This window comes from Chrysochloris asiatica, unplaced genomic scaffold (genome assembly GCF_000296735.1).
Source record: "Chrysochloris asiatica unplaced genomic scaffold, ChrAsi1.0 scaffold00061, whole genome shotgun sequence".
In the NCBI taxonomy this organism is placed as follows: domain Eukaryota; kingdom Metazoa; phylum Chordata; class Mammalia; order Afrosoricida; family Chrysochloridae; genus Chrysochloris; species Chrysochloris asiatica.
In genome coordinates, this window is record NW_006408579.1 from 13262304 (window position 1) to 13328692 (window position 66389).

Below are 66389 nucleotides of genomic sequence, written 5' to 3' on the forward strand. Positions count from 1 at the left end.
AAGTCTGGCTATCCTGGCTTCTAAGAAGCATTCTGGCTGTACTTCTTCCAAGATAGACTTGTGTGTTCTTCTGGAAGCTCATGGTACTTAAACTATTTTTTTTTCCAATTTCCTTATTCATTGTCCCAACTTTCAGGTACATATTGAAAATATCATGGTTTGGGTCAGGCACACACCTTGATCCTCAAACGTATCAGATCTGCCTAATGCAATCTGTTGTTTGATTTCTTGGATGCTGCTTCCATGAGTGTTGATTGTGTATCCAAGCACGATGAGGTCTTTGCAACAAGCAGTTAGGTTGAATTATATGAAATTGCCATTTTTTTAGATGAAAAAAAATTCAAATAGCATAATTTTCCCTAGACTTCAGTCTAATAATAAATATGATACATGATGGATGCTTTGATCAAATTGTGATAGTAAGTCCTAACTTAGTGGATGGGGCAAAGAAAGTTTCCTTGAAAGTATTGTCTGAAACATGAGCAGAAGTAGTTGGCCAAGAGGGGAAGAAAGCAGATGAGGAAAAAGAGATATCTTGTTTGGGGAAACAAATATGGATGGTATAGAAAATAGAAGGTTGTACCTTATCTTTCGTGATTCTACCCATGAGCCTTCTAGGACCTGAATGGCTGACAGCTAACTTCCTGTGCTACTGTTTCAAGGAAGATATGCACATTGAGTGGTTCATTAGCCCATGTCGACACGTTTCTAATGATGGGACTTCAGTGGAGGAACTTAAGGTTTCCAATGGCTGTTTAAATGGACCATAATGCAGTACTCCTAAGATATGTATCTGGGTGAGATTTTTCGCTTTCCAAATGATGCTTAAAGCAGCGAGGTGTTGTTTTCTTTCAACAGGGTAATGCCTTCCAGGGTCCTCGGAAAGCAGATATTGTGGCGAAAGAGAAGGTCACTGAGCTGATCCAAGCCCAGGCAGAAAGGATCTTGGCATTGAAGGAAGAGATTACTCTGTTGCGTAAGAAAGGTGGCCTTGTTCTCCCACCCATTCATCCTTCACAACAGTGAAATGAAGGCTACTGACTTTTAAGTTTGCTTTTTTTCTCAAATCCATTCAGTAATTTTCTTACATATGTAATTCATCAGAAGTTCTGTCACCTTTTCCCCTGTAGCTATCCTATTGTTTTTAAATGAACCGATCTAAATGTCTAAGCTTCATTCATGTAAGTTTTAAATAATTTTCTCCCAACTTAGTTATCATAGAATTGACAGCACCCAACATCTCCTTATTATTGAGCCATCTTAGTTCTGTTTGGAATCTACTAGATGAAATACGAAGTCTCAAAAACTAGGTCTCAAAATCTTGATAACATCTGTAATATATCTTGCTTTGGGAAAATTTATCTATTGGTTATCTAAAATTTTCGCTTTTGGCAAGACATTTTGTCATTCAGTGATAGCTTGAAAATGAGAAAATTTCCCTTCCGTCCTTAGAAAATAAACTTTGATGTTTTAAAATTTGTAAACATTTAAAATACTCTCTGAGAAGACCCAATAGGAGAAAAAAGGGAAATCAGTCCTGCTGTGGTGGTGTAGGATAAGCACTGAATTGCTAACCACAAGGTTGGCAGTTCAAACCCACTAACAGCTCCTTGGAAAGCCTATACAGGGTCGCTATGAGTTAGAACTGACTAGACGGCACTTAACAGTAACATTTTCCTACAAGGTTGGCAGTTCAAACCCACCAGCCACTCTGGGAAGCCCTATGGCTTTCTATGCATAGGGTTGCTATGAGTAGGAACTGACTGAAGGGCACTTAACAATAGCAATTTTTGCCAACAGTATCTTAAAATAAGAAATGCAAAGCCGACCTTTGACAACATTGTTGACTTTGTAAAGCAATCATCTGAAAACTCAGGATTCAGGAAATGCAGCCAAACAGCAGAGCAGTTTGTTTTAGTTTGCTTAGGATTGGCAGAGAGCAGGAAAATAACCAGTTTCCTGAATCACCCATAGTTTTAGCAAACTCCACTGGTGAATAATTTGCCAGTTTTAACATAGATAGGCCAGGAAGTAATGAAATGGTTGTGTACCACTCAGAGATCATTTGTAGCAATCACTTTTGATTATGTATAATACTTTAAACTGTAAATTAGGTTAAGGGTATTCTTTTGGTTTAAGGGTAAGTGCCTGTTGAAATCCATGGCTGGAACCATTTATGAATGATCTCATTGATGCTTAAACTCCTATTAGTAAAACAGGTTTCTTGTATTGTGTGCCATCTGGTTAATTCCATCTTTTTTTTTTATGATATGAACTTTTCCACTGTCCACAGATACAGTCAATTTGATTCCTATGTACTTTCTGTGGTGAGGTCCATTTGTATAGTCACCTTATGTTGTTTTAAAAAAAGATATTTGCAATGAATAAGACATTGGTTTTTACAAAATTCTATAATTTTGATCTCCACTGGTTAATTCCATCTTTTAGTGACCTTTTATGACAGGTTAGAACTTCCCCACAGTTTCTGAAGCTGGAGTCCTGGTGTAGTACTATAGCATAAAGCACTGGACCACAGGGTCTGTTTGCAAGGTTGGCAGTTCACATGGTGGTACAGTGGTTAAAGCCTTAGGCCACTAACCAAAAGGTTGGTGGTTTAAACCTATCAGCCAGTCTATGAAAGAAAGATGTAGCAGTCTGCTTCCATAGAATGTTGTTAAGTGCCATCGAGTCGGTTCTAACTCTTAGTGACCCTGTATAGAATTTTCAAGGAGAGGTGGATGTTTGAACCGCTGACTTTGTGGTTCAAACTGACCTTCAGTCCAGCGCTTATCCTACAGCACCACACCAGGACTCCATAAAGATTATAGCCCGGGAAACCCAATGAGGCTGTTCTTCTCTATCTTATAGAGTCGCTATGAGAAGTGTATTTGATGGCAGTGGGTGGTATTTGCGAGAGCAAATTGCCAGGTCTTTTCTGCTGCCCAAAGCTGAGTAAGTTAGAACCACTGGTCTTTTGTTTAGCAGTCAAATGCTTACCCATTGTAATAAAAGGTAACACTTTAGAATTAGAGCTCTAGGGGTCCATGTTAATGAATCGGTTCCACTGAGGCTGTCTCAAAATATAAATTGTCCACTAAGAAGGAAAGATGCTGAAGACAATATTACAATAAACTACAAAGCAACTCGGCAATCTCAAGTCTTCCTAACCTGCAGCTTGAGGTTAGCCTGCTGATTTCTGTCCCCCCACTGCCAAAAAAAAAAAAAAAAAATTAGGCGCAGGACCTGCTTTCTTTATGTTAAAATGTTCTTGGAGATGACCATTTACCCATTGTCTAAGATTCTTTCATATTTCTACTTAAGAGGTCAGAGTAGTTTAATGTTAGTGCCTGTCACCCTAAATCTCTGATGTAGTATCTTCTCTCCTGTGGAACATACTTAACCACTTTCTCTGCTGTCTACCCTAAACCATGTGTGACTGTCAAGCATTTTAAAAAATGTGCTAATCACAGCTCTGAATGGATTACATTGCTATTTCTTGCTGCATAAAACATCATCCCACAACTTAGCTTAGAACAACAAGCACTTATCTCAAACAATTTCTGAGGGGCAGGAATTTGTGAGAAGTTTAGCTTGGCATTCCTGACCCAGGGTCTCTTGTGAGCTTGCAGTCAAGCTGAGAGTTAGGCCTGCAGTTATCTGAAAACTGACTGGAGCTGGAAGGAACGGCTTCCAGATTTACATGGCTGTTTGGCAGGAGGCTTCTGTTCCTCCCCAGGTAGGCTTCTCCATCGGGCTGCTCCTGAGATGGTGAGTGAGGGATCCAAGAAAGAGGGAGAGAGCAAGAGAGAACAACTGAGGCAGAAGCAGTTTTTGTTTTTATTACTTAATCTCACAAGTGACTCACCATCACTTCTGCCATACTCTACATCAACCAGTTGCCATAGCCATAGAGTAGAACCGTCCTCTACAGGGTTTTCAGTGACTGAATTTTCAGAAGTACAGGTAGTCCCTGCCTTATGAATGAAGTCTGTTCTTGAGTGTTCTTTAAGAATTTGTAGGTAAGAATCAGATCATTAGACAAAGCAGTAGAAAGCTGAACGACTTTGGGCAAGAAGCTTGCTTGTAGAGTGGGGTGTCGCCATGCACTAAAATGTGGGAGCTAGGTTTGCTCACCCATAGAGCTAGAGCTGAGTGCATTCAGACTGAGGCTTATGGTGGGATGGTGCATCCTGTGGGCATTTATCAGCTGCTGACTGGAACAACTGTGCCCTGGGTATTTCTGAGCCTAAATTGTAACATGTTGACTTTCCTATAAGCCCCATAAATCTGGGGGAGAGGGGGAAAGAATTTGTAGGTAAGAGCGTGTGTATATAGTCCTTATTTAATCTTTATTGTAAGAAAAGTCTCGATGTTTTTCACTGATGTAATGTAAAAGCTGCACATGCACAAGTGATTGTGATGAAGAATTTGTAAGTATAGGTTCATTCAGTGGTTTCAAAGTGAAGAAAATTTTACATAAAGTTAAAAAGCAATTAAGAGTTGTTGGACCTTCATAACCCAGGGGAATGCCTGTAGATCACATTGTTCTGAGGTACCCTGGAGTGGACTTGAAAGACCACCGAGCATGTTAGCCATTTGCACCACTGCGAGATTGCACGGTACAGCATGCAGAGTGAATACCAGGAGGTTGGGTTCATTGGTGGTCATCATGGCTGAGGGAGACTCTACCACAATTAAAAACTGCTGGGATGAAGGAATTGGTCTCTTAAGATCTTGAGATACTATCACTTTGGTGGTGCTGGTGGCTATGTGCCATGGAGTCGGTTCTGACTCATAGAGACCCTATACAGGCTTTCCGAGGCTGTACATCTTTACGGGAACAGAAAGCCTCATCTTTCTCCCGTGGAACAACTGGTAGTTTCGAACTGCTGATCTTGAGATTGGCAACCCAATTCATAACCACTACGCCACCAGAGCTCCTTATTATCCCTTTAGTAGTGGTGAAATCCAAGGGAAGTTGCATAATCTCCTGGGCCTTACTTTATTATCTGACAAGGAATTTGGAAAATGTCTAAGACTCTTTCCCATCCTGAAATTGTTGTTAAGTGCCATTGAGTCGATTGCGACCCATAGTGACCCTGTATAGGGTTTCCAAGGAGCAACTGGGGAGCTTGAACCGCCGACCTTGCAGTCTGGCACATTAACCCACAGCGCCACATCAGGATTCTATGTGAGTTTAAATGCAGCAAGAATGTATTTAGAGCCTTTGGAAGAGTCCTATCAAGAATTCCATGTGTATTTCAACCCCTGGCAAAACTAATCAGGATTGTTGCTTTTCCCCAAATTGCACTAGATGAGAAGTATGATGTCTTCCCCCAGGGATTGGTCCCTACTGACAAGTCCAAAGCACGTGAAATGAAGTCTTGCCAGCCTCTCTTCTAAGCATTTTAGCTGTACTTCTTCCAACACAGATTTGTTTGTTCTTATGGCAGTCCATGGCACCTTCAATATTCTTTGCCAACACCATAATTTAAAGGTATCAATTCTTCTTTGGTCTTACTTATGCATTGTCCAGGTTTTGCATACACATGTGGTGACTGAAAATACTATGGCTAATTAAGTCTACATTGTTCAAGGGCTGCTTTTGTCATGGCTGGAATTCGGCAACGTAGTTAACATTTTGTCGTTAAGTGCCTTCAAGTTGGTTCTAACTCAGAGACCCTGTATAGTATTTCTGAGGAGCAGCTAGCGAGCTTGAACTGCTGACCTTGCGGTTCAAACCAACCTTGCAGTCCAGAGCATTAACCCGCAGTGCCACACCAGGACTTCATTTAGTTATTTTTCTTTTTAATTGGACAAGACATAGTTTTAGTTTCATTTCTACTTGATTTGAATCTCTAATTAAATGTGGGCATCTGAGACTTTGGTTAGTTAAGCTTCTAAACAACCAGAGAGTAGCTCACAGCAGGAGGTGGATGGGAAACTATCCTGTTTCTTTCAGAATGACTTTCTGCCTCCTAGTAATGAGAGAAGGCAATCTCCCCTCTGAAGGGGAGCCAAGAATCAGTCTAAAATGAGTCTAAATTTGTGGCTCTAACTATTAATAGAACTTGACTATTTTGAGACTAGGCCCATAGTATCATGCACTTTCAGCAATGGAAGAGATAAACTGTAGCCAGTCCAGCTCTTGTCACAACTTCCTGAGGAAAGGGCTGCTCATGGCTGCAGTGAGCCCACCCTGAGCGTGATCTGAGGCACCAGTGCCCCTCACCAGCTTTCACTCACCAGGTGTTGTTCTTTCACTTGGTATTTATGTAGCTTTTGCTGACTGAATCAAAATATTTTGTTGTTAAGTGCTGTTGAGAGTTGGTTCCGATCCATAACGACCCTGTATAGGGTTTCCAAAGAGCAGCTGGTGAGTTTGAATCACTGACCTTAAGGTTCAAACCAAGTTTGCAGTCCAGCACATTAGCCCACAATGCCACACCAGGACTCCAATCAAAATATTACAAAGGCATTATTTCTAATGGCAAATCCTAGTGTGGCCAACTGAAACAGTCCGTTCACCTGAATCCAGAGAAATAGAAAATGCAATGAAATTGGAAAGCTGAACTTTTTCACTATTTGGGCTAAAATTTTAAAAGCCTGGTACTTTCCTATTTTTTACCCTTTCCTCTCTCTAACTGGCTGAGGTAAATATACACATTTCATTTAACATGCCTCAGAAGTGCTTTTTCTTTCCTCAGGCTCCTTTCTTTTCTTCTCTTGAGAGCTAACATAATTCAGTATGCTTATGGTTCTACTGTTATGCAGGGCAGATGTTTTACTTATCACTTCAGTAAAGTCAAGAGCCAAAAACAAAGGGAGACAGGAAAGCCAATGGTCTAGAAAGGGAGTCACAGCTCAGATGGGAGGGCCTGAATTAGGCACATGAGGACTGAAGGCATTTGCCGGCATTCCTGAGGGGGCTGTCTAGACCCTCAGTGTCTGAGGTTGCTACCTATTTCTCCTTTCCTTTGGCTTCCGGGTGCCTTATGTACCTTAATTTTTCACTTTAAAAAAGTTTCCTGAAAATCATGGTGAGTTTCGGTTGCGTTCTGGCTGAGGTTTAGCTGTCTGATAGAGAAAAGCTACAGATATCTGGAGAAGAACCAGGTGTATTTCTTCTGGCCATCAGAGGAGGGTGCACTTGTCCAAGCCTGACACCCTGACCTCCCATGGGATCTTGTTTATCAATTCTTCAGAGTGAGAACACCAAGCCAGAGTTAAGTATCTCAAGTGGCATTTCATTTCTGTATCTCAAGTGGCATTTCATTTCTGTTGTTGTTAAGTGCTAGTGACTTGGTTCCGACTCATAACGACCATGTTTCCAAGAAGTGTCTGGTGGGTTTGAACTGTGCTACACCAGGACTCCATTTCATTTATAACTTTGCTGAAATCCATAAAATGCTCGGTGTCTTCTCGTCTTTCATTGTAAGCAAGCTTCGTTCTCCATCCAGTCTCACATAGATTTTTAAATTGTGATTTAAAGAATCTATGGTTGATTCTTTCCTTGGACAATAGTAAGTGTGAATTATAAATTGCTAGTGAGCCAATCCCTCAGGCAAAAATAGTGTGTATCTTTGCAATGAAAGGAGGTGAGGAGGTGAATTTTATTAGGCACCATATGTTCACAGGTAAGATAGTATTCAACTAAATGGCATTTTGCAGAAAACATTTGCTGTCCAACATACACACCTATGTAAAGAGAGTTTCATTTCTTTAATCTGACTAAAGCTTTATCTCAAGTCAGTTCAGAAAAGAACTCTGAATCTTACTGTACAAAGTCTCCTCTTGGAATAAGCAGTTATGAATGCATTTTGCATAAATTAAAATATAAGACAAGAAACTAGAAACCTCTGCAGACTCTTTGGGACCGCATCTCTTGATGGATCTGAAAGTGACACAAGCAGGTATTTTCTTCAAATACTCAAACGCCAAATTACAATGTCTAAAGAAAAATGCTGACTCATTCAGGACAACATTGAAGGTTACAGGGAAGACTAAACATTTATTTAGAAGTTACAGTGTTTGTTTTTACAGATATATGCTGCCGCAGATTACTGATTCTGGAAGGTTTGTTAATGCTTTATAGGACTATACACATCTCAGTCTATCCTCATGAGCTACTTACGAAAACGTTTCCTGTGATACCAAATCCAGCCAGCGTCTGTGCTTCCCAACTGTGAGTCAGTGCACCTTGCTTTTTCCTTTATGGTTAACATGGATGGTATGTCTAGAAGTCTTTCTTACAGGTCCCCTACACCTTGTAGGCAGCTGTAGAGATTCTAAGTGAAGACTTGTTTTCCTGGGTCTGTGTTCTGGACAGCCTGCCCAGTTGACATGTTAATATGGAGGCTTCTTCGTTTTCCCACTGATAGCTCAATGGGTAGGATTCCCCATGTCTCTTCAGAATTATAAAGACACATATACATTTATTTACAAGTGCATAAATATATAAATATGGCTATTATAGAAAAATAAATACCAATTTTCTCTGTCTCTTAAAAAAACAATATATATAGTCTCTCTGGGAAATTGGCTTCTGTCTAAATTGCAGGAGGTGGCGTCTCAAAGGACACATGCACTGGTGGGCCAGGGGAGAGGTGCATCCCAAGTTCCTGTCCTACGTAGGCCCCTGTGGGGTGCTGAGGACACCAGTCTCTACCTCCTTGACAGGAGCCAGGACTGTCCACCTCTTCAACCGGTATGAGGCCCAAGCAGCATCGGGGAGCTGTGGGGAGAGAAGGCAGGAAAAATGAAAGTCCAGACCACGGAGGAACCAACACCCACCCAGGGCTCCTGTGAAATGAACCTCTGTGAGGGAAGCTGGTTCCACTGGCCCTAATGGAGAGGCTGATACGAGAATGGTCCTGCTCCCTCTGAGGGTAGGGCTGTCTGTTACGGTCCCACCTAAGCAGTGCAGTGGTGGGGTCGTGGAGATTTGCACGGTCTAGCCTGCACCACGGGGGCAAGTGACACCTGCTGAGCCGGTGGAAGAAAGCCCTGCCCTGGCCATATTTAGACTGCTTGTCCACCTGTTGGTGTGGCTTCTGGTTATTAAGATTACCCCACTCATAATATATTCTCTCCAGCTCAAGGTGGTCCAATTGTACTAATGCTGGTCTGGCTCCTGGAGACCTCTGCCTTTTAGAATGTAATCTCCCCTGAGCAGGCTCCAGGATGTACATCTGTGCTGGCATCTATACCATGACAGCTAAATTGCATGATCATGGGAACTAGTCTGCCTGACTGCCAAGACACCTGGTCCAAAAGGGGCGGACAATAGGATGGGGTGGCATGCAGGGCCTCGAGTCCCTCAGAGAAAAAGTTGTGTGGAAGCACAGAAAGTGATTATGATGGATGCAACCTGATTCCTTGATTAAGAGACAAGACCCAACAAAGCTCTGTATTCTGGAGTGATTAGAGAATGCCTCTGTGTGATGAGAGGTGGGAGGGATTTGTTAATGGCCTTGAAATGCAGAGACCAAAAGGGCTGCTTCTCTCTCTGAAATGGTTAAGCTGTTCTTGGCTTTGGGGTGCCCACCTGGTCCACCCTGCCAATGTTCGTGGCCTTCATTCCCCCACCCCTCACCACCTTTAATGCCTGCTCTCTCCCTGGGCCAGTATGCTTTCCTCACAGCCTGCCCAGCCTATGGGTCCCCACCACTGACCTGAGTGAAATGGAGGGTCCCACGCTGCCTCCATCCCAGGACTCTTGGCAGTACTCCCCGTTCTGGACTGTCCCGTGGTGGCGACAGGCGGTTCCTGAAGGTGGCAGCAGTCCTGGTGGGGCTGGAGGAGCTGGTGAGTTGAGTCATCAGGCAGAGTGTATAGGAATGCGCCCTCGTCCTGGCCAGCCTTGGGAGCTCTGCATTGATTGAGACCAGAAAGAAAGGTGAGGTGGGACAGAGTGGGCTGGGACTCCCACACTGCCTCTGATTGCTTTCCTGTCTGGAAGGTACCAGAGCTGAGATGGAGACTAATGTGCTTTGAACTTAAGTAGGCACAACATTTCTACTGGTAATTCTAGTCCTAAGTGTGTGGGAAGGCATGAAGTCAAGTGCCCAGGGGTCTATGGGTACAGTCATTTGTATGTCGCTGCAGCTAGTCGGCTAGGTGAGGGTAGGATTCTGAGCAGTCAACACATGGCCCAGAGTAGCTGTAAAAAACAGCAACTAGCTGTTAGGATAACAGCCCTGCAGAGCGAGGTTTTCAGATAGGAATGTTTCTCTTAGGGATCTCCATGTCAGGCTTTCCGTGACTAGAGGCTGGGTTTGAGGAGCTACTGAGAAAATGAGGCTCTGGGGCTCATGAATTAAAAGCAGGAATGGGGAAGGCTAGTTACCTGGTAATCTGGCGACTCGGGGGGTCATATCCATTGCCATGAATGGTCTGCCTCAGCAGGCTATTGGTGCCATCCTGCTAATAAAAAGGTCACTTCAAGAAGTGCAGGTAACTTCACACTGTTCAACTGGATGAGCTGGCTCCCAAGAAGCCCAGGATTCGAGCCTGGAGGGAAGGAAGGCCACTTCCTCTTGGTGTCCCATGCTGGTGCCTCCACACCCAGGAGTACCTTACCTGCCGAAGCTCCCCTGGGCAGTGTTGCTGAGGTTTCGGTCCTGGATAGCTCACTGCAGCTGCAGGGCAGCTTCGATTCACATGGACCCCATTGGCACAGGCCCGTCCATTAATGCCACTGAGGTAGGGCTGCCCGTTGTCTCGGTGGCCTGGGAGTCCTCCCAGTGGCACCATGGTGTATTGGCAGGAGGAAGATAGAAGGGCACTTCGAGGGAAACCCAGGTCTGTAGTGTGTTCTGAAAGAACAGGAGGACAGAGTATGGTTAGACCAAGGAGGCTTGGAGCAGCTTTATAAAAAGTTCTACACAAATGTTAGGGAACTTCTGACTACCCAGGCTCAAATGAGGTAGGCGAGGGGTTAACCCTGCCGAAGGGATGAAGAATATTTCCTTGGAATATTCTTCATGTCACCTACTTCTCCCTAGCATCTATCAGTGGGTAGAAAGAAGGGTGACAAGATATAAGGACAAGAGTTTGGGGAAGGAGATAGTGAGCAAACACAAGGAGCAATATATAGATGAAGCAGGTTGACCATAGATGTTGCCAGTTGAAGTGGATAAAAGATGAATCCCGGAATCAGAGGGAAGGTTCAAAGCAGCCCCAGGACCAGAAAAAGAGGAAACACTCAATTATATTAAGTATGAACGTGAGGTCACCAACTCATCTCATTAAAATAAGTCAAGAAAAGGCTTTCATTCTATAATAAGCATTCTGCAGGGGTTACCGAGAGTGGAAGGAAGAGAAATTCTTCACTGGGTACTGTAGACACATGCTAACTTGGGTGAGGGGAAGGTAGTTAAAAAGGAAAGGAAGAGGGAAGAAAAGGGAAATTGCTTTTTGGTTTTTTTTTTTTTTTCCTGTACTAAAAGAAATAATGTAAAAAAAAAATTATGTATCTCTCTGGCTCATTTATATATATAGAGGACAAACTGACTTGCACTTCCTCATGCTCTCCAGCAGCCCAGGCGTGTGAGAGAACGGTTGGTCTTGGAGTGTTCTGACTCTCTCAGGGACCTCTGGGGGCTGTGGAGCTGGAGCTCCCACAGAGTGAAGCAGAGCTGACCCTGTCCTGGAGGTATTGGCCTCCTTCGTGGACTCCCTTTTGTGCCGACAAGAGTTACTCACTTTGTTTAGACCAGGCCCTCCACAAGCAGAAGGGGATGAAGGCAACGATGATGAGGACGATTGAGCCCAGGACAACACCGACGATGAGATAGGGCAAGTCGCTGGAGCGGGCCACCATGGCCCCGGTACCCATGGGCCGCTCTATGGTCTCAGGGGGTGGCGGCTGCAGTGGGGCCAGTGTCGGTGGTGGAAGACGACCAGAAGACTTGCGAGCTACAATTAGGGATAAAATTCACTTTGGCATCTTTGACATTTCCTTCACAGCAAAAAGCAAATGGGGGTGGTGGTGGACACTGTATCCCAAGGGTGTGGGAAATGGGGAGGGTTGCAAAGTCCCTTATTAAAATGGTGTCCACATTCAGCATGAAATCTTGTCTATTGTGGAATTTGGTACTATTTAAGATGCCTGAGCCTTCTATTTCAGAATATAACCTGAGACATTTGTGATCCAAGTACAAGGTCAAACTAGGTCTTTTAGGCAGAAGTGTGGAGATTTTCTGAGACAGTAGTTGGCAAACTTTTGGGAGAAAACATTTCAAAATGCATGAAACCAGCAAAAGAATTGGGAATGGAAGAACGTGCCCAACAAATTTAGTTCTTCACAGAGAGTAGCGTAAGAGATGAGAAGTACTAGGTGACTGGGAATGAGTATCCTGTTGTGCAGTTTGTGATTATAGATAAGCATATACATAACGCAAGTCAACATTGGAAAATATGCACTTCTACTACCAAAGTGATGAGTCCTGGTGTGGCACTGTAGGATCAGCCTTGGACTGTTAACTACAAGTCGGCGGTTCAAACCCACCAGCCGCCGCTCCTCAGAAACCCCTACAACAGAGACACTGTGACTGTAAACTTGACTCACAGCAGGGAGGTGGGCTTCACTAAGACATCACAGCCCTTGGGTGGTGCAAACAGTTAATGCATTCAGCTTTTAACCAAAAGGTTAGAGGTATAAATGCACCCAGAGGTGCCTCGGAAAAACTGCCTGGTGATCTTATATAATCAGCTAGAAAAAACTCTCTGGAGCATACGTCTACTCTGACACACAGGGTTGCCATGAGCCAGAGTCTCCTTGACTGCAAGTTGTTAGAACAAATACAGTAAGTAGTGAAACGCCGATTCAATGGTCAGAGTAGAGTGTAGACTCCCCACCTAAGTTTTGCTATTACCGGAATGTATCTCTGAACTCCTGCCTCTTTCCCTTGACTTTATGAATAAGTCATTCAATCTCCTGACATCCCCAGGCCTGTCTTGCTAGTATTCTTTACATTTCTCTTTTCCTGCCCCTCACAAACTGGTGGGTCTTCCTAGTTTCTCTCCCTTCTGTACCCTCTTTGCGTAATCTCAGCTGTTCTCATGATCTCAAGAACTCCCAAATCAACGTCCCCCACCTGGGCCCCTTCCCATGACAGGAGACATGTTTCTCATTTGAATACTTGTTGTTTGAACGTCCTAAGACTCAGTTTCCATGTAACTTCACCTTGTTGCTTTCTAATAAGATCTGCTTTTGGTCTTGCCTTCCCCATTTCAATACATGGCAATAGCATCTGTGTAGTACCTCCAGGTTTACTGTAAACCTTTCACGCTGTCTTAGCAACAACACACAATGTCTCCTGGCCCTGACCATATGTCCTTAATTCCTTTTCTTTATTTTGGGTGGCTTCAGTTCTCTCCCCTCAGCTAACTCTTAATATGGCTACCAGTGAGTGACTCCTCTCAATGAACAAATCTTATGATGGCCCTCCCCTGCCTGACATCCTGACAATGTCTTTGGCCTACATCCCACGAGTGTGTGGCCTCCTGCATACATTTCCTCTCAAATTTCCCTTTCAGGCTCCCTGACACCCAACTATCAGGCGCTACCTCCAGCCTTGACCTGTCCCCTTGGCTACATCCCTATTTCCAGCCTGAAGATCTAACCCTTTATGACCAGTGTAAATGTCTTCTTGGTAATGCCTGATACAGGATTTGGGGGGCTGTATAAGTATCTTCACCTCACTTCACTGTACTTAATGAACAAGGGCAGGGAGTGTACACAGGAGGCACTTAAGTGTTTGCTGAATAATTCAGTGCAGAGCTAGAGAAATAACGTTGCTGTCTCCATGATGTTAAGTGCCGTGGAGTCATTTCCGGCTTTTATAGCAACTCTGTCTAGGGTTTCTGAGGAGCAGCTAGTGGGTTTGAACCATTTACCCTGTGTTTATAAGTCCAGTGCTAATCCTACAGTGTCACACCAGAAGTCTCCATATAGGAAATGGCAGTATTACTTTCTTATCACCATTCTTACTCCTTTGTGATCATTTGATAATGCAGATAACAGTATCTATCCACCCAAGCAAGGAGCTCTGGCAGTAGCGTAGTGGTTACAAATTGGGCTGTGAACTGCAAGGTCAGCAGTTTGAAACTACCAGCTTTTCCGCAGGAGAAAGATGAGGTTTTCTGCTCCCGTAAAGATTTACAGCCTCAGAATCCCTGTGCAGGGTCACTAGGAGTCAGAACTGACTCCATGGTACGTAACAACAAGCAATGACTATGTGAATGGAGTCCTGGTATGGTACTATGGATAAGCACTGCACTGGACTGCTAACTGCAAAGTTCACAGTTCAAACCCACCAGCCGCTTCTCGGAAACGCTATCTAGGGTCTCTATGAGACAGAACCAACTTGATGGCACTTAACAAAAACAGCAAAATGCTATATGAATATGTTCAACCTGCCCTTGTGTGGAGAGAGAGCCTGGGCTCAGAGTTAGATAAGCATGACTTGCAGTGTGCCCCACTACTAATTGACTGTTTGACCTTGACCAAACATATAACTTCCTGATGCTCAGGTTCTTCCATCTCCAATGAGGCTGCAGTTAATGTTGAATAAACCAAGCACCGTAAGTACCAAATGTTACTAAAGGAGTAAAGAACTGCTGACCTTGCGGTTTCCAACTTAAGACTGAGTTCTATTCGATGAATTCGTGTATGAGTTAACAAACACCCAGGTTTCCTTGTAGCTGTAATTGTCTTCTCAAAGCAAAGCTATCACAATGGTACCCTGTTGTTTTGCTGTTGACAATTCCAACTCCTAACAACCCTCTAGGTCAGAGTAGAACTGCGTCATAGAGTTCTCTAGGCTTTAATCATTAAGATCACCAGCTCTTTTCCCCCATGAAGTGGCAGGTTCAAATTGCCCATCTTTCAGTTAGCAATCAAACATTGAACCAATGGGTTACCAAGGCTCCTGGATGGTAATATGAGTCACAGGCAAATGAGGAGAAGGTTAAATATGACAAAGTGTACGGATACTCTGAAATTAAGGAGTTTTCCCATCATGGCACAAGGAATAACGGCTTGGCCCTAGTTTGCTGGAAACAGCGAGACAAGATGGCCGAGACCCTACCTTTGGTTTCACAGATCATCACGTTGCTGAACTCACTCTCCCCTCCTTCATTGAAGCACTGCATCTTAATATCGTAGGAGGTTTCTGGCTGCAGGTGGCTGATGGAGTGCCAGTACCTATCCCCTGAAAAGAGTGGAAATGTCACATGTGGGGGGCGTCGCCCCAACCTCACAGGGAGATTCAGACAAGGGCTCTGTACCTGGTACTGGGGACAATTTGGTGCCATTGGAGGAAATGGTCTTGATCCCCACCCAAGCGCCTGCTGTCCCATAGTCATGAGAAGGAAGCATGTCAGCTTAAGAACTTGATGGCCCCAAGTGTGTCATGTGTGAGTCAACGACACAGGGCACATATGCTTCTGCACCCAGGATGGGATTTATGCCTCTGTGGATTTCTCCAACACCCAGGTCCCCCTTCCGGCACCCCAAAGTGGTTCTTACCTTCCACCATATCCTTTTTATAGTCACTATCATTGTCACTGTCTGTGGGTCGATAGTAGATATAAAAGCCATGGATCGGAGTGTTGTTGTTGCTTGCGGGAATATACTATAGGGAATGGAGAGAAAACAAGTGGACAATGGAGCAGAGAAATCATCAGAACCAAAGGAGGACAATTTTACCCCCAGCCTAGAGTCCTGCTAACCTCAAGGTTAGCAGTTCAAACCCACCAGCTGCTACTCAGAAGCTCTGTGAGTTGGAACCTACTCCATGGCACTTAACAACTACAGAGTTTGATTAGCATTGGAAATTTCTGAGGATACACACAATATCCATGAGGTTTTTCTCAAGAGTTCTATGGAGGACATTATTTTAGCCCCAAGATTTTGGAGATGAAAAACACATTTCTCCAAAGACTCAAGTACCCTGTAAATCTTCCTGGGCTCTGTGAGCGTGAGTACTTCTGGCTGAAAAGCGCAACAGTGTTGCGATCCCCTGTGGTGGCTGAGGAAGGACAGGAAGGAGGGTGGCATATCTGAACACAGCAGGCTGCTGGAAGTCTACCAGGATTGGTGCCTTAGACTTCCAGACTACCAGACTGGAATTTAAGGCACCAAAATCAACCAAAAGACCACTAACTGCAGCACCAGGTGATAGATCCCCTCCCCACCTCCAACAACTGAGCTCACAAGGAGAATCCAGCTCCCAGGTATGCAGGCAGAGGAACACTTAGGGGAAGACGTCTTGGGAGACAGGCTGAGGCAGAGGAGTGATTCTTTCCAGCTCCAGCTGCAGGCAGCCAGCTCAGTCCTGACACAAACCCCAGGGCCATCTTCCTGTGGCAGCAGCATCCAGCCCACTTACCATCCACTTGAGCATGATGGTAGTCTCATTAACGGCATCCGTGAAGGTGATGTAGGGGCCTGCCACAGGCCTCTCATACACGCGGCCGCTGTAGCCTGACACCATATATGGCCGGGAGGGGGCGCTGGGCTCGCTCTCTCCCAGCATGTTCAGGGCTCGGACTCGGAACTTGTAGGAGGTGCCTGGTGAGCAAGACAGATGCTCACTGAGCCCAGAGGTGGGAAGCAACTTTGGATTACCCCACTGCCCATCAAGGCCCAGGACCAGAGGGTTCTTCTGGGCAACAACACATCCTCAAAGGACTCACATCCTCATCCCAAAGAAAAGGGCTCTGGACCTTCTTATGGATAGAGAAAGAAAGGGCTGTGGGTCTCAGGTAGACACAAGGAGGATGCATGTTAATCTCCCAGTGGATGGAGGGAAGGGTGTCCAAAGTTCCCGTCCTCCCTCTCCTCCGAGTGGTCAGTGGAAGAGTCGGGGGTCCTGTGGACTCACCTTTCTCTAGGCCTGTGATCTCCACGGAGAGCCGGGAGGGTGGGATGGCACTGGTATCCAGAATCCAGTCCCCCACTTTCTTCAGCTTCTTGTACTCCACACGGAAGGACTGGATCGGGAACCCACCATTCCCACGAGGAATCCAGGTCACATACACGGACGTCTCAGAGGCCATGGAGATGGTGGGCCTGTCTGGAGCTTCTGGGGCTAAGAAAGACCAGACACAACAGGGAAGGATGCAGAAGGCAGGTGCACAGAGAGATGATTGTTGTGTTCTGACGAGACTCGCCAACTCCTGACAACCCCCAGCCCTCCACGCCACTGCTGGTTGGATCACCCACTGGTGTGCCACCCCTTAAGTTCAGATTTCTTCAAGGAAATCTGAAGCCAGGAAGTGGCAGGCCAGAGGGTCAGCAGCTCTCTCCTCCACTGAATGCTCACTGGACCCACAAAGCCACTAACCCATGTCAGACTCCTCTTTCATTGGTAAAAACTCCAATCTTGGTTTTCTCATTGTGGTGAACTGGGAAGATCCCAGGAAAATGCCACAAGGGCCCCTAGACCCATGGAACCAAGACTCTACTTGACCTGCAGAACCAGGGCATTGGACGCAGTGGACCTGGCTTCCAGTTTTTTGAATGTTGCTCACAACCACCCCCAGCCCCATGCTACCTCCTGGCTTACGAGAGAGGCGGCTGTGGTCCGGCTGGCTGCTACTCTGGGGGCTGGCTCCGGGGTCATCTCTCTGGATCTGTTGTTCCTTGCTGGCCACAATCTCAGGTTTGGGACGCCGTCCTGGATGGAAATAGGTTGAGATCAACAAGGGAGGGAGAGGGCATTCGATCTCCCTCTTCACAGAGTTGTTTTTGCCAAGGCACGTGCCAGGGTGATGTCAATAAGAATAAAACTGAGCATGTGGTTCGAGTCCTAGCTTCAGCCGACTCTGCCATGGTATTGTTGCTGGTCCCTGTGTAAGAGATGGACAAAGAGTGACTCTTCCAATGAAAGGTGTGGCCTGAACCAAGAGAGGCAGGAGCTGAAAGGAAAGGTGATGTCCAAGGTGAATAGCTGGGGCAAGGTGAGCAGGGCTCCCACCTGTGTCTGCTAGGACTTGCTCAGGCTCACGGAAACACCAGACTGGGGACAACGTGTGACTCTTACCAGTTCGGAAGGTGACCATGGCTGTCTGGCCCTCGCCCGCACAGTTGTAGGCAGCCATCTCCACTTCATACAGACTCCCGGGATCAAGTCGGCTGAGAGTCAGGCGGTGCTGGCTGGCTGGGATGCCGGAGATGGTCCAGTCATCAGAGGTATTTGTAACCTGCTGGAGAAGGTGGCCTGTATGAGAACCAGCATCCCTACTTGGATCTACACATGGGCTGTGGTTTATGAAGTAAGCAAAAACAGTCCAAGAGGGCAGGGAGGGAAGGAAAGGAGTGGGCGGGTAGGGGGCAGAGCCTGACTGTCCCTCATCCTCACTGCAACAGTAGAGCCAGGCTCCCTGGCACCTATTGTATGATGCCTCAACGGAAAACTCAGCGGCTACTGTCAGAGGCCTGACTGGAATCGTTGAAAGCTTCTCTGAAGACCTTGTGCTTAGGAGACTCTCTAAATTGAAACTCTCTTACTCCTTGCTCTATTGGAATCAAACACAATTCCTTCCATTTACATCGTAATACGATGATGATGAGACAAGAGTAGCAGCGGCAGAAATACCACTTGCTCAGTGCTCACTATGCACTAGGCCCTGAACTGAGCACTTTCTATACGGTGCCTCATTTTTCCTCATAGCCCTGTTCACAAATGAGAGCTGAGTCATTTGCCCAAGATCATGCCACTAATGAGCAGAGACACCATGACTTCACTCTAAAGTGCATGGCTCATAATCATAACCTATCCTGGAAAGAAAAAGAGTCAGAGCCAGAAAGACTTGGGTTCAAATCCTGGTTGTGCAACTATGAGAAAGTTCCCTAATTGGTCAGTCAGCTAGACTTTTTGTTTCTGTTGTTGTTGGTTGCCTCTGACTCAGGGCGACCCCGTGGACAACAAACTGCATGAGAGCTGCCTGTCCCATGCCATCTTCACGTCATTGGTGTGCTCCTATCCACTGTGCTCAGTGGGTATCTCCAGTGCCTTCTAACTTAGGGGCACACCTTCCAGAACCATGTTGTTCTTGTTCAAGTGCTGTCGAGTCAGTTCCCACTCATAGCGACCCAGTTTAAGGTTTCCAAGGAGTGGCTGGTGAGTTTGAACCTTGCAGTTCAAACTGACCTTGCAGTCTAGTGCTTATCCTACAGTGGCATTTTAGGACTCTAAAGAGACAATATTTTGTTATGATCCACAGGGTTTTTTCATTGGCTAATTTTGGGAAATAGATAGCCAGGCCATTCTGCCTAGTCTGCCTCAGTCTGAAAGTTCCTCTGAACCCTATCCATCTGATCCTGGTGGTACTTGAAATACCGGTTGCGTAATTTCCAGCATCACAGCAATATGTAAGCTACCACACATAGATGAGTGATGGTTTCATTTCTAGAACAGGGCAAAGAAGGCCTCTCAAGTTATTCTGAGGATTAAATTTGGTGGCACAGGTAAAGTAACTAACATTTATGAACTGTCACAAAATAGGTTTCTAACGTATGCCTGTCCCCTCTCTTGACATCCCCACATCCTTCACCCTGTGAAGTGTCTGCCGTTTCAATCCCCACCTTTCTCTCTCTCTCTTTTTTCTTTCGCTCGTTGGCCTCAGACCTTGTTCAGGATTTAAAAACTGTGGACAAACTATAACTTTCATGAATGAGTTTTTCATAGCTTTGAGTCTCTAGTCCTTTAAATGAAAAAGGAAAACAGAGGAGTTCCATGTCTCCCCAAAAGTGATGCTGAAAGGCTGCCTGCCTCATCTCACCCCCACTTCACCTCTCAGGACAAAAGACTCAATATGCTCTCAGCTACTAGCCAAAAGGCCCACCCAGAGGCATCTCAGAAGAAAGACCTGGCGATCTGTAGAAACATCAGCCCTGGAAAATTCTATGGAGCACAGTTCCACTCTGACACACATGGGGTCACCATGAGTTGGGAGTAGAATTGACAGTGTCTGTGTTTTTGGTGTGCGTCTCAGAGAGCCTGCTGGAAAGTGAGGCTGTGGTTTGCTGAGGGAAGCAAACAGCTGCTAGGAAGAGCTTTTATCCCCAAGTCGAATATTCAAAAGGGGAACAAAACCTACCATTCAAGAAACAGGGATGGTCTGGGCTCATTAAAGTAAGGTTTCCAGGATGTGTTCCAAGGGGAGAAGCTTTACAAACTGAGACTCCCCAGAGAAGCTGGAAACCCAAACACAGTAGCCCAGGGTCTGCAGATGGACCAAGAAGTGAAGCCGGCTTCACACACTTGAAAAAGTGAAAATTAGCCAAATGATTAGTCCCAGTCCCCAGCAAGAGAATGGGGATGGAAAAACACCAAACAAACGCTGACTTCTGATTTCAAAATCCTTTCTTGTGAGATGGTGTTTAGGACATGTTAGTCCTGCATGAAAGGAACTGCTTTCAAGACATAATTTCTGCCCTGGCAACATCCATCCACCAGCCCCAAGAGCCCCAGAGGCCAGAGTCTAATTGGAGCCAGACACAGCAGGGGCTTGGTCCTCTTGCTTCCTCCACCCCCAGCCCCAGCCCTGGGCCCAGTAATGAAAATACAGAATGGAAGGGTCATTAGTCACTGTCATAGGCACTGTGAGGGTGACTCGGCTGCAGCCAGCCACTTCCGGACCCCCACGCCTGGTTTTTGCCAGCCTGTCTCTTGGTGAGGCTATTTTGTGGCCACCTATTGGCCTGAAAAATATTATTTTTGCTATCACACTGATTCTTGTCTCCTGGGGCCAAGGGTATTTGGCCTGTCTTGATTTTTGTCTACAACTCTGTGATGGAGGTATCCAGTTACATGAGAGGTAAGGGTTAGTACCAGGCCTACCCATAACCTAGGCTGAACAATGCAACTTTTCATTAACTCATTCACCAATGGGCGAGGGGTAATGAAGAACTGTAAACTGTGCCCCTCGCTCCACCTGGACAAGCAACTGAGAGACAGGATGGGATGTTCTGCTTTAGGTGTGTCTCTAGGGACTTGTCTGGACCCAAGGGAGCATGTAAAAGAAAAGAACAAAAGAAGAAGGACCAGCAGGGTCCAAGGTAGGACAAACAGCTTCCTCACAGCCAAACTTTTCATCATGCAGGGGAGGGAGAGGGGAGAAAAGTGGATCAAGGTTTCTGACACATTCATCTATTTTCTACCAAGAATATTTTTTATATGACAATAATATAAATGCATGCTGAAATCCTATATTTTATAATACAGGTTATTATTTGGAGTCCTGGTGTGGCACCGAACTCCTAACCACAAGATTGGTGCTTCAAGCTCACCAGCCACTCTTTGGAAACCCTATACAGGATTGCTATCAGTTGGAACTGACTTGACAGCATTTAACAACAACAGCATTTTTTACTAAGTGAAAATTTTAAATCCATTTAAGGACAGTGATTTCCAACTGAAAGATTGACCGTTCAAATCCACCCAGAGGCACCTCATAAGACAGGTCTGACACTCTGCTCATGAAAAAGCAGCTACTGAAGACACTCTGGAGCACACTTCTACTTGAAGGCAACTGCTTACTGGCTAATGGCTTTAGGAAGACTCAATGTTTTTTAGCACATTTTCTTATAGCATAGTGGTTATGAATTGGGCTGCGAACTGCAAGGTAATCAGTTTGAAACTACCAACTGCTCCGCGGGAGAAAGATGAGGCGTTCTGCTCCCATAAAGATTTACAGCCTCAGAAACCCTGTTCAGGGTTGCTATGGGTCGGCACATAACAACAACAACAATCCTCTGTGGAGTAACAGCCAAGCCTCCAGGGAGGGCAGCCAAGTGGCCTCCCCATCCTGGTATCCAAGAGGATGGGGATGGACCAGCACTGTTCATGCATCCGGAATCAGCCAAAGAAGCCCTCCTTGACAGCACCCAGAACATTCACCTGGACAGAGCTCCTTCTGTCAGAGAAATAGCTGAGAGCTAAACAACACAGTGTGCTTTCAGCTCAAATGCCTACTTGTCAACCCCGAACCATGATGAAGTCTGAGAACTGAGGGGGTATTTTACAACCATCAGAGAAAACACTTGTTCACAAATATCTGTCTGTGTTTTCCTGGCTTTGGAATGAGCTACCCATGCCAGAATTCCTGCAGGTATGTACCTACCAGAGTTTACTTTGGTTCAAAAGCAAAGCACAACAACAACATCAACAACAAATGACAGGAAAGAGGTGAGAATAAGCCATGGTTCACAGGGTTGTAGTTGTTAAGTGTGGTCGAGGTGGTTCCGACTCCTAGTGACCCTGTATTGGGTTTCCGAGGAGCAGCTGGTGGCTTTAAACTGCCAGCCTTGTGGTTAGGTTCACAGAGAGATGGCCCTAATTTCTCCTCTAGGACTAGGAGTTGATGTTACTAGCTCCTGGCAAAGAAATACAGAGAGCCCAGACCTGAAGGTACAAGGCTCTTGCATAGGTCTGTGTTTGGTGGTGACTCGGAATAAAGGTGTGGCAACTGACTTCAAAAATACCAAAGCCAGGAACAACTGAATGGAGCAGCTCTACTCTGCCACAAATGGGCTTGCCATGAGTTGCAACCAATTCGAGAGTACATTTTCTGTTTGGGTTATGGCCCCATATGTCCATCTCACAGCCAGGTTCCTGGGCAGCGTTAGGAATGACACTAGAGGAGGCGGGAGAGAGTTCATGATCAGTGGAGAGGCTCTGGCTCAGCATCACAGAGAGCAGGCTGTGCACGGCAGGTGGCAGCCCAGACCAGGGACCTTATTTACATACCTTTCGGTGTTTCACCACATAGTAGAGGATGGGCGCCCGGCCACCGCCCTCATGCCGAGGCCGCCACACTAGCTCATACGAGTCAGTTTTGGATGTCCGAGGTGAGCTCAGGATGATGGGGGCCTCAGCAGGAGCGACCTGGCCCTTGTCTCCCGGGCATGGTGGGGAAGCAGGTTGCACTGATGTTGAGGGCCCAGGGAGACCCGTGTGCCCCCTCAGCATCTGGTCAGGGCTGCCGGCTCTGGAAAGTGGCACGGCAGGTGTGGCCATTTCTGCCTTAGCATCTCGCCACGGTTTTAGGGTTGTGCCTGGAGGACCAAGCAGGAGAGAGAAGAGAAGGGATAGGCATATTAGTCACTGTTGTTAGTTTATCTACTGAGAGAGAAAACTAGGAAAGAAATGTGAAAGAAGGGGCAGAAGGAATCCCTCATGCTTAGGATCTGGGGTGACCATCACCTACTAGGGACATAGCCAGGCTTGGTGGGAAGCGATGCTGATGCCCTGAAGCTCTGAGGTGATGGACAAGCTTCTCTGAGACACACCTCTTTTCCTGAGTCTAGTTTGTGCCTGAGGTACAGGACCCCTACACGTCATTAATTCTTACATCCAGGTTGGATATGGGAACATGCTGTTTCTCTGTGGGGTTTTAACAACATGATACAATGTGGGCCTTTCCCTCTGCTACTGAAGAAATGTGGACAAGCAAGCTGGGATGGCAGCTGCAGCTCTCCTCTCTCAGAAATCCCCACAAACTCCACCAACACCTGTCTCTCCTCTACCCAACCTTCTACACAACAGGATGTTGGCACCTGATGGTGAGTCAGTATTTTATTAGTCATTGTATTTTTCTCCAGTTGCTTTCTTGGTAGGTCCTGCCTCCTTGATACGAAGCCTCTCGAGTGTCTACGCCTTGTCACATTTCTCTGCATCCCCCACGTTACTTTGTTGAGAACACAGTAGCTGTGCACTTACTATAGGTACCAACTGAAATGAATCAAGCTGAGAACGACAGACTTGCTTTGTTTCAGAGTAGTTGCCAAATTGGGTTCCATGGAATCCAAGGGAACCACAGATTCTGCAAACTAATTTTTTGAAAATTTAAAATATATGTGCTTGCTTCAGCAGCACATATACTAAAATTGGAATGATCCAGAGAAGATTAGCATGCCCCTGTGCAAGGACGACACAAAAATTCTTAAAAACACTCCCTACTTTTCAAAATGTTCTGTTAAATATGTATGTATATATATACACACACACAGTAATTGAATCATGAGCAAATTTTTCTAAGTTACTTCTGACTTACGCAAAAGTTAATATAAACTCGAACTACTTTTATTTCCTTTACTTATTGGGGCTGTACTCACCTGGCCTGGCGGTCCTCAGCTGGACCACAGCGTGGGCACTCCCAACCTCATTCTCGGCCATGCACTGGTAGACACCTTCGTCCTCGGGCCCCACACTGACCACGCGGAGGGCTCTGCGGGACAGGCGGAGGCGATGGCTGGGGGTGAGGGGTATGGCATTCCTTAGCCACAGCACAGAGGGTGGAGGGTTCCCGCGAACCTCACAACTGAGTTTGGCACTCTGGCCCCATGGGATGAGCAGCTGGGACAGCTCCATGGTGACCTCGGGAGGTTCTGTAGGAAACCAAAGTGGAGTGAGAAGGATGGCTCTTCCCTTCCTCAGTTGTCAGGGGAGCAACCTTCTTTCCTGGCTGCTGGTATCCATCCCTCAGGGGAAGGGGTAGAGGGAAAGAAAGATGTTAGAGTCCTGGCAGGGAAGGGAATGAAGATGTTGCCAGGACCCGGTGGTACACAACTGTGATTTTCCATGAACTTCCTGAGCCTCAGAGAGAAGGTTGGGGAGAAGGAGAAGGCCAGCAAGAGGCACTCACCAAACACCTGGACGTTGTAGAGGATGACTGCTGCCCCAGGCTCCCCAACCCCATTGTCGGCCATACAGCGGTAGGTCCCTGAGTCCTCTTCACTGGTGGTGTCAATGAGGAGGTTGCTCAGCAGGAAGCGTGTTTTGTTGTAGCCAGCTACACTGGACCCGTCCTTGGCCCAAGTGACCTGCGGGGGTGGGATCCCACTGGCCACACACTCCAGGATGAGACTCTGCCCCTTGGTGACAATGATGGTCTGGGCCTCCGGGGGATAAATGATGCGGGCAGCCTCTGCGGTGGAGCCTGGAGCGGTATAGAAGGTAGAGTCTGTGGGACCCAAACTTCATGCAAAGGGTGCCCTCCTGCCCTTTTGTGTGTGTGTGTGTGTGTGTGTGTGTGTGTGAGGTAGCCCCATCTATGTAAAGTGGACATGTCCCTCAATTCCCCTGAACCTTGGTTTCCTTATCTGAAAAAAGGAATTCTGAGTCCTGTTCTAAGTGATAAATGGGAAAATACCACAGTAGAGTATCATCACTGGAGTGCCTGACTGTTAACTGAAAGACCGGTAGTTCAAACCCACCTGTGGGCCCATAGAAGAAAAGATCTGGCAGTCTGCTTAATAAAAATTAATAACAAAACAAAACAAAATCCCAAACCCATTGGCATCCAGTTGATTTCAACTCACAGCAATCCAGTAGAACAGAATCAAACTGCTCCATACAGTTTCTAAGGCTATAAAGCTTTATGGAAGCAGAAGGCCACGTCTTTATCCTGAGGAATGGCTGGTGTGCTCAAGGTGCTGACGTTTCAGTTACCAGTAAGGCACTTAACTACTGCAGCTCTCTCCATAAAAAAAATTAAAGTCTAAGAAATTCCATGGGCAGTTCCGTTTTCTCCTACAGGGTCACGATGAGTCAGCATCAACTTGATGACCCCCACTAACAACAACAGCGTGTCATCCACACTTGAAGTAAATACATTTAACTTGGTGTGTTTGCAAAGAGGGAACGATGAAGAATGTGGGAAGACAAAGAGAAACAATTTAAATGGTGCAGGTGATTTTTCCTGCATGCCTTCTGTAAGTGCATTCTGGGGCCCAGGTTAGGATATCAGATCCACAGGTCTGAGTTCCCAAGTGCCAACAACTCTACAAATGCATGCCAGCTACTTCATCAGGTGCTCAGTGGAAGAAGCAGAGGTGTTTATCCAGCACTGGGGGAGAAACTACATAGAACTCATTGAAAGGCATGTTCATTTCTGACACATGCTGTCCTTGGGACCTACAAGGAGCATGCTGGTTGTGTGAACTTGGCTTTATGTGCCAAGCTGGACATAAAGTTTTGAGTTTTATGAGACTTGGAACCTCAACAATTTGGGATGTCTTCTTTAAGAAAAAGAATACCAAATCACAAATAAAAAACTAGACATAGAGGGCCCGAGAAAGTAGCAAACCACTGAAATTTTGCATCATTAGCTTCATGGTGAATTCACCTAACTTTCAAATGTAACACTCCACTGACTATGCCAAGAGCCGGAGTAAATGCTCAGGAATAGTGGTTTCCCTATTAATGGGGAGGTGCAGCCATCATGAGTGTTCCTGTGAGGGAGGGATTGGGCTGCTGTGGGCCCAGCCCCATCTCATTTAGGGTAGAGCAGGGAGCCTGAGGCCTTGCCTCCATGTACAAACACACCCTCATCTTAACTCTGCATATGCTGCATAGTTAGTGGAGTGTCAGACTTCGCCACACCAGTACACAAATTCTATTTTGCACAAACTTTTTGAAGCCCCTTGTATACAATGAAGGAAATCTCTAACAGCAGGCAAGGGATGACTCCCACAGTGCTGATGTAACCAGTAAGCACAGCCACCCACTACAGCCAGACCAGGAGCTGTGAGAAGTGGCACTGGGCCAGCCAGAGGAGCAAACCCTTGGACTCTGGTTCCAGATGCCCCAGTGATCTGTGCCCAGGGTCACCCCCTACCCCTGGGAAAGAGAGCTGGTGCTTTGACTGAGGCCCCCCTGCCCAACCATCAACAGGGCCCCTCCACCAGGAGTGAGGTCCTGGCCCTTACGGCGCACTCGCAGCCTGTCGCTGGAGCCAGAGGTTTTCACTTCCTGGGTCACCGGGTTGTAGGCTGCGCACTTGTACATGCCCTCATCCTCCTGGCTGGCATTCACAATCTGGAGGTTCCCCGATGGCATGATCAGGTAGTTATCTGTGGAAAGCGCATGGTGAAGGTGAGTAATACGGAGATTAATTTGGGCCCAGAATATTGCACTCAGCACCACCTTCTTAGTGTTATCCACAAAGGCAAGGGATCAGGGAACAGGAAGGGCTGCAGCCAGGAGCTGACATACACCTTAGTCTCAACAAGCCCAACCTAGAATGATTCTTCCTCATTAAGATTTTGCTGTGAATGAGGCTGATGAGCCAGGGAGAGGAACCCCAGGGAGAGGAACTAACTAACACACCAGCTAACAAACTGGGTGACTAACCCCCTGAGTTAGTAAACAGGTCTGTAGAAGAGAAGTTTATACTTTCAAGAAAGCAGGGTTCAGGTGAAAAAGATGCAGGATTTGGGGTCAGCCAGACCTGGGCTCAAGCTCTGGACCTGCCAGGTACTCATTGTATGATGCTGGGTAAGTTAATGAACCTCTCTGACCCTGCTTTCTTGTTTGTGAAATGGAATGATGCATTCTATTGTAGGGCTTGAGGGGACCCTGCTACACATTTAGGCGATGAGATGGCAATTCTTGTAAGCCACCAGGAAGGAGGGACCTGGCTTCGACCTGCTTCTCAGTCTCTGAGCCATCCTCACTACTGGATCTGTCACTGGACAGGAATATTCTAACCTCAAATCACTGCTCTCTTTACGACATCCAATGTACCCCCCTGCTCCCCTGATGCACTGCTGGTCTGTGGGACTTTGTCTTCTTTTTCTTGAGGGACACTATAGCTGGGAGGTCCTAGGTATGATCAGGCCTGTGAAACAGGAGGCAGAGTCTCAGCCTCTGGACACCAGCATTCAGCTTCCTGCCAGGCAAAGCACTTCCTGTCAGTTTGGTAGCTGACCTGAGAACCATGTCATCCTAGACAGTCCAGTGTCTGCCTGCCGCTGGGTGTCCCCACGTGTGCTCTATTTGGACAAGGGCCGCATCAAGCAGGGATAGCCCTAGACCCTTGTGGGGCACTAATGTTCCTCTCTACTCAGTTTCTTGTTATTTCTGAGGAGAAGGTTAGGGTTTTTACCTTTTTTTAAAAGTCATTTTCTTTATTTTCCAAATTTTCTATAATGAATATATATTCTTTTCAGAACTAGAAACAGTTAGTGAAAATATTTTAAAATTTATAAAACTATCTTAACAGGTATACATCTTGAGCTGTGGAGTCAAATAAATAGATTCTACTTGGCCCCAAACGCAGGTACAAGTGTGTAAAGAAGCTGACCCTTTCTGGAGGGGTAGTCTCCCCTGAACCCCAGTACCGTGTAAACCAAAGCCTGGCCCACTCTGGCCCGGCTGCTGTGTCCACTGCGGGCTGGGCAGGGAGGGCCAGGTGCTGTGTTAGCTGCGATGACTGTTATTAGGAAAATGGAGAAAATGACAAAACTAAGTTCTGCTGAAAAGACTGCTCCGCTGTGTGAGGAACAGTTTCACGGGGCATCCTGAAGCTCTGGGAATGGCTAGGTTGGCCAGGAAGTCTTCTGTATGTGGTTGTGGGAGTGAGTATGCAGGGAAGAAACTGGAACTAGGTGCTGAGCACCCTGATCAAATGGCAGCAGTTTGGTAACACCTTCCAGGGTTCTCAAAGGGTGACATAATGGGGCAGAGGGCCTCCACAGTGGAAGCCAACTCCCTTAGCCATCTATAGAGCTAAACATCAAGAAGGAAGTAGTGTGAGGAATGGCGCTATCGGCGTGTTTAGGGGGCTTTGGTGGTAGCAGCTTTGTTGGGCTTCCCTCCTGACTTGGGGCCCTGCCCTGTTCACTCACCTCGAGAGGCCTCCAGCCACTCCTGTTTGACACTGTATCGGACCTGGGCCTTCGGATGGCTCTCTGGGAGGTGGCAGGCAATGACTGCTGTGTTCCCTTCATCTACTTCAATCACATGCTGCACGTCCAGCTTGAAGTCCTGGAGGTCTGTGGAGACAAGGGGAGCTGCTGGCTGAGCCTTCATTTCATGGTGGAGAGTCAGTGCCATGGGATCTTTATGTCACATAAACAGGTCACATAAACAACTACAGAAGTTAACACACTGGAAATTGTCAAGGACGGGTGGTCTCCATAGGAGCTTACAGAATAGAATGTGCATGGTGGCATGGGCTGAGCACTGCCCGGGGCTGGAGTGAGTAGACTGGGGGAAAGAATGTCATCAGGAGGTGTCTCCGACATGGGCCTGCCCTTTTTGGTATGCTGAGACAGGATGGGGGCGAGCTGGCAGTGCTGGTCGGCCCTACTCAACCAGGCTGGGAGTGGGGTCACTACCAAAGCATCAACGTCCTGGCACAGCTGTGGAGACTTAGCTAAGACTTCTGGAGAAGGTTTGGAGGGAAGAGTGAAAGAGAATGCTGATGTCTTTTCTCCTATTCAATCAAGAACAACCCTCCCAAATCCTCCTCAGACATTCACAGCAGAAAGTACCAGGTCTGAGATTCCATCCAAGGCCACCATGGTTGTAACCAGAAGCTGACTCCTGTGAACAAGGAGTTTCGCTCAATGCCATGGACAACCTAGTGGATGGCCCAGGGATCTGTGGATGCTCTAAGGGTTTCTGAAGGCAAGGAAAGTTCTCTTGTCCAACAGGAATCACCCTGTGTGGCTTAACGGCAGTGGAAAGTGGGGGAGCTTCCTGACAACGGGCTTTGGCTTCCACATAGTCTCTGGCAATATTGTCACTGGGTTTCCCTACTCAGCTTAGTGACGGGGAGCCTGGGATCTAAACTGGAAGAGGGTGGACATCCATCTGGAACCAGAGCAGAATATTTCCCAACAACCCAACAGTCCAAACAACAAAACTCTCTTTGTATGAGCCAAATCACTGATGTTGCTGAACAGAACAGGGACCATTTGTGCCAACAAAACCGCATTCCATATTAGGTTTTCAGGATCATGGCTGAATTTAAGAGAAGAATTAAAAACTAATGTGGAGTAAGATAAGAGAGATGAAAATGTTTATGTCTTATGATTTTTCTTCATAAAGTGACTTACAAAGCCCTGAAAGCATTCTCTCTGAATGATGACCACACCAAATTCTGCTCAGCTCCTGATACCATCAGAGCGAACAGCAGTTTCATGGCAGGTTTCCACTGGAGAGCCAGAGGAGGCAACAAGGACAGGCAGGAGTTAGGTTTCACACAGAAGACGAGAGAGAATTACCAACAACCAGCTACTGTCACCACAAGAGATTTTATTTCATGGAACTTTCCAGAAGCTCTCCATCAAGTCAAGTCAGGACAGGAAAACTTTTTGTTTTTCCTGAAAGGATCCTAGTTCCTTGGCTTATAATGCTGGATTGTGTATACGTGCCTCGTCCAGGGCCTGGCCCCAGCAGGCACTGAGTAAATGTCGAATGAATTAAATGAGTGAATATCTTGGAAGCAGGACCATTTCTGTTGCCTATGAACTCAAATGCCCTGGTTTAATATGGTCTACACAGTGAGATCAAAGACAAGGGTGTAACACAACAAATGTTCTGTGAACATTTTATCTAAGTATGGCCAATGGAAACTATTGTGAAAATAGAACGTTTCTTGAGAAGTTATGCTAAGGTTCCAGGAGACGGGTGAAGTTGTTCTAATAAACGTGGAGTAAGACATACATGCTGTTCACGGAGCTGTGTGGTAAAAATGATGACAGACTCCCCAATTGAATTCACTCTTTCTACTGGTCCATTGTCACTCAGGCTGACCAAGCAAGGAGCCTGGGTCAAAGTGAGACTTCTCGCATATGCCTGCCTTTTGCTGGGTATATATCTTGGGTTTTTAAATAGTCATTTCATCATTATTTAATTTTATGTATGTGATATTGGACCTTAACTAAATTACAAATTCCTGGTGGGCAACCCAAGAATTTTGCACCCAGGTCCCAAGCCCACTGTACAGTACTGAAAATGTAGCAATTCTCTCCAAATCCTTACTGAATGAAGGCTAGGCCCAAGGTCAGCTTCAGAGGTGTGCAACCTATGTAGTTCACAGAGCCTTGCTCTTGGAACACGCCTGGTTGAATGTTCTGCTGTCACCATCTTAAAATTCTTAATTCACTTTTTAACTAGGGGCACTGTCATTTGCATTTTGCACTGGGCCCCTTGAATTATGTAGCCAATTCTGGTTGAGTCTCTCAGCTAAGACAGCTCTGAGCTTTCTCTCAGAGAGGAGGGTTTGGACCAGGAAAGAAAGTTGATGGCCTGTGCTCCATGTGTTGTGGCTAAATCTTGGTAACTCTGCTTTTTCAAAAGCTACACACTTAAAACGAAGCAAAACACCCAAGTCCCTAATATTCCTTCAGGACCATGCTTGTCATGTCAAGAGGCTCCCCAAAGCACGTGGTGAGCAACTGAATCATCAGGGGTATCAGGAAAAGTCCTCATTCACCGAGAAGTACTCTCCTGCATGCTCTAATAAACCCAAAACTGCTCCACAAAGGGCTTCTTTGCTGCTGCTTCTTTACATCACTCTAAGGAAATTCGCCTCAGGCAAGAATAGACTTACTTAAACCTAGCAGATCTTTCTGCAAGAAAAGATGTAAGCCACTGAAATGGGTTTGGCACCAGAATGCCATCTCCATGTCAATGGCCCCAGGCTCCCACCCTACTGTTAATTAAGGGCTTATCTAGACCCTGCGCACTGTTCCACACCCCCACCACAACCTCCTCTGGCCCCTCTAAGCTCTTCTGCACTCTCTGACAACTGTTCTGTTCAAAACAGAAGGCTGTGTTATGGGGGAGGCACACGGTCATCCCAAAGCCCGATGGCCCTTCTGTTCTGATGCCAACATGTGCACAACAGCCCATGTGAGCAGGACCAAGGGAGCCCCAGCTGGGCATCCAGCTCCCCACAAGACTGGCAGGCGAGTCTTCCTGGCTTCAAAACAAGCAGCAGTTGGGTCTTTGGCTCTGTCCCTTCCATGTGCCTCCTAAGCTTAAGCCTTAGCTGTTACTTCACTAGACAAACACTCCCAATTTGGCTGTTGGAGCAAAGCTTGAATTTCCCTAAGGGATCAAAGGCAGAGTAATGAAGTGATGAATGAGCTGAAAATCGGAGCACCCCCCTTTCCAAGTGTTTTTGGGTCGGAAGGAGGCCAGGAAGGGCGGAGACTCCATGATCAATATCAGCCTAGGCAGCCATCAGACAGGCAGATGCAGAGGGGAGCGCTAGTTGGCCACATATGAAGGGAACCAGTCTGTTCCCAGGCCCCTTTGTCTGCAAAGCCAGTTTCCTGGCTGCATCCTTGGACAGCTCAGCTGGCTTTACTGGGATGAGGTTATCAGGCTTCCCTGCAGAACCACGGATCAAGTTTCATAGGGAAACGGTTTGACAGGACACCTGTCCTTACTGTTGGCTAGCGTGTTTGAGAAATCCATTAGAGGAATGTTTTTGCAACTTTAATCCTCTTACCTTCCCTCACACCCCTCCTTTGCACCCTGTCTTGGTACATTCTTCCAGCTACTTTATTAACTTGTCCACATTAATCAAATGCCAATAGGCCAACTCTTACTGTTTCTCCACTCTCCACATATCAGGAGTCCTGGTCTTGGGGGCCATATCTGAGCTTACTGACCTTCTTTTCTTGTCACAGAACTTAGTGCTTTCTGAGAAGACCCCAAATGTTTTCGATGACATATAGAACCCTGCCCGTCTAGGGAGTCAATTTCTTAAGGGAAGATGTATGAGGGGTCTTCGAAAAGTTCACAGAAAAATTCCATTATGTTTCATTCCATTTTTCCACAGACTTCTCGAATCCCCTGGTATATTCTAATATATTACTTTTAGGGAAGCCCTGGGGATACAAATTACAGAGATCTGTTCATATACAAAGCATGTGATGTGTTCTGTGTTTCTTGTTCAGGTACACAGCCTCTTTCCACAGTAACGATGGAGATGAATAAAAGACTCTTAGAAGCATAAGGAAGATGCTGTCACCAGGATCTTATGCAAAACTACATCTGGACAAATTTTATTTCAAGCCCTATTTTACACTTCTTTCACCTCACCCTGTAATATTAAGCCTTTCTTTACTCATAAAGGTTCAGCAGAACGATGCCTCAACTTCTTTTATAGCCTTCCTTTACTCACAATGGTTCAGTAGATGCATCAAATCACAATCCTTTCTGTACACTTGTATATTTTCAGAACATGGGACCAGGCGGTGTAGTGGGTTACATACATGTTGGCCTGCTAGCTGCATGGTTCGTATCCACAGAAGAAAGATGAGGCTTTCTGTTCTGTAGAGATCTGCAGCCTCTGAAACATCTTTGAGTTGGAACCAACTCAATGGCACACAACAACAACATCCACCTGAATTTCTAGAAACTGAGAAACTGTATACTTCCAGTTACAGGGTTTAAGCTACAGTTGTGTCCCTGCAAATTATACACTGTGTGTTCCATAAACCTAATCATCACTGCCAAGGGGTCTCTTCTTTTCCCCGAGTCCTCCTTTAGGCTGCAAATCACAGCTCAATTCTGTTAAAGTAAGAAGTTGGGTAAGATGGAACCTTCGATGTATCCCCAGGAAGATAGATCTCTCTCTCCAGGAAGGAGCTCAGTTGGACACTGAAAAGGAGTTTAGTATGTTTTGTTTCACCATTATAAAATAATAATAATTTCAAGGAGTCTTGGTGTGGTTCTCTAGGATCAGCCAGCACTGGACTGCTAACCTCAAGGTTGGTGGTTCAACCACACTAGTAGCTCCTCAGAAACCCTATACAGGGTCACTATGAGGCAAAACCAACTTGACTACACTTAACAACAGCAAGATAATTTAAAAATAAACTTAAAAAAAAAAAAAAGTTTGGCCTTCTACTCATCCAGACACTTCTCACGCACAGCCCTGCCCTTCTTCCTGCCTGTTCTCAGGGATCACGGGACAAGCCCGCACTCATCTGCTGAGGTTTGGATGGGCTCCACCAGATGGTGGAGGCATCATTCTGGGCTGACTTGGCAGTGCTACGGGGACAGCTCAGCAGCCTCGCGGCCATAGCAGGTTCCTAGACTGGCTGATAATTCTGCTCTTCAATTCTTCTGGTCTCCAAGCCTCAACTTGTCCCTGTGGTAGCTTGCTGGGTCTATGGCTGAAACTATAAAGCACAGAAAACTATTTCCCTAATGGCTTATGACTCTGTGGCATCTTGGCCCTATGGGCCTTCCCTGTATCTCTGCCCCTTCTTGAAAGATGGCAAAGTTGCAGGGGAAGTTAATAATAACCTTCAACAGCAGCAGTTTGGTCTCACTGCTGTATTGTCAGACTTGGATTTAGAAACCGAGGAAGGAAGGATATTGGCACTGTCTCTTGCTGTGTGGTCTCTGGCAATGCAGGGGCTCCTCTGTGCTCCCATCTGCTTCACTGATGAACGGAGAATCCCAACACTATTCTCCACCTCTAAGTCACCTGAGGAACCAAGGCCTGGCATGATCCCGAGGCTAGTCCTCCGAAATAAAGTGTTCTGCAAATGAAAAACCTCAGCGATCATCTGCTAAGGATGTGGGGGAACTACAGAAGGAGAGAAGAGGCTGGAGGCCGATGATGGTGCTTTCATGAGGTCAGAATGCCTGGCGCCTGGTGAGTGGACAATGTTTACAGTAGAGTGGGCAAGCATCTCTGAAGCCACACATGTTGGGTAGTGACTAAGTCTGTAGATGTGAAACACAGACCACTGAAGCCAACTCTACTGAATCCCACAAGGCTGGGCTAACCCAGCACACACTGGAGTCAGCATTCAGCACAACACCATCCCTCCAAGCATGCATCCAGCCAGCCAGACACTGCAGAAAGTTGCCTATGACAGCAGACACAGCAGAAGACCCAAAGAAGACATAGTCCCTAAGTGCAGGTAGTTTTTATTCTAATAGATAAGACAGAAAAAGACAACACTCAAGGCAGGATATGATGATTCTCAAGACTGATGTCTTTAAGCATGGTCTCTATCCCCTCCACCAGCATTCCTGCCTGTCAGATCTCTGGGATCTACAGAGAAATTTAGAAACTGTGATTGGCAAAGTGAGATCTGTTTCTCTCTTTATAGGCCGGGAGAGTGGATAAATACATTTGTTCTCTATGGGATTTTGTTTCCTGGCCGTCCAATTACAACAATAATTTTGGCTCCAAAGTTGTCTCCTGACAGCCGGGGAAACATGACATGAAATTTCTCAAACACACTTGATGAAAGCAAGGCATGCTCTCTCTCATTTAAATGAAAAGTTTCCATGGAAGGGAAAACAAAAAACAAAAAATCACCTTTGCAGATGCCAAATACATCAGTTGTTCAATCCTTTTTTTTTTTTTCTTTTTCTCTTTGAATTGAGGTAAGCATTGCCCCCAGATTTGAACAATGGGAGAAAACTGAGAATGGGGAAGAGATTAAAGTGGCAGGATAATAAGGGCAGAACATCAAAGTCAAGAAGGGAGGGATAAAGCTGGGAGTCAGCAGAAGGGGATAGAGACATTTAGGGAGGAGTGTGAGAGGAAGAAGGAGAGAGCATAAAAAGAAACTATTTTGCAATGTCATTAAATGATTGGCAATAAATTGGTCTAATTCTTCAGGAATTTCTTGGCTCGAAGCAATTACTATATATTATATATATATATATATTAAAGACATAATGAGAGAATGAGAAATGTGATTAATCCTTGAAGACGAGTCAAGGAAGGAAGCCATGTCTCCACTGAGTCTGGCAGCCAGATGAACATGGAAGATGTCTGCAGACCATCTCATTTCTTTGAGTTCAGTTCTGCTCTGAGGTTGGGCTGGCTAGCAGAACTGGGGAGTTTCTTTTGGACTAGATGAAGGAATGAAATGGTTTGCAAAAATACACTGAAGAAAGAGAGAAGGAAAAAAAGGAATTACTTGCCAGCAACCCACATCACACATATTTCTCTGATCAACCGAACATAAACTATAAACTTCACTTTGGGAAAATTAATGTGAGCCCTGGTGGTCCGGACTCATCAGAGCCAGAGCTGGATCCTGGCAAAGCCGTCAGTAGGGCTGGCGGGCTGTACAGGAAGAGAGGGAGGAGAGAGAGGGAGGCTGAAGGACTCCAAGGGAGAATGGAGACCCCTTCGGCGTGGCCCCTGTAAACAGAATTCCAGATGGAAGAGGCGGGGACAGAGTCGCAAGGAAGTGAATCCACCCATGATGGTTCCCACATTTTCCACCCTAACACCTGGGCAACTGCACACTCATAGTGGTGGCTTCTGACCCCACCCACCCACTGTCTCTGAGGGTGTCCCATGCAGTGTCAGGTGGAACCCGGTCACATTCACTAGTATGCTCCTCCAAAGACCCTCAAAATCTCTTTAACAGCCCCTTATGCTTCTGACAGCCATCATTTTTCCTAAATTGAATTTTTCTTGAATCTATTTGCATCTTCAATCTGTTTGTATCCTGAGTCCTTGCTTTGTCCTTTCTTATCTACTTCCTTGAAACATCTACTACACTAAAATTTGGTGAAGAAGCCTTTGTTCACCTTCTGCATACCCCTCTAGATCTTCCAGATTTAAAAAAATGTCTGCTTTGGGAGCCTTCCTCTTGTAGACAGCCATTGTGGGCCTACTGTGCTGGATGCTGTTTATCACACTGTGGACACAAGGATGGAGGAGACAGCTGCCACCCTCCAGGCAAAGAGACCATGCCAGGAGAGGGCTAGAGAAGTAAACTCATGATGCTAAGGAAGCAAGAAGAGGAGAGCCCACACCAGATTTGGGGAGACACCTGATAACAAGTAGATAATTGCATCTTGAAAACTGAGAAGAAATTATTTAATTCAAGGGATGTAGCAACTATCTGGGAAAAGAAAAGTAGGTGAAGGGAAGGAAAGGGTGGGTAGGGTGGGGAAGGGAAAGAAAAAGGTTGTAGGCAGATGGATCACTATCCCAAAAGCATGAGGAAGTACAATCTGAGCTGAGGAAATGGCAGAGTTCTCAAAGGCTACGGAAATTGATGGGAGGTGGGTTGAGAGATCATGCTATAGTTAAAGCATCATGCTATAGTTTTGGAGTTTCTTGATGTGGCCCCAGGAGCCATTAAATGTTTGTAAGTGGAAGAGAACCAGAATCCTGAAAAACTAAGCATAATTCTCCCCATAGGGGAAAAAATGGGTCATTTCTTTTTGCCTCAACAATTCTTTTTGTCTTTAGATTCCATTAAAAAACAAAACAAAACAAAAAACAACAACAGCAAGTAATAAGCCTTTATCTTAAATGTAAACACTCTGCCTCATTTGCAGAGAAGACTCACTATTCTGTAGAGGTCCCTGGCTTCTGTAGATTTCCAAAACTGTTGGATATCTAAAAGCAAGGTCAAAGTCGAAATCCCTAACTTTTACACACACACACACACACACACACACAAGGAGGAGACAAGGGACCCATTTTCTCTCATGGTTTTCCTTTTTCACCTTAAATGAACCATCTTGCATTGTGTTCCTTAAAGGATTCCAGTGGTTTCAAGTCAGCACATTAGTCCTTCCCTCCTTTTCACATGTAAAGGACTCCTCAAAGTCCACAGTTCATACACGCTTAACATACTATGTGGCCTTTCTTCTTTGCTTAGAAAAAGCACTTAGGTTTTCATTTAAGCATATAGCTTTATGTTTGTCATGAATGGGATGGATTGAGGAGTGGGGCAGTGCCAGGAGTAGGGGGAAAGGATGAGACAGGGATAGGAGTCATAAGTGTGTTCATGTTAGAAGATGCACCATAGATTCCAGGTCTTAATTTGGTACTTATGGGACACTGCTAAATATGGAATTAGTCCCCAAATGTTTGGAGTAAATCGTGGCTACCAAGATACCCTAAGCAGAGCTGGTATCACTAGGTGTGTGTCGGGGTACTTGAGCCAGGCCTGATAGGATTAATATCATCAATGCCATTTGAAGATTTCATAGACTATCGGGAAAATTCTTGTCAGGTGTGAATTTTTGCCCATTCCACTTTTATACTGGAATCCAGTAGAAAATAGAAAGGATTAATAAAACCATAGGAGTCTACTGAGTGGTGCAAATGGTTAAGCACTGTATATTAACTGAAAGTTTAGGGTTTGAACCTACCCAGAGATACATCAGAAGAAATGCCTGGCAATCGGCTTCTGAAAGGCCACAACCACGAAAACCCTATGAAGTAGCATAATTCTACTCTGAAACACACGAGGACACCATGAATGGGAATCAATTCAACAGCAGATAGTAATGAGACTTTGGCGTAAACCTATACGAAGCATTTCTTATTCGTTTCTGCATTTAGATATTCAAGCTGCTCCTTTTGTATTTAAGCTATCTTTCAATGATTTTCTTGACCAAATAGGGAAGCAAAATGTGCATAATTTATTGTGTGAAATTTATTAAAACCTTTGGAGCCCAAGCAGGTTGGCCCCTCCCAGTAATATACCCCATGTGGGTCTCTCTCCCAGCAGAGGCTGACTCACAGGCTCCCTGTCCTATGTGTTCAGCCCCAGATTTCAGCTGCAGATTCCCTTCCTCTCTTGGGACAGCTCAGGAAGCCACCTGTGTTTTCTCTCCTCCCCCAACTCTTCTTCCCAACCTCACCCCTTCACCCCTCAAAGCAAAGGGCTTGCACAAGATCCCTTGAAAAGCCCCACACACAAATGTTTTTTCAATATGAACTGATGGTTCCTTCTTGTTTGGTCAGTGCCTCACTGGCGGACTGAACCAGACTGTGGGGAGGGACATAGTGTCTGAAAAAACACTCTTGGTTTCTATTTGTAATTAGAAAATGTATATTCCCAAGGGGAAAAGAGGTAAGAAACAGTGAGAACTGAGAGAAGAAGGGAAAGGAATACTTCAGCAAGAGTGAGAGAATTTCCTGGTGGCTCGATTTAGAATTCAAGGAGCTCTGGTAGTGTCGGGCTGCTAATCTCAAGGTCAGCAGTTTGAAACTACCAACAGTTCTGCAGGAGAAACACTGAGGCTTTATGCTCCCATAAAGACCTACAGCCTTGGAAACCCTATGCAGGGTCACTATGAGGCGAAACTGACTCCATGGCACACCACCACTGCATTCAGAAATTGCCTAAATCCACCATGGAAGTAACAGACCTCTGAACCAACTCAAAGGTGCACAGGACACCGAAGTACATAATGTGAATGCTTAACTCATCTCATGAAGGCCTATATATATGAGGAATCAAAAGAATTAAGAGATAAAGGATAGCACACACATATTCTTTATGTCTTAACTCCTAAGTCTTCTTCAAGTCTCTGAAATGGAAATGAATCATTGCTGCTCTCTGAGCTCCAGCTAAAACAGCTTTGCATCTCTACCAGACAATTTATTGGTCTGCTTTGCTTTTATGGCTAGTGTGTTACTTCTGTCCACCTGCTCCATTAGACTGAGAGATCAACCACGCCAGGGACCAGGTTTTATTGGTCTTGTTGGGAATTCTAAACAACTCCCCGATTCCCAAGGCACCAGCTCCGTAATGTTCAAATATAGAACACAGAGCTGGAGAATGGGTGGTTTGCTGTTACCCATGTGGAACTTATGAACCTTGGTTTGATCTTATTTAATAGAGTCTTTAGGACTATAACACACAGTGATTTGGGGAAGATCACTGTACTGATTGCTGGAGATGAAGGATAAATTATTTCTATTCATCTACTAAACTTATTTATTACATATTTCTTCTCATGTTCTCTTCATCTATCCATTCTAAAAAGATTTGAGGTGGCTTGTCACAGTCAGGTCTATAAAATATAAACCTTTAAAGCAAACAACCAAGACCTGGAGAGATCTACATTAAAACGAAAGCTCAAGATTAAGGGGGAATTAGAATTCAGAAATGAAGGCCCTGATAAGGTTATCAAATGTGAACTGTGTTGTTGGTCTGTCTTTGAAGATGCCTGAGGCTACAGCAATCCCTATGCAAAGATAGAGGGCCAATAGAGTTGTTCTTTCACCCAGGGAGGGACCAGGACAACAGAATCACAGTGTCTGGTTCTTCATTGGTAATAACTTCATCCAAGGCTTAAAGTAAAACATCCAGAGGACTAAAAGGAGTGTATGGCTTCTGGAAAGGTCAGGGAAGAACAACTACACTAGCAATGTGGAAACATTGAAGTCTAAAGAGACCACTAATGAGTCTTGGAGCTGGATTTAAGGCAGATTCTAGTTTTAATTGCCAAAGAGATATATTCTTAAACTATACAAGTCAGATGGTGTATTTGAGGTGATGGCAGGGGTTAAAGGAAACTAGCAATACTTTAAGGCAGAAAGATCTACAGCATTCCTTAATTGCCCATTCTAGTTCAGGGTCAGTGCCCAAAAGACCTTAATGAAGTGCCTAATGGGAATCCTGGGTAGGGAAAGCTGAATACAAGGAGATATGGCTTCACCATGCTGAGGACCAGGGTCAGACCAGCCTGAGCCACAACTGGATGTATGTCTGGATAGGAGAATAGGCAGCCGTGAACCAACAGAAGTAAAAGTGGGTAGCTCTGTGGGCTACACTGACAACACGCAATGTACTGACACCACAGTCTACTCTTAAGGTAGCTGTAAACATGGGAATCTGGGCTGGAGAACATAGATAATGTCATTCTAACATTTCCTAAAAGTCATAGAGTCATGAAGACAATTTCCCAAGGAAACTCCATCCTTCCCTGTGAGTGGTCACCAGTGTCAACTGCTGCCTCACCTATGACCTCTGGAGCCAGGGGAGACGATATGGTGTTGTGAATTATTTAATAGGTCTCTTCTAGCCTTAGTCTTTACAACTCCCACCCAACTGATGAGTCTGAGTAAGAGAGAGAAGGCGGGAGAAGTTACTGATAGGATGATATGATTCCACAATGGATGTTAGAAGAGTTTAATGTAACTGTAAAAACTTAAAACTCTATCCTGAGTATAAAATGAACCATCTCAGAAGCCGAAGCAGGAGCTTACTACCATCAAAGAAGAGCCAGGATATGAGTGTATCCTTTGGGCCCCCAGACCCAGGGATAGAGAGCAGTGACACCGGAGGAATACCAGAGAGCAACAGTAGCAGAATCAAGAATCAGAGCATGAGACAGAGACAGAGCCAAGCCCACAGAGCAAGTAAGGCTGAATGTGGCCCTGGGTAGAAAACTTGTTTGTAGAGTGGGGTGCACCTCCAGGTACTTAGCTAGGCTTGCTGACCAATGGAGCTAGAGCCAAGGCTTCAGGCTGAGGCTTAGAGTGGAGCAGTGTGCCCTATGGGAACTTATCAGCAGCTGGCTGGAACAGCTGTGCCTTGAGCATTTGGGGCTCCGAATTGTAACCTGTTAACTTCCATAAGAAACTCCATAACTGTGAGAATGGTGTCTGAGTCCTGTGTGGCTACTGCAAAGGATTACTGAACCCGAGTCCTGGTGTGGCACTGTGGGCTAATGCGCTGGACTGCAAGGTCGGTGGTTCAAGCTCACCAGTCACACCTTGTAAACTCTATATAGGCTGTCTATGAGGCGGAACCGAAGGCAATTAACAACAACAAAGGAGTAGTGAGGGTTGTGAAAGGAATGGTCACTGCCTCATACTTAAGGTGCATGCCTTGTCTTAGTGCTCAATGGCCTCATGAAGAAGTCATGGTCCTTTTGCTCACACACCTGCAACTTGACATTCACATTAGCTTGACATTTTCTACCCAGCTACCACCTATTTTTATTTTCAACTACTATTAGGGCCTATGGCGCTCAGGTAGCTTACTGATTACAAGTTGGGCTGATAACCTCAAGATAGGCCAGAGTCACTGAGTCGGAACTGACTCTAAGGCACATAACCACCACCACACCACTAGGACCTAGGGATGTTGGGGGTAATTGGGAGAATTAAACAAGTGAATATTTTATATGTGTTTTTTTAAAGTTAAAAATAAAGAATTCCGTAGAAGTTTGAGTGGTAGATTGTTAGAGTTAAGGGTTAGAAAACAGCTTTCAAGTTGTATGCCAGCTCATTAATTAGTTGTGGCTACTTGCCTTCTGGAGTCCTGGTGTGGCGCTGTGTGGGTTAATGTGCCAGACTGCAAAGCCGTTTGAACTGCAAGGTCAGCGGTTCAAGCTCACCAGCTGCTCCTTGGAAACCTATACAGGGTTGCTATGAATTGGAACTGACTCGACAGCACTTCACAACAACTTGCCTTATGGACTTCTGGTGTGGTGCTGTAGGATCAGCACTGGACTGTGAACCACAAGGTGGGATGTTCAAACCCACCAGCTGCTCTGTGGAAACCCTATACAGAGTTACTATGAGTCCAAAACAACTTGATGGCATTTAATAACTACAACTCACCATTCTGCAGTCCTGGTGTGGCACTATAGGATAAGCACTGGACAGCTAGCCACAAAGTTGGTGGCTCAAACCCAACAGCTGCTCCTCAGAAACCCTATACAGCTGAGGTAGAGACTGTATGGGCCGTATGAAGCCAGCAAAATCATTTGGTCTGGTCTTGCCAAGACAACTGCAGTTCCAGACATCACATTAAAGGGTGAGTGTTTGATCAAATATGGTAGGCTGCTATGTGCTGTGGCATGGGTTCTGACTCACAGTGACCCTGTAGAAGGTTTCTGAGGCTGTAAATCCTTCTGTGAGCAGAAATTCTCATCTTTCTCCAGTGAGACTGCTGGTAGTTTCGAACTGCTGACCATGTGGGTACTCGTAACCACAATAGTACCAGAGCTCGTTTGATCAAATATAGCAGGCTAATTTTTAAGTTGATAATTTTATATGGCCTGCAAATGATATTTTACATTTTGGAAGAAAAAGGTTCCCCACCCCTGTTATATAGGGTTGCTGAGAGTTGGAACCTCCTCCATGACACTTAAAACAACAACTCACCATATCCTGTGTTGAGAACAATTCTGAGGCTGACTCAAGGTCCATAAGAAAGAGTATTGTATTTAATTAGCAATGTTCCAGAGCCAGGTGGAGTGGTTGTTTACTTGGTATAAAGCATGTGAAAAAGAAGGTAATAAGAAGAGGAAGCAGGGAGATCAAAGCCAAAGCCATTTCAAAAAGCATGAGTTAGATGAGAGAGTCTGAAGTGAGGTATCAGCAGCAAGAGCTTTCCCCCCAAGAAGAACGTGTACCTCCACAGAAGAGAGTACTGTGGGCATTGTCCACACAGCCAGAACAGCCTGGAGTTCAGGGTGGGGTGCACAGGGGAGACTCGTCAGTGTGATTCTCAGTTTCCAGCCTCCATTTCCCTAAAGACCTGAAGCTGATGTCACCAGGTAAGAGTGCGTTCCTAGTGGAGTCCACAACACCCAGTGTTGGGGTGAAAAGGGCCCTGACCAGGAAAGCTTTTCTGCTGGAAGCCTCCCTAATCCCAAAGTCCTTGAGCCAGAACCTAGGCCCCATCATCTAAAGCCCTGAGTTGAGTTGCAGGAGTTAGATACAGAAGGCAGCCTCTTGCCAGGTAGGCCAAATAGCAACGGCTTTGTCTGAGGACGAACACCTGAGTGCATGTAGAAGCGCCCACAGGAAAAGGAAGCCTTAAATGGTGTGTGTGTGTGCGTGCGTGCATGTGTGTGGATGTGCATGTCATTGCCCTACCTTCGTCTAAATGAAGACCATGGCCTTCAGTAATCCCATCTATTCCCTCCTGTATCTGCCAACCAGCAAAACACAGCCCCCATTTTGCTCAGGAATGTGCTTTCAGAAACTTAATCTAACTGCTGAGTCTGGGCCAAATCCCCCAATGGCATCAACCCAAACATAGTACCCCCTCCTCCGCCTCTCTCACCTCCACACCACACTACTGCTCCCTGCAGATTTGAAGGCTGCAGTTCCAACCCACTGACTCCCTCTTCTGGATGACACAGCCCCTCGAGCTTCCTCTCTCTCTCTTGCTTTCTGCAGAACTTCCATCCTTCCAGTCAGGCCTAAACATTTCACTTCTGATTCATGTCTAAATGACAAGCCAATAGTTCTTGGCTTTCCAACAAGACCAGCCCGGCTCCTGCACAAGCCCCTTCTCTCATTGTGCCTTCTTGGGCAGCAACCAAATCCTTGCCTTTGTCTTCACTGCCAACTGCAGATCCCCTCAAGCACTAGAGAAAGAGGCAGCCAGGGATTTTTTTTTTTCAATGAAGACTATAAATTGTCTCTCCTCACACAAATATACCTTGAAGCCGAAAAAGGGCTCCAAAATAAATCTCCAACTCTCCCTTCTTCCAAATAATAAAAGACTCAGCCTGGCTCCTAATTAGGCCAAATTAATGGTTAAGGAGTTTCTTGAAATGAATCTATACAGAGACACGTGCTGACCATTTGCAGATAAAACTTCCCCTTTCCCTTCCCTCCCCCACCAGATGAGGAGTATTACCTTTTAAAGGCACAAACTGTGCTCAGAGGCACATCTTATTTGTAATAAGAACAATTGGAGGCAACCTAACTGCCTAGCAATAAGATAAGGGTAATACATTATGGTACAGCCACCTGAAGGGATGTTCTAGGGCCATTAATAATTGCTATCTCGCTCTGGTGGGGAAGAGGAGGGTGACATTAAGTAGGAAGGGATATAAGAAAATCTGCCTGAATGATGGTCACATGTCCTGTATGAGTTGGAATCAACCCTAACCTAAACTTACTGCCGTCAAATCGATTCTGACTCCTGGTAACCATATAGGACAGTGTAGATCTGCCCCACAGGGTTTCCAAGGCTATCAGACTTCATGGCAACATCTTTCTCTTTTTGGAGCAACCGGTCTGCTGATCTTTTGGTTAACAGACAAGTATGTAACAACCACCATTACATTAGTATACAAGTACATGCCACTATTACATTAGTATACATTGTACACTTTGCTCTATACATTATACATTCAAAATATAAAAAGTAAATTATGATCATATCGCTAATGAGAAATGTTCACCCCCAGGTCAATGCATGAAATTAAGAATAGAAGCTGTACATTCAGTTGTTGTGAAGTGCTGTCAAGTCGGTTCCAACCCACAGTGACCCTGTATAGGATTTCCAAGGAGCAGCTGGTGAGCTTGAACCGCCGACCTTGCGGTTCAAATGGCTTGGCAGTCTGGCACATTCACCCACAGCGCCACACCAGGACTCCGTACATTTAGTAGTACCATTATAATAATGTAAACATATGAATCAACACTGGACAGCTTCAAAACAATGATGACAGCTGTGTGAGGGTGGTGGACTTAGGGTAGATAGTACTTTCCGTAAATTCCAAGCTTTCTATAATGTAATTAAAACTTTAAGTAGTCAAAACAAGAGGTATGATGGTAGGTCGTATAGCTCTAACCTCAGCCTTTGTTACTGTGATGATAGGATTCCTTTCAATTCTCCCTTCTCACCTTCCTCACTCCAGCCTCCTGGTATCCCCTTTATCCCTTCCTGACAAGTAAGCCTGGGAGGGTTCCCTCAGTGAGCACTCACAGCCTCTCCAGATCCCTAGCACTTAATGGGTTCTCCCACTGTATGGGTGGATGCTCCAAGACACAGTCCAAGGTCAGCAGTTCAAGGTCTTCTAGGGGCGAGAATGGGGATGGATCCTGCATTTCCCCCCAAGAAACTGAAAATGGGGTCTGCTGCATGTATATTCCTTTCTCCTCCTGAGTGAAGACCCTCAGGAGCTCTGTGGACCAAAGGGCAGAGGGAGCTTTTTCTCCTTTTCCATCTGTCAACACTCTTCTCTGCGGACTTATACCTCATACGTTCCAAGACCTCAACTAGCTGTGATACCTGAAGTTTGCTGCCTTAGGCATGGCCCATAAAGTGAGACCACCAAACATCTGAAAGCACACCACCCCACAGGATGGAGATGATGGTGAACGTGGAAGTCCCCAGTAGTGCTGTCAGGGACAGAGGCCTCTGTCACATAATCAGGGAACAAACTCTGGAATTCATCTCTAAATTTAAATTACAAAAGGAATCAAGTCCCAAAGAGTTTCCCTATTCCCCACAGCTGAGTTTCCAGGACAGAGGACTAATTGGAGACAATTCTTAATATTTCCTGATTCTAGGCTCAGCATATATGACTTTTTTTGTATCCTTCAGTAGTTTATTTAATCAAATCTCATTTTCCAGTGTGTAAAATGAACAGAGAATCAGATAATATGTGTATTGTGCCTGAGACATAGTACACTCAAGTGGTGATTAAATATAGTAGAACCATGGAGTCTTTGACCAAACAGTTGGCTCACAGTTTCCTTTTCAGCATGTTCTACTGTTTATATTTCAGGCATTTGGAATACGCTTGTCCCCCTCACAGAAAGACAGGCAGCCAAATCTGGGATGGGGAGGTTCTTTCCACACAATACAGAGCCTCTGATTGTGGGCAGTGAGGATAAGCCAGGAGGATGAAAGGCAAGTCGTTTGTACAGCGGCATCTAAAATTAGGGGGCCCATCTTTGGACCCATAGGTTCAACTATGTCAACATCACTGGCCAATTTGTCACTATGTAGTGATTTCAAGCACTGTCCCTATTTAAAGAGAAACTTCATGATGGCACAGTGGTCCCTGTGCGATGGTTAGATTATCTGGGGATTATTGGGCAGCTCCCACTCTCTGATTTGAAATTTCAACTGGTACACCACCTTTCATAGTAAGACTAATGATGGGGTATGTGACTGGTAGGGAAGAGAGAGAGAGGGAGAAAGGAAGGAAGATCACAGTATGAGGCAGAGGGCAAAGGATAGAGTATAGCACTTACTGGCTAGTGTCACGGTGGCTGGCACGCTTGCCACTGCCCCTGCAGGCATCCGGGCCACACATTGGTACCGACCCACGGTGTGGTTGTTGAGGGCTGGAATGACGAGAGTCCCTCGGGTGATGAGGATGTCCAGAACATCATCTGAGCCATCCAGCTCCTTCCCGTTCAGACGCCAGGTGATGTTCATCCACGGGGGCTCCACCACACAGCCCAGGATCACAGTTCCTCCTAGCTTCTGGACGGTGGACGTAGGCAGGACGGTGACCTGTGGGACCACACCTGGAGGAAGAACAGATGCATCAGTGAAAACACCACCACCCAGGCAGCTTTCCCCAGTCAAGTCCCGCAGGTCAGCTGGTCATAGAGCAATTCTGAGTAACTGCTAATTTGGGGTCGTTTCTCAACCTGTAGTAGATCTGAGTAAGTAAGCAGTGTTAGAATACAGGAGTTAGGAGCTGTGGAGTTGGGGAGATTTGGGTCTGAATCCACTTCTGAACAGTGTGACTTCAGCCTCTTGAGACTCCATTTCTTATGTGTAAAATGGAGATAATAATTCTTGTCTTACAGGGTTGTATGAGGCTTAGACTCAATGCATGTGAATTGCCTGTCATAATCTCATGTTGTATGCTGCAATGAAGGGCAGATGTTATCATTATTATAATTTTTACTCCTCCCCCTCTGGCATATCTCCAAATTGGATAAAATACCATTTTATTGTGATCATTTCTCATCTTGTATTCTTGAGCATGTCCCTGGAGACCAGGGAGAGTGAACTGTTCTTTGAGATTCAGGAAGAGGACAGGCCTCTTAAAGAGTTATTGTAGAAGGCTAATGCTTCCATTTTACATCAGGGCAGAGTGTTCTTCCAAGAGGAGCAGGCTAAGAAAGGGGAGGAAAGTACTCACTCAAGTCTGCAAAGCAGCCTGCTGTGGCTAAAAGGAGGCAGGCGAGAGTGACCTGGGGCCTCTTTCTTCTCTGAATCACGGCCATCCCACGCAGCATGGTGTATAGCAGAGGGTCCGAAGCCAGCGTCCCATAAGCCACCGTGAATCTCTCAAAGAAATACTGCAGGTCCCTGCAACACTGTTGTGTGAGAGAGAGAGGGGTGGCCATGGTGAGAATGCCTGGGGTGTCCCTGCAGTAGTAGCTTGCCTCCCACCCCAGCTTCCATTGTACACGTTGGTGGCATTCGAATTGTAGACTTGGCCCAGCCACTAAAGACCAGAGATATTATACGCTCATGCCGTTCGCATCTAAGAGAAGCTTCTTCAGGAGCTGCCTCCTTGTGTAAGAACATGCCTTTATTCCATAAGGATTCTAGTGCACACAATTATAGAACAGCATTGTCACATGCATAAGACATATGCTATTGTTAAGTGTCGTCGTGTCTGTTCTGATTCACAGCAACCCTGTATAGAGTTTCCAAGGAGTAGCTGGTGGGTTTGAACCACCAACCTTATGGTTAGCAGTCCAGTGTTTACCCTGTAGGGTTACACCAGGACTCCATACAAAATCTTCCTTTTGTTGTTGTTGTTAAGTGCCGTCAAGTCAGTTCTGACTCACTACTAACCTTGAAATTCAAACCAACCTTGTGGTCCAATGCTTTATCCTACAGCACCACACCAGGACTCTGAGATCTCCCCTTTAGGGGATGTTTATTAACGAATGGAAGTCCTGGTATGATACTATAGGATAAGCACTGGGCTGCTAACCACCAGTTAAGTAGTTCAAACCTACCAGAAGCTCCTTGGATATCTTATCCAGGTTTTCTATGAGTCAGAACCGACTAGATGGAACTTAACAACAACAGCGATTACATTAATGAATTAATTACTGACTCATTGAAAAATTTCTGCTTTGCTTCTCTTTACTCCATCTCTCGAACTCTCTTCTACCCCTGGAATTAACCCTACCCATCTTAGCTGTCTATAACCTCAAACACAAACAAATGTCGCACATCAACCAAGATCCCGAACCTTTTCAGGGCATATGCCTTATTGTAGCTTCACTTTTTGACTTACACTTATCTCTACTCTTGATGCTGGAATTGTGGTGTTCTCCATTCTCTATAACTTCTGCGCTCTTGATGATTGTCAAGGTTGCATCTCTAACCCAGAACAAGCTTTCTCTGGGACTATAGATTGTGCTGTGCCTCCAGTAATCCAATGACATATCTCAGCTATCAACCATGCCTTTATTGCCCTCCTAGAACTCTAACTCCTCCTGTCCACAGCATTATTTCTTTAAGACGCTCTCACTTGGCCTTAAAAGTCATGGACTGGGACCGCCTAAAAATTAGACACTCAAGTGCATCAAAATATTTCACCATAAAAGTAAAAAGAGAATCCACATGCTGGGGAAAAGTTTTTTCAGTAATGACATCTCAGACAAAGGACTAATCTCTAAAATTTATAGAAAGTTTCAACACCTCAACAAGAAAAAGACAAATAAATCAAATTAAAAAATGGGCAGAGGACATGAACAGACACTTCACCAAAGAAGACAAGCATATGAAGAAATGCTCAGGATCATTAGCCATCACAGAGATGCAAATCAAAACAACAATGAGATATCATTTCATGTCTCCCCAGTATTAATGTGGGGGGGGGGCGGTGGTTATGTGCCTTGGAGGCAGTTCTGACACATAGTGACCCTGTATAAGGTTTCTGAGGCTATAAATCTTTATAGGAGCAGAAAGTCTCCTCTTTCCCCTGTGGAGCAGCTGGTAGATTCAAAGTGCTGACTTTGAGGTCAGCAGCCCAACTCATAACTCACTATGCTACTAGAGCTCCTTCCAGGATTAATTGTTGTTGTTGTTAAATACTGTTGAGCCAATTCTGATTCATAGCAACCTAGGGTTTCCGAGGAGTGGCTGGTGAGCTTGAACCACTGACCTTGTGGTTCAAGTTGACCTTGCAGTCCAGTGCATTAACCCACAGTGCCACACCACGACTCCTTGCTGTTGTTGTTAGGTTCCATTGAGTCGGTACTGACTCATGGCGATTTTATGCACAGCAGAATGAAACACTGCCTAATCCTGAGCTAACAGCATATTCTAGTGAGGGTGTAGAGAGACTTGGACCCTCCAATAATACTGGTGGGACTGTAAAATGGTACAATCACAGTTTTAAAAAAAAGGCATGGCTCTACCTCAAAGAGTTGGAAATAGAAATATCCTATGGCCCAGCAATCCTTCTACTTGATATATATCAAGAAATAATAGTGGTGACATCCATGCACACCCATGTTCATTGCAGCACTATTCACAAGAGTGGAGACAGTTTTTTGACTCCACCCAAAAAGATAAAAAACAGCCTAAATGCCCATCAGTAGGGAAATGGATAAACTCTGGTCCATACACACAGTGGAATACTACTCAACACTGAATAACAATGAATGTGCAAACCGCTTCATAACATGGATGAACCTGGAGGACATTATGCTGAGTGATATTAGTTGATCACAAATGGGTAGATATTATAAGTGACTACTTTGTAGAAAGGCAGTAAAACATTCTTTGATGGTTACCAGGGTGGAAGGGAAGGAAGAGTAATTCAGTGGTTAGCGGGTAGGCATGTGTAAACTTGGGTGATGGGGGGGAAGGCAATTTGCAGCAAAAGGGAGGTTGGCAGAAGAATGATGAAGGCAAGGGAGGAATGCAAGAGTTAAAGGAAATAGAGGTAAATACTGTTATATACAATCCTGCAATAACAGGGTTACACAAGGAGCTCTAGTAGCATAGTGGTTATGAGTCAGGCTGCTAACCTCAAGGTCAGCAGTTTGAAACTACCAGTCATTCTGTGGGATAAAGATGAGGCTTTCTGCTCCTGTAAAGATTTACAGCCTCGGAAACCCTATACATGATTGTTATGAGTTAGAACTGACTCCTCAGCACACCATCACCAGCACATGGTTACACATACTGAATGGTTGTGTGAAGGAGAATGGGAGTATACCCACAAATCCAAAAAGGTTTGACAGAGGATATTTGCACATGGGTATTTACCTTTGCTACAAACATATGGTGAAGCATACAGGGGGCAAAATGATGAAAATTTTAGACACTGACAAATGCCTTGATGCAATGAATTGTTGGGTGTGGGGACTAAGGACTATAGTGTCAGGGTCAGTTGGCATAACATAGTCCCCAAAGACAATGCTCTATGTCCTGTATTTGTGATTAGAGACTGCGATCTCAACAGCTCATGAGCAGTCATCTAAAGTGTAACTATTGGCCTCTCTGTGCAAATGAACGAAGAGTGATGAAAACTGAAGACACTTGGAAACAATCAGTCCAATGGACTCACGGACCATGTGAACATCTGTCTCTATGATCCTGAGATCAGAAGAAATAGATGGTGCCAAGATACTACTACCAAGTCCTCTAAAAGGGATCACATTATAAGGTCATGGGTAGAGTGGGAGAAAAAGGGGAACAAAATTAAAAAATATTAAAAAGACAGGGTTTAATGGTCAGAAGGAGATGGGAGAAACCCAACACTATGGCCGTTAGTCCCCTTTCAGGTCTGGAACAGAACTCACCCTCATGGCTCCATTTTCAGCCCAGCAGTAGATAGAGGGGACGACAGCACTAGTAAAGTACATAACACCATTGAATGGTCAACCATTCAAGATAGAAAAGGCAGCATTTACCTAAGGTCAAAATTCAGAAGGGTTGGGAAAGATGGTGGAATGGTTATAAGAGTCACAGGAGGAAGCGGGACAAGTGATGTTCCATTGAGGGAATTATAATCACTGAGATGAAATTAAGTATATAATTTGTTGGATGCAAAACTGGTGATCTACTACTCTATAAACCTTCACTCAATTCACAATAGCAAGTTTAAAAAAATTAACAGAAATCACATAGAGGCAGATGTATAAGCTAATGCATACATACTTCTGTGGCAGTCAAAACCAAGATTTATATTAACTCTGCACTGACATGTATAGAACACTAGGCAAATATGAAAGGTGTATTAATATCTTTGGAGTCCTTTGGGTGGTGCAAATGGTTAATGTGCTTAGCTGCAAACTGAAGTTAAAGGCTTGAGTCCAGAGGCATCTGGAAAGAAAGGCTTGGCAATTTGCTTCCCTAAAAGTCATTCATTGAAAACCCCATGGAGCACAAAGCTATTCTGAAACACATGGGATAACCATGAGTTGGAATCAACTCAATGGCTACTATTTCCCTGTCTTAACAACAACAACATCCTTATTAATGGACTCCTGGTGTGGCATTGTAGAATAAGTACTGGACTGCTAACCCCAAGGATGTCGGTTCAAACCATCAGGTGATCCTTGGAAACCTTATGCAGAGTCGCTATGAGTTAGAACCGACTTGATGAACTTAACATCCTTATTTATGGGAAGGAGCCCTTGTAGCATAATAATAGGTTATGAGTTGGACTGTTAACCGTAAGGCCAGAGGTTTGAATCCACCAGCTGTGCCACAGGAGAAGCATGAGACTTTCTGATTCTGTAAAGATTTTCAGCCTCAGAAACCCTTACAGGGTCACTAGGAGTTAGAACCAAGTCGACAGCACACGCAACAGCAACAATTATGGAGTCCTGGTGTGATACTGTAGGATAAGCACTAGAATATTAGCCACAAGATTGGCAGTTCAACTCCACCAGCCACTCCTTGGAAACTCTATAAAGGATTGCTATGGGTCAGAACCAATTTGACTGCACTTAACATCCTTATTAGGGAGGGAGGCATTAGTATAAGCTTCCGGTAATATTTAAGGCAACATGCCAATGATCTGGACAGTGAATGAATCTTCCTGAATCATGCAGTGATACTAATATTTCCAGGAGTGTGATATATATTCAAAATATGAACTCTTCTGAACCAACTTATGTAACCAGCGATTCTGTCAAAGACTTCTAGTTTACCAATGAAAAACCAGGGGACGGAGTGAAGTTTCCCAACTGAGAGATTTCTGCTGCTTGCCAGTCTCTGAAGTCCTCACTGTCTGCACAGAGGAGATGGGCTTGAGCCTTTCAACCTAGAGGTCTGCAGCCTGGGGCCCAGGGATCTTGTTCAGAGTGGAAATGGCTCTCCTATGTCTCCACCTTGCCATCTTCTCCAAGGGCAGTCAGCCTTTTTGCTTTCTGACCTGCTGTGGAGACGGTAACACCTCACATGTGCTCTGCCAGAGGACCACTTGACCTAGGACCCTCAGATATGTATCCCCAGATCCAGGTCGCCGCATCCATGCTGATGTTCTGGGTGTTTTCAAAAGAGAAGTTTTTTTTCCTCAGTGGTTTTAATTCTCCCCCTTGCCTTAATGACTTCTGTATTAGAGGAACTTTCAAGATTCCTTGACTGCCCTGGGAAAGGAAAAGTGGACGTTTCCTAAAGGGATTTTAAAAGAAACCTTTAAAAGAGGCTTTTCAAAAGTTTTCTCCCCCCGACAAGTTACAATCATTTCCTGTGGGTGTAGAGTTACAACTTTTGCTCTTTATTAGACAATCTAATAAATTAAACCATACGAAGCACAGCAGCTCCACATGATAAACACCGGACTGAACTACAAGGTGTGCAGTTCGAGCCCACCAGCCATTCTGTGGGAGAAAGACGAGGCTTTCTGCTTTTGCAAAGATTAAAAGTCTCAGAAACCCTATACCGGGGCGTAGTGAGTTGGAACTGACTCCACAGCACATAAGTGATTTACAACAGTAAATCAAAGTTCTGTTATTAATCAGTAGTCATTGAATCAATTCTAACTTATGGCAACCCTGTGTGCACGGAGTAGAACAAGGCTTTGATGGATTTTCAAGTCTGTGTCCTGGCGTGGCACTGTGGGTTAATGTGTTGGACTGTGAAGTTGGTTTGAACTGCAAGGTCGGTGGTTCAAACTCACCAGCCACTCCTTGGAAACCCTACACAGGGTTGCTAAGGGTCAGAACTGACGCAAGGGCACTTAACAAGAACAACCTTTTGGAGGAATGCTGGTGTGGAGCTGTGGGGTAAAGCACTGGACCTCAAGATTGGTTTGAATCACAAGGTCGGTGGCTCCAACTCACCAGCCACTCTTTGGAAACCCTATACAGGGTCGCTACAAGTCGAAACCAACTCAAAGGCACTAACAACAACCACCACCACCTTTTGGAAGTAGATCACCAGAGCTTTCTTTCAAAACACCTCTAGCATGGGTTTGAATCTCCAGATCTTCAGTTAGTAGTCAAGCATTGCACCACTCAGGAACTCCGCTGTTAATAGTAAAATGCCTGCTTCTATCTACTTCTGGTGTGGCACTGAATGATAAGTACAGGACTACTAAGCACAAAGCTGGCGGTTCAAGCCCATCAGCTGCCATCTAGACAGCACTTAGCAAACACAACAATGTACAGGTTAAGGAGTCTTGGTGGCCCAGTGGATTAAGTGCTGGGCTGCTAGCCAAAGATCAGCTGTTCGAAACCACCAGTCACTCCATGGAAGCAAGGTGAGGCAGTTTGCTTCCCTAAAGACTTACAGCATTGGAAGGCCGACTTAGCAGGTCTGTTCTGTCTTGTAGGATGGCAGTGGGTTTGGGTTTATGTACAGGTACCCTGTTAAACTCTGCACAGAGTATTTCTCTTAATCTTCATCACCAGCCTATAAGGAGTATACTATTATCTCCATTTTACAGGCAAGGAAATTGAAGTCCAGAAGGAAGCTTGTTCAAAGCTGCTTAAGTGTAGGCCTGAATTAAAATCCAGGTTTGGTTGATTGCAAAGCTCTGCGCTTTTAACCACAATATCATCCTGCCTCTTTGCATCTTTTCCATCACGGCTCTGCACTCAATAAAAGGTGCTTTAACAAACATACTTGGAATAAGGGTGATATAAAACAGTGAGGAATGTTAACAGTGATTTCTAGGGAAAACAGTCATTAATATGTATGCAAACTGTTACCAAAAAGAAGTTTTTGGCATCCTCTCAATTTTTTAGGTACTTGTTTTAATTCTCTATTTACATTTCCCAGTGGAATAATGTATCTACAAAGAACACCACGTGAGTTCCTAGTTACAGGATTTAGAGAACTAGTTTGCTCATGGCATACTCCAATTCCCCAACTAATTAAGGGGATTGATAACACCTGTTTCTTCCCTAGGTCCCTTGGTGACGCAGTTAACACGCTCAGCTGCTGACTAAAAGGCAAGTGGTTCAAATCCATCCATGGGTACTGTGGAAGACAGACCTGGCAATCTAGCACTGAAAAAAACCTTGGAAATCCTATGGAGCACACATAGATTCGCCATAAATCAGGACCACCACGGGCAATTGGTTTAGTTCCTTCCCTGTCCAAAGGAAGGAAAGGGGTGTGTGGGTGGGGGTAGAGACAGAAAAGAAATACAAAGAAAATAATAGGTAAAAAGAGGGCAAGATGACAAAGAAGGAAGGGAGAGCTGTTTCTTATCTGAGCAGAAAGAGTCTACAGAGGTGTTTGGGTTGTAAAGTCCACAAAGATTTTACTGAGGAAATTCAGCCCAGACCCCCTCATGCTTAACGAGGACCAGCCAAACAATCCTGGTGACTTCTGTACCCTCAGTGATTTATAAAGTTCAAAATGGAAACAGATCCCACCATTGCTGCCAACCACCCATCTAATCTTTAAAAGCAACAAGGAGAAAAGTAAGTGGGGGGGCGGAACAGGGGTTGAGAGGAAGCAGGTATCCAAAGAGGGAGAGAGTTAACTCATTCATTCCCAGAACAGAGTTGCAAGTAGATACCATTCTACTGACCCCAAAACAGGGGAAATGGGTCTAATTCACTTCAAAGCAGAACACTGCCCGCCGCCAATTTTTTAATCAGGGAGTGTGTGGTCACTGTAAATATGACGGATCTAGTCCTGGTGTGGCACTGTAGGATAAGCACTCTACCATAAGGTGGGTTTAAATTGCAAGATTGGTAGTTCAAACCCTTCAGTCAATCCTAGGAAACACTATACAGGCTTGCTATGAGTCATAACCCACTCAATGACACTAACAATAACAATTTAGCAGCTAGGGAAATGGAATTATTTCCTGGAGCAAATTACCTAGTGAAGTTTGGTCTGAAAGGGGAATAATTCCAAAGAGTTGGGTTTCTGAGAACTTTGCTTTAAGGTTTTAAAGGAAGACAAGCGAGGCTTAAAATGAAATACTTAATTGGACTGAAACTTTGCTCCATTGTGAAAAGAACAAGGTACAATTTAAAAGTTGGGTGAAGGCAGTAATAGTAAGGTCTGTTACTTTTTTTGGCAGTGCAAAGCATGCCTTATATTTGAATCAGAAGAGCAGACCTTATTTTCTATGCATTTCCTCAGAGAGTAGAGATCAAAGCAATAAGAGAAGAATTTTAAAAGTCAGAGAGAAGGGAAAATGAATTCTTACCAGGAATTCCACATTGAGGCCTAGGAATTTGGCATCTTTAAGGGTTATTTGAACATGAAAAATAAAAGAAAATGTGTCTGATAGGTTTAACTGCCGACATACTTGTTTCCCACTAAAATAATCTCCAAACAGACATTTTTGAAACTTTCCAGAAACAACAACAACAAAACATACTTCTGGGATTGAAACTAACCATGAGAAATTGTAGCCTTGGAGTATTTATTTTTTGAGAAAATTATAAACAACTGAGAGTGGACCATCAGCAGGAGGAGGCAGCTCCACCTTCTCCCAAGAGGCCTGGCTGATTGGTCTGAGCTAGTGTGAGACAAGGCCACAAGGGCCAGGGGTCCAGGCCCCAGCGCCCACGCTGCTGTCCACCTCCAGCTGCCTCAGAAAGGGAAGCACTCTGTGGTCTGCAGCACAAAACACACACACACACACACACACCCTTTGGGTTTCCTAAAACCAGTAACAAAGGTATGCTGAACAGGAGAGAGTGTTATCTAACAGAGAGCATGATGAGACTCTTCAGAAACACATTCACTTAGTAGCAAGAATGAGACCTGATAGTCTTTTGTTCTACTGGTTGAGAGGAAAGAAATAAAAAAAATAAATACTTCTGTCCTCAAATGACACTTTTTGCAGGTTTGCATTTTTGTAAATGATCTGAAAAACTCTGAGATAGAGCGGAACCACCTGGATTCAAGAAAGAAAAAAAAAAAAAGATTTTCTAATTGTCTCTGAAGGCAGAGAAAGACTCCCAGGAGTCTGGCAGCTATCGCAGGGCAGGGTTATCAGCCTGTGAGTATCAGCAGCTCCACCCCCACCCCCCCACCACCACCCGATCAAGAAGAGGGAGGTATTCTGCACAGAATGGCATATGACAAATATTGCAGAAATAAGAGAATTGCATTCTGAGGTCTCAAAATGTGAGTTTAAATAGACTTTAGAAAACGAATTAAGAAAGGCATTTTTACCTATGTTTTAGCCACAGACTTTGTAAAGGGAACCATTTTAAATTAGGAGGACTCTCAGAGAAAATAGATATAACATAATGCTTAGCAGGGTACCAACTGTTATCAATGAGGAATGCAAGGCTCAGATAGACTGATTTTCCCATGGTTCCTCAGCTGAGATACAGGGCAGTCAGTTGTGTCTTTTACTTCTTTCTACTTCAGTGCTTTTCCCACTATCCCAACACTGCCTCCCAGCAAATTGTTTTGGGGGGCATACTGACCACGCTGGTTTGTTTAAAGACTTTTTGTGAATTTACTTTATTATGCACAAAAAATATTATCTGGATAATAATCTGTAACAATAACTTTGTGTGATACTTTTTAGAAATGTTCTCTATCTCCCGTGCCCAAAGGGTAGGCACTAACTAGCCACATGTGGCTACATGAAGACTTGAAATATGGCTAATGTGACTGAGGAACTTCATTTTTAATTTAATTTTAATTTTAATAGGCATATGTGGCTAGTGCTTATGGCATTAGACAATATTTCTAAATATTATCTAGAAAATTTATGCAGAGCCACTCTGAGTCAAACAAAGAAAAAGAAAATGGTTTGATTTTTTAACATATGAACCATACTCTTACACCAGTCTCTAAATATATTTCTACCATATTCCCATTTTAAATTTTGTATATATGTCTTCTATGAAAAAATTAAGCCAATTTTTCATCATTACTATTATTGGGCAGAAAAAAAAAAATGCTACTATGGACTACATGCACTCAGGAAACTGTGAGCACTAGACGTTGGATTCAGTTTTGAAAAGCTTAAAACAAAATCAGCTCATGTTCTCCAAATATCTATAAGCTCCACGTCATTTCCCAGCCTGCACATCAGTCAATTTAGGCCACATGACTAGTGCTAACCAATGGCATGTAAGTGAAAGTGTTCTATGTCATTCTGGACCAGGGCAGTAAGAGCCAGGGATCCTCTTTCATCTCTCCTTTCTCCAGTGCTGGTGACCTTAAGGTCACATGCTTCAGAAGGCACAGTTATAAGATGGTAAGCGCCAGTGAGTCGATTCTGACTCATAGCAACCCTGTACAGCTGGGGTGGGGAAACTTTTTTTCTGCCAAAATTATCAACTTAAAATTATCTACAAAATTATCAACTTAAAAATTAGCCTGCTATATTTAGTCAAACATTTAATTAACTCACCCCTACTGTAAAGCCGTTTGAACTATAAGGTCGGAGGTTCAAGCTCACCAGTTACTCCTTGGAAACCATATACAGGGTTACTATGGGTCAGAATTGACTTGACAGCACTTAACAACAACAATGTGATGGCTAGAGTCCTGGTGTGGCGCTCTGGGCTAATGCGTCAGACTGCAAAGTCATTCTGAACTGCAAGGTCGGTGGTTCAAGCTCACCAGCTACTCCTTGGAAACCCTATACAGGGTCACTATGGGTTAGAATCGACTCGTCGGCACATAACAGCAACAACAATGTGATGGCTGGTGTCCTGGTGTGGGGTTGTGGGATAAAGCACTGGACCAAAAGGTAGGTTTGAACCACAAAGTCAGCGGTTCAAACTCACCAGCTGCTCCTTGGAAACCCTATACAGGGTCGCTATGGGTCGGAACCAACTCGATGGCACTTCACAACAACAACATGTGGCCTGTGGGCTGGACCTTCCCTACCTCTGCTGTACAGGGTTTCCAAGAAGCAGCTGGTGGATTTGAACCACTGGTCTTGTGGTTCGAAGTCTGATGCTTATCTGACAGTGCCACACCAGGAGAAGGCAGTTAAATCTATGACATGAGAAGAAATTAACGTTTGTTGCACAAAACTACTGAAATGTATAACAACTTTAGCATTATTCACTGATCACCAATTGAATCCCAAATAGGAAGTGGCCAATAAGAAATGGGAGATCATTTCAATTTAAGTCTTCATGAAAGGTTTTCTAGACAAAGGGTCGGGACCTAAGCTCTTTGGGATACGTACATGTAAGAAGGCACTTCAGGTGAACAGTGACCAGGCGGAGAAGCAGGTCAGATGTTCTGTGGGGATATGGATTGAACTGGTCCTCAAAAACATGTGTTGTAAATTGTACTACACCTGTGACTATAATCCCATTCAGGAATAGGGTTGTCTTTGTTATAGTAAGTAAGTATGGGAGTTCTGGTGTGGTTCAAACTCACCAGTCTCTCCTTGGGAACCTATGTTGTTGTTGTTAAGTTGCTCATAGGGACCCTGTATAGGGTCACTAATAGTAGACTGCATTTAGCAACAACAGTGTAAGGGTGTGTTTTAAAGCAATCTCTTTTGAGAAATAAAAGAGCAGATTAGCAAACAGCACGCAAGCAGAGATGGGGGAGATATTCTAGATGCCATGTCACATGAAGATCACCAAGGAGCCAAAGAACGGAAGCTGAAGAGACAAGGAGCTTCTCCTAGAACAGAGAGAGAGAAAGAGGAGGTGGCCAAAGAAGAGATGAAAGGGGCAGAGGGTGGGAGAGGGTTAGTATAGGGAGAGAGGCAGGGAGTGCCCTCCCCTAGAAGCCAAACCCACTCCCAATGCCATCAAAGCCGATTCAGACTCCTGGTGACCCTACATAGGGGTTAGTTAGCAGCAGAATATCTAACCCACAGTTCCTCCTGGGTTCTAAATGTAAACATCTAGCTTTAGAAACTGGGAGAAAATAAATTTCTGTTTGTTAATGCCGCCAAATTAAAAATTAATGTATTTTTGTTACAGCACTACTAGGTAACTAGGACACAGGGGTGTGTAGTACCAAAAAACATATGGTGGTGGTACTTATGTGCTATCAAGTCAGTTCTGACTCATAATGGCCCTGTATAGGGTTTCCAATGCTGTACATTTTTACAGGAGCAGAAAGCCTCATCTTTCTCTATCGGAGCACCTGGTAGCTTTGAACTGCTGACCTTGAGGTTAGCAGCCCAACATATAACACACTATGCTACCAGGGTGCCTTCAAACAATTGACCAGTACAAAAGGCTTATCTTAAAGCGTGCTCTCCAAACTTTTCTGATCTTGCTCCCTTATGAGTAAAATATTCGTGTCTTAGGCAATATCCTTAATACATGAAAATTAACTATTTGTAAATTAATTAAATGTATGTACTATTAAACTAAAATGTTGTATAGATTATAAAATGCCTACAAAATTCAGGCATGTTAAATAGATGAGGTAAAATGAAATAAGCTTTATTTCAAATGACTCACTAATCATGATTGTTTTATAATATAAAGGGGCTTCAAAAAGTTCATAGAAATATTTCATTATCTTTTCATTCCAGTTTTCCATGGATTTTTTTGAAGCCCCCTAATCTTAATACCTTACAACTAAATGTATGCTTTGCACCAGGTTCATCACTAATGAAATGAATGCAGTCTCTTTCCCATAGTCTGCTTGCATGCTAACTATTTTTCTTAACTTCTCATCAGCTGTGGCTTCCATTATTATTGTCTTTATTTCCTAATGTGGCCTGAAAAAGGTCAGCTCTGTTGTTTTCTTCCTGTTTGCATGTGCTTGGATTACCAGCATTCTCTTCAACCCACAGTTACTTTGCTGGAATCTCTTTAAGCCACTTGTCCTATTGTGAGAGTTAATTTAGTTAAAACTAAATAATATAATCTGTAAATCCACTTAACCCAGAACAGGAACGCTGGTGAGTGAGGTTCCCACTGTCAAGCCCTCCACGCTGGAGTTCCCCTGGGTACTGGTGTGACAGCCTGACACATGGAATGAAAGAAAGTTGAATTGATTTCCAATTCCTTCTTCAGATAAAAATAAACATCAAGAGAATCTCCACTATGCCAAAGGAACGGCTTATATTTTCCCCAGAGTTTGTATCTCATTTTGGAGAAAACAATTCTAGAAGAGGTGTCCTGGTGGTGCCGTGGCTAAGTGCTTGACTGGCTAACTGAAAGGTCTGTGGTTTGAACCCACCACCTGCTCTGTAGGAAAATGATGTGGCAGTCTGCTTCTGTAAAGACCGATAGCCTTGGAAACTCTATGGGGCAATGCTACTCCGTCATAGAGCATCGCTATGAGTTGGGACCCACTCTACAGTAGAGTATTTGGTTTGATTTTCATCTCTATGGGAAGCCCTGGTGGCACCTTGGTTAAATCACTCCAATGCTAACCAAAAAGTCAGTGACTCAAACCCACCAGCTGCTCCACGGGAAAAGATTAAACTAAAAACAAAATGATAGAACAGGGATGTAAGGAAGGAGGAGCAGACCTGACACCCCTCACCTCTACCCCATTGGTAACCACCAACAACTACGGGTAGAAGAAGAGCACTAAATAAGGAGACAAAAGGAAGAAAAGCCTATGAGCTATGAGAATGTCAGAGATGGGCATTTTAAAGCATAAATAGCCCTAGACAACAATGATGGACGTCTATCTCATTGGCTTTCAGAGACAGACCCGCTCACCTCTCCTGTGTACTCACTTTCGCTTTCTATTAAACCTGCTTTCTCGCACTCCTGTTGTCTTGCTCAAGTTTTGCATCCGGACACCTCACCTGAATTTGCGACTCCTTGCTAGAAGTTCAGGAGAATTCCCAAGGCACATTCAGTAACACCCTACTGTTGAGTCTGATTAATAGCAATCAAAGTGGTATTTTGGAGAGATTAGCCACTCCTGGGTTCCTCGTTCTTAATGACCTCCAACATTTATAATGAGAGGCCAACAAATGGACAATGCCTAGTTCCACTCTGACAGGTATCACTCCTCATGCCATCAGGCAAACCACCAGTTGCTGTCAAGACAATGCTGACATGAGGGTGTAAAGTAGAACTGCCCCATGGGGTTTCACCTCCTGTGACCTTTCAGAAGTGTAGATCAACAGGCCTTTCTTTCCAGGTGCCTCTGGTGGAGTTGAACCACCAACTTCCAATTACTAGCAAAGCACCCTTCCAAAAGATTCCTCGAAGACAAAAATAAGAGAAAGGGAACCTAGGCTGGATACCCATCTCAGTTCTGGGGAGGAATCTCCCCGACCCCCAGGAGCCAGAGAAGCCACAGCAGGCTTCAGAGTAAATGGAATGTACTGACTCCTCATCAGCCACTGATAAAGCACATCTAAGCCTCACCAGCCTCTGCCACTTGAGCAAAAAGTTACTCAGACTGACCCTAAAAGCTCTGGAATCTTGTCACAGGCACACATAACCCTGAGAAATGGACTCATTTTTTTTCCAGAGATTTCTTGTTTAAGTTCACCCCTAAAGAAAAAAACACCAAAAAACACCTCCAATCCTTTATTGCTAAACTGGAAAAAAGAGAGTGGGGAGAGAAGGAAAATGACCTTCTTTCTTCTGGACTCCCTCAAGACCCCACCCCTGTTCCATATAAATTCAATTTGACAACCCTGCTAATTGGATAAACGCAGCTCCTACACTTCTAGAAGGCCGTTCCCTTTTCTTTCTTTTTTGTTTTTGGAGGGCTCAAAACAGGGTGATTGTGCTGTGCTTTAACACGAATTCCATCTGCTTTATTTTTCTCTCGCTATTCAACACTCCTCTTGAATATTTATGAAGCCTTCCCTCCCTTTCTACACAACCTCCTCCCTCCTTCCTCCCTCAGCCTTCCTCTCCATAACCAGCCTGTAAGGCTTTCCCTTAGAGCTGGACAAAACCTTCCCAATGCCCTCCCTCCGCCCCCCCCTTCCTAGCTTTAGATAAACACAGGCAGTGTCAAGTGTGAGGAGTAGGGGGAGGTGGAAGGGGGTTCAACTGCCAGTCAAGCCCAGGACCTTCAATGAGGCCTGGGGGCCTACCCTAATCTGCTGCATGCTTGCCATATGGGGGCTGTGTTGCCCCGGGAAACACTAACAGGCAGAAAGAAGCTTAATAGAGTCCATATTCATTGTAATGCAGTAAGATAGCTCAAGGCACCACTGCCCCCTCGGTCGGGTTTCATTCTTCCGTTTCCCTCTTTCTTTCTGTTTTTCCTCCCTTTTTCTTTCTTTCTTCCTTTCAAAGGGCCAGGTCCCCAGAGAACTCTAATCTGGAGAGGCCAGGGCTGGCCGAAAGGCTGGACTATGGGTTAGGAGTAAGAAAGCTGATGTGGTGTTGGGGGTAGGGGAAGGTGAGCAGAGGGTGCAGCAGGAACACGTGGTATTGCATGTGTGCAAGCATGCACACGCTAATGTCTGTGCACAAGCGTAGGAGACGATGTATGTGAGTGGGTCTGGTCTTTGGAAGAACACTCAGTCAACAAGGCCTTACAGGACAGAAACGCTCATACTAATTCAGCCATCTACATCTAGGTGAAGTCCTGCAGTGGCACTATAGGATAAGCACTAGATCACAAGATCGGTTTGAACTGCAAGGTTGATGGTTCAAATTCACCAGCCACTCCCTGGGAACCCTATACAGGGTCACTAAGAGTGGGAACGGACTTCACAACACTTAACATCAATGCCTAGGTAAAGAGCCCTGGTGATACAGTGGGTTAAGCATTGAACTGCTAACCAACTGCCACTCCATGGAAGAAAGATGAGGTAATGTGTTTCTGTAAAGATTTACAACCTCGGAAATCCTTAGGAGTAGTTCTATGTGGAAGTGATTCAATAGTGGTGGGTTAGTGGGTTACACCTTGGTACCAGACCTCCTTTCCCTGACCTCCCCACCCAGCAGGGACGCAGACCTCCCCCCAGGCTGTCAAACCTGAGGCCTAGTCCCAGATTTCCACTGTTGCCCTAAAAAGTCACAGGTGTTGCAAGGCAAAGAAACCATGTCAGAAATAAATCCCTGCAGGAGGAGACCCTGGGATGGCCTGCTGACTCCTAGCCCATTTCCTCTCTTGCCAGTCACACAGGAGCTGGGGGAGTGACAATCATGGTCCTCCCTCTATAGCCAGGATAGGAGCTTAAGAGGCCTCTCTGTCCCTGTGATGCTGGGGCTATCAGTGTGTGAGGCTCTGTCACAATAATATCTGCTAAGAGTGAGACTTAGGTTCCCTGAGGTCACAGGTGATCGCTATAGGGCATAACACGAAGGGAGTGGAGAATGTGGGAAGAAGGCAGAGCACATTTCTCCCAACATCTCAAATCCAAAACCAAAAAATCATTAGAGTCATGATAGAATTCCTCAAGCAGTATGGGATCTTTCACAACTTGTGAAATGTATGAATTGTGTGACTGTAAAAATCACAAATTTGATATCAAGATAGAAAATAAAAAAGCGAAGACACACTAAGAATTTTTATATATTCTCTTGGCACTGCAGGTTAATGCACTGGACTATAAGGTAGATTTGAACCGCAAGGTTGGTGGTTCAAGCTCATGAGCTGCTCCTCAGAAACCCTACACAGGGTCGCTATGAGTCAGAACCAACATAGTTGAAACCTGAATCCTATGGCATCTGGTACATAGGAAGAGCTCAGTAAAATGCTGCTAAATGAATTTGCTATTACCGATGAAGAACTTGAAATCTTTTACCCATCTGACAACCACAATCCAGGATGGGGAAGATGAAAATGACTTTAGAAGCAAAAGACTGTCAAAAATTCAGCAGTATCACTGCTATGAAAAGGTTGTTGTTGTTATGTGCCGTCGAGTTGAGTTGGTTCCGACTCATAGCGACCCTGTACAGGGTTTCCAAGGCTGTAAATCTTTACAGGAGCAGAAAGCTTCATCTTTCTCCCGAGGATCAGCTGGTAGTTTCGAACCGCTGACCTTAAGGTTCACAGCCCAATTCGTAACCACTACGTTACCAGAGCTCCTTTATGAAAAGCTATCTTCTTGTTAAAATGCCATGGAGTCTGTTCTGACTCATCGTGACCCTGTATAGGGTTTCTGAGGAGTGGCTACTAAGTTTGAACTGCCGACTTTGAGGTTCAAACAGATCTTGTGGTTCATTTCTTATCCTACAGCAACACACCAGGACTCCTATAGAAAGGTATCTCACAGGTGACTTTTGTTAGCCTCCTCTTTAGGTACTAAAGTCATGTAGGCTAAGTCTGATACAACTATTAACCAAAACAGATATTGGTTCTAATTTTTGTGGGGGTATTTGTTGTTATCGCTGTTTGCTTCTAAATTTATTATTTATGTTTTTTCCTTGCTCTTACCCATCACTAAGATGCATCATGAATTTGTGGTTTTCTAGCTCAACCCAAGTCCCTAAATTCCAACAAAGCTGCAGGGAAATACAGAGGCTATTTCAAGATCCAGGTACAATTTCAGTTCTTGGCTCTGAAATCAGAAGAACATTTAGTTATCTAAAAAGCTACCTGGAAGCTGCACTCAGCACCATATCCATTTACATTCATTAAACTAAAAAGCAAACTCATGGCTGAGTCCATTAGACTCATAATGATCCTATAGGACAGAGTAGCACTGCCCCGTAGGATTTTCAGAGTCCTGTAGAATAAGCACTGGTCTGCAAACCACAGGGCATTTCTTTAAACCCATCAGCGACTCCTCGGAAACTCTATAGAGGGTGTCTAAGAGATGGAACTTAATCAACAGTATTTAAGAACAACAACAATATTTTGAAGACTGGCAAAGAGTATTGAAAGTATCATGACTTGCAGAAGAAATAATACATCTATCTTGGAGGAGTACAGCCAGAATGGTCCTTAGAAGCAAGGAGACTTATCTCACATGCTTTGGACGTGTTATAGGAGGGCCAGTCCCTGGAAGAGGATATCATGGTTGGTAGGTATTAAGCAAAAAAGAGGAAGGACCTCAGTGAGACAGATCGGCACAGTGGCTGCAATGGGTTCAAACATAACAATAATTGTGAGGACCACACAGTGTTCTGTTTCGTTGTTCAGAGGGTAGATGTGAATGGAAACTGACTGAACCACACCGAACAGCAACAATCTTTATGATCTTTCAGTAAGCAGCCAACAATTTAGCCACTGTTTGACCAGGGCTCTTTATATCCATTGTTGTTGCTAGTGCTGTCAGCCTGGTTCTGACTCAAAGAGACCCTGTATAGAGTTTCTAAGGCTTTAAATCTTCACAGGAGTAGAAAGCCTCATCTTTTTCCTGTGGAGCAGCTGGCAGGCTCTAACTCTGGACTTTGTATGGATCTACCACGCTTCCCTTATACCCACAAATCTTTAGGGAAGAGGCATTACCTTTACCGGTTCCTAGTGAAATATCCACTGTTATTGTTGCTAAGTGTTGTTAGGTCAGTTCCAACTCCTAGTGACCCTGTATAGGGTTTCCAGGGAGCAGCTAGTGGGTTAAAACTGCCAGCCTTGCAGTTCACAGTCCGGTGCTGATCCTACAGTGCCACACCAGAAGTCCATTGTTGTTGTCAGGTGCCATTGAGTTGGTACCGACTCATAGTGACCCTATGCACAGCAGAACGAAACACTGCCCGATCCTGGGCTCACTATTGTTGCCACGCTTCAGTTAATCGATGCTGCCACCTGGCCAATCTACCTTGTTGAGGGTCGTCTTCTTTTTCTCTGACCCTCCACCCTACCAAACATGATATCCTTCTCCAGTGACTGGTCCCTCCTGACAATATGTCTGAAGTATGAGAGACTAAGTTTGGCC

General features: G+C 44.9%; 2 protein-coding genes across 2 annotated transcripts in view; one reads left to right on the forward strand and one right to left on the reverse strand.

The window, feature by feature from the left end:
- WDR52 (WD repeat domain 52) overlaps nt 1–1026 on the forward strand; it is a 158110-nt gene extending 157084 nt beyond the window's left edge. Inside the window, exon 33 of the mRNA XM_006864205.1 lies at nt 859–1026. Within this exon, the coding sequence (XP_006864267.1) occupies nt 859–1026 (168 nt within the window). The remainder of the gene's footprint in view (nt 1–858) is intronic.
- Nucleotides 1027–8506: 7480 nt separating this feature from the next.
- BOC (BOC cell adhesion associated, oncogene regulated) lies at nt 8507–47599 on the reverse strand. Its single transcript, XM_006864180.1, has 18 exons — nt 47424–47599; nt 46519–46797; nt 28646–28792; nt 26726–26869; nt 24661–24954; nt 24131–24403; nt 22764–23071; nt 18054–18213; nt 17577–17687; nt 16893–17099; nt 16398–16579; nt 15536–15641; nt 15096–15218; nt 11707–11919; nt 10582–10817; nt 10349–10425; nt 9675–9871; nt 8507–8734 (listed from the first exon to the last, which is right to left on the reverse strand). The coding sequence occupies exons 1-18, from the start codon at nt 47518–47520 to the stop codon at nt 8550–8552; spliced, it is 3339 nt and encodes a 1112-aa protein (XP_006864242.1). The 5' UTR covers nt 47521–47599; the 3' UTR covers nt 8507–8549.
- Between the last annotated feature and the right edge of the window lie 18790 nt (nt 47600–66389).

Coding starts and splice junctions, on each gene's coding strand:
- BOC (XM_006864180.1), bottom strand. CDS start 47,520: ATGCTGCGTGGGATGGCCGTGATTCAGAGAAGAAAGAGGCCCCAGGTC. Junction 10,818..11,706: donor GAGGGCCTGGTCTAAACAAA/GTGAGTAACTCT, acceptor CTGTTCTTTCAG/AACACACTACAGACCTGGGT. Junction 10,426..10,581: donor GCCCAGGGGAGCTTCGGCAG/GTAAGGTACTCC, acceptor CCTTTTTATTAG/CAGGATGGCACCAATAGCCT.